Consider the following 72089-nt stretch of genomic DNA (forward strand, 5'->3'; position numbering starts at 1 on the left):
GTGGCCTCCAAAGAGGCAATCTATGATGAATTGTAATGCTGAATATGGCACACACACCACACACCAGGCAGAACTACCGGAATCCACCAACGGAGGTTAAAATCCCCGGCCCGGCGGAGAATTGAACCTGGGACTCTTAGACCAAAGGCCAGCACGGTATCAATTTAGCCACAGAGCCTTGAAGCAATGAGTGACATCGCAGTGATCATCAACCGTCAGTCAGACTACAGACTCCACTGTCGAAATAGAAAATACAGTATTTCATTATAGACAACCTTCTCACTAAATGGGGAAGTATAATTATCGGAATGTTCTGATACAATTTACATAATGAATTAGTTTGTTATTGATTCATTTTGTAATCTGGGAAAACCAAGGAATCCTTGCAAATGTCCTATTTGCCTTCTTAAACGTTTTGCCTTCGTGACTTTGAATCGAAAGCACGGCCTTCCAAGTGAACCGAACAGATTGTTACCATCACCCATTCCAGTTTTTCACATGGCAGTATTAGCTAAACTTGATAAGGGGAAGTACGCTCTTTCGTTATCGTTCATTGAAAATCTATACTTTATTTGGACAACATGAAATGCGCTGTTAGAATATATGCGCATCGACATGTATAAAATCCCGAAGTCACGGATACATTTTTCCGATTTTTGTTGTTTTACAGACACCTTATTATGTTGCAAATAATATTTTGAAGTTGCATTTCGTGGAATGTATTATACCCCCATTACTACCGAGCTTGCTTGTTAGTTCGTACAGTGTTACATCCATATTAATTCTTGTAGTGTGTTAGCTTTGTAAGTTGTAACTCTTGAAATGATTCTCACAGAGTTTCTGATTATGCCTCAACTTTAAAGACAAAGTTTCATTTTTATTTCTGTATGCGCTGCTATAAACGTTCCCTGGTTGATGCTGGCTTTTTCCTCGCTATACACGTGTGTTCGAAGGTGATAAGTATACCTCGTATTTGTATGTGGTAATAGGTTAGAATGCAAAATAATTTGGTTTTTAGGAAGTGTCATGCAACCCGTTGTACCATAATGTAGGAAGAGTAGCATAAACTCAAGGAGTTCTATAGGCTATACCCCTAATATCTATGCAAATCTCTTAGCATAACCGTTGTGCAGTGTAGGGTATACTTGTTACTGGCTTAAGTAAGTTTGCATTCTAACCTATCAGCACCAATAATCCGGGCTCTACGTGATAAATATTTGAAAATGAATAGGAATAATGTTACCCTGCTAAACGCATGATATCATTTAATAGCTGAAATAGTTAGCTTCTTTACCAATTACCTATCAACGTACAGAACTGGAAGGAAGTACTCTGCATTCTCTTGCCCCAATCAGTGCAAGTCTGTGGTGAGGTGACGGACTGAAGTGGCAGAGAGAGTCCTGACGGTTAGACCCACCCGCTACTCACTGTCGGCGCCGCCACAGTGTGGGTTGTTGAGAGTTAAGAAAGGGAGATCAGGCTAGAGAAGGGTGAAGTAAATTAAATAATACTTTGATGTAATGCAATTTTATGATTATAAAAATAAATTACTCACAGATCGCAACACTTTCGTTAGATTTCTAAAACCTGTGATCATTTCTTAATATTGAAAATGAAAACCTACAACCTGTTTTCCACTCATGGACCGGGTCAGGGATGTAATGAATGAACCATATATAGGCTGTTAGTACGATGGGGTCGCCACTCCCAAAGTGATTTATTAATGACTGATAGGTGCTATGATAATGAGAATGGAGAGTGTTGCTGGAATGAAAGATGACAGGGAAAACCGGAGTACCCGGAGAAAAACCTGTCCGGCCGGGCTGAGTGGCTCAGATGGTCAAAGCGCTGGCCTTCTGACCCCAACGTGGCTGGTTCGATCCTGGCTCAGTCCGATGATATTTGAAGGTGCTCGAATACGTCAGCCTCATGTCGGTAGATTTACCGGCACATAAAAGAACTCCGCGGGACTAAATTCCGGCACCTCGGCGTATCTGAAGACCGTAAAAGTAGTTAGTGGGACGTAAATTAAATAACTATTATTATTATCATTATTATTATTAATAAAAACTTGTCCCTCCTCCGCTTTGTCCAGCACAAATCTCACATGGAGTGACCGGGATTTGAACCATGGTATCCAGCGGTGAGAGGCCGACGCGCTGCCGTCTGAGCCACGAAGGTTCTCATTTGTCATTATTATCAGCATGTAATTATTTAAATCCAATATTGAAAGATATCTATGAGATATTCATTTTGTACATGTGTAGAAAGTCTGAGTTTGTTGGTATGATATCATAGTCCTTTCAAAGTCCACATTTCTGGATGAAATAATCGCTGCACTGTCTATATGTATAGTGATGGTGATGACGATAATAATAGCAATATAATAGAAAGTAACATAGAGCAGGTTACTCACCAATTACATAGGCCTTTACAGAATATCAGCAAAGGCCGGCTTGAAGGTCAGCTCACAGGAAACTTAGTTCATAACTAACATAACTCTACAATTCCACTAGAAGACACTATTATACCTAAGGTCTGTGCCTTCAAGTACGCTACCTAGGAGCGTGGATTTCAGCAAGCGATAGTGAAACCCTGCCCACAGTTACCAGATGCTCCAAGTCGGAGAGGGCTTACCACTTCAACGGCAAGATTTAAACCTCGAAGTACCTGCCTCACGAAGAACCTCAAAATCAAACGCAAATATTAGAACTCGAAAATCTGTTCTCTACGCCTCTAAATGTCTGTTGAAATGAAATGTCGTATGGCTTTTAGTGCCGGGATATCCGAGGACGGGTTCGACTCGCCAGGTGCAGGTCTTTCTATTTGACACCCGTAGGTGACCTGCGCGTCGTGATGAGGATGAAATGATGATGAAGACAGCACACACACCCAGCCCCCGTACCATTGGAATTAACCAATTAAGGTTAAAATCCCCGACCCGGCCGGGAATCGAACCCGGGACACTCTGAACCAAAGGCCAGTACGCTGACCGTTCAGCCAACGAGTCGGACTGAATGTCTGTTGAGGAATAGCAAGTGCCAATTCAGGAAACTAGAACCAAAAGAAACCTATCCCACAGCCATGAGCTCCGAATAGCTACGGACTACCAATCGACCGCTGCTCAACCTGAAGTCCTGCAGATTATGAGGGGCGCGTGGTCAGCACGACGAATATTCTCGGCCGTTATTCTAGGCTTTCTAGACTGGGGCGACTACCTCACTGTCAGATAGCTTCTCAATTGCAATCAAATAGGCTGAGTGGATCTGAAACCAGACCTCAGGTCTAGGTAAAAATCCCTAACCTGGCTCTGAAACGAACCCGGGAGTCGCAGATTACGTGGTAGGAACACTACACATACAACGCGGGACCACCTCAGGAATCTAGAACTGAATAGGCTACTAGGACACGTAATAATAAAAGATGGCACGTGGAGGATCAGGCACAACAATGTACGTCAGGAAGACATAATCACATCCATGAGGGAAATCCCACTAGCCTTCTACACACACTTTACTAACATGAAACTTTACAGACTCACCGACAGGCTCCTCACTGGGGGACGTAGAGGGAAGGCCTCTAAGAACAAGTGGATCCCCTCAGTGAAGTCACACCCGGAGCAAATCGATATTCCAATTAGACTCCATTCAGTACCGATCCCAAGTCCGTCAGATCACTCCACAAGGTATCTTACCACTGCCCTCACCAGCAATAAGAACACAAAGAGTACCCGACCGGGCGAGCTGGCTATGCGAATAGGGGCGCGTAGCTGCGAGCTTGCATCCAGGAGATAGTGGGTTCGAATCCCACTGTCGGCAGCCCTAAGATGGTTTTCTGTAGTTTCCCATTTTCACACCAGGCAAATGCAGGGACTGTTCTTTAATTAAGGCCATGGCCGTTTCTTTCCAATTCCTAAGCCTTTCCTGTCCCATCGTCGCCATAAGACCAATCTGTGTCGGTGCGACGTAAAGCCACTGTAACAAAAGAGAGTACCCAAACCAAGTGGGCAGAGGGTGAGAAACGCTGACGCACAGCTAGAAAATCAAATCGTTCCGAGCCAAGAAGAAACAGAATGCCCTACTCATGCGTCGAAACGAGCTCCGTGGTCTTCAAAAAACACGAGGGAAAATATGTTATTTGATGTAGGTTACAAATTTTACGGATTCATAATGAATTCCAACAGACTCACAAAAGGACATTCGAATTCTGTGAAAACAGAGGTCAACATGAGGAAAAAAATTACGAGATAAATATCCCTTTTTATCGACTGGACTGGATAACAGAGGTGACCGGCTTCATGAATTATGCAAGAGGGACAATAACAAAGTTAATTGAAGAATTCCGCTCAAGATTTTACCTACCAGAATATTTGACGAAGAATGTGGCCCTCAAAGCCTTGGAAGGTTCACTACCAATACCGAGTCGTCATCTATATAATCATTAATGTATTCAGCATATCGTCGCTGCCCGGACAAAGCCTCCCATGTGAAATACTTTAGCTTAGAACTTTGGCCGGTAAGGTTCTGTCATCTAAGGTGCAATATTGTGTGAATATTGTCAAGGCATTCTCGCTCTTTATAATGTATGCGCTGCGGGTCAGTATATCTCCAAAAATATTATCACATAGGAGGTTTTGTCCCGGCAACGACGATATTTTGTTGTCATGGGCAAACTCCTTAAGGGGAAAGTGCTTATCCTCTGCATAAATGTATATAATTATACAAAAGAAACACTGTGACATGAATCAGCGAAATCAGAAACGATTTTAAACTGGCCGGTATTATAAAAAACAACAGCTAAAAGGAAGCGAGACATGGATACTAGGCATGACAGACGGACGAATGGTCGTGCACTCGAGTTATGGTGTTACAGAACAATGATCACGACATCCTGGACAGACGGGAGTTAGGTACCAAGAAGTACTGAGAAGGGTAGGAGAGACGCAATGCTTGGGACGGTACATGAGGAAGTGGGGGAACGTTTGGGTTGGGCATATAATCAAGCCACGATTTTGGAGGGTTCTGTGGAGGGGAGAGACTACAGAGGCAGGTCTAGACTAACTACATCGGGCAATTAATGGAGGAGATCGGCTGCCAATCCTACGTGGAGCTTAAGAGATTGACAGAAGACCACGACTTTTGGTGAACTGCTGCCAACCAACCTCAGGGTTGACAACCTGAGAAGAAGTAACGTTAAATAAGGAAACATTTTCTTTAGAACAAGAGGTAAGAAAGAGCAGAGAGAAATAATTTTATGAGAGATGGATATGGAAAAATGAAAATCTGCAGCCTGTTTTCCAGTCATTGACCGGTTCAGGAATGGAATAACTGAAGCCCCATCCTGCAGCGAATATAGGAACTGTGCCGGCTGCCGAGGCCTGTCGCACTCTGGTGCAATGATTAATGACTGACAGATGAAATGATATTGGGGAGTGTTGCTGGAATGAAAGATGACGGGGAAAACCGGCGTACCCGGAGGGAAACCTGTCCCGCCTCCGCTTTATCCAGCACAAATCTCACATGTAGTAACCGGGATTTGAACCACGGAACCCAGCGGTGATAGGCCAACGCTCTGACGCCTGAACCACGGAGGCTAGACGGACATGAAATGGAGATAAAATCATGAAAAAAAGAACAACGGTAAAAGAAGTGAGGAGTGTTTGGAAGTTTATGGAAGTAAATACGGAGAGGTAGAGAATACGTTTGAAGAATTCAAATACTAAATTATATATGCATCCAAAGTAATTTCTCGCGCAATAAGACTGGTTGATTTCATACATAACGAGACCTTTCTATATGTCTTTACCCTTGAACAATTACTATGAGAAATTTTTAAGAAAACTGGCGAATAATCCTGTAAGTCAAACATTCACCACTCATTTAATGATTTTCGGAGACTGATTTTCTTCATCTTCTACCGCTTTTCCCACACCTGTGCAAGTTGTGTCGCACATGTAGTTCTGGCCCTGTTTTATGGCCGGTTGCCCTTCCAGACGCCAACCCTGTATGGAAGGATGTAATCACTATTGCGTGTTTCTGTGGTGGTTGATAGTGAAGTATGTTGTCTGAATATGCAGTGGAGAGCGTTGGTACAAACACAAACATGCAGTTTCCGAGCCGGAAGAACTAATCTGACGCGATTAACACCCGTGACACGGCCGGGAATCGAACCAAGGACCCCATAAACAGAATATATCAACGCTTACCATTTAGCCAAGCACTCCCGGAGACGGTTAAATGCTGAAAATAAGTTCGATTACGTACCACTAAACATACAGAGATAAAACTGGTCAACTGGAGATGAAACTGAACTCAGAAATCCACCTGTCTTTCATATGAGCTACGCACCTCGGCTCAAGGAATATGAATCAATACATTTCATTCATGACACAATCAATGTTTTAAAATTACTACCGTAACATGTTGACAAGTCATGTCGTTAATGTTTAGAAAATCAGGGGTTGCTAGATTCACCGGCTACAGGTCTAATTTGTCGCCTAGTTTCATTATAATCAGCAGAGCCATTCACAACCTACTGGGGACACACAACATGCACGCGCGATTATCCATACTCTCTTTCACGAAACATAGATTATGTGTGATAGCATACACCTGAGTTTTATATAGTGAAAGCAGGTAATTAATCTGAGGGGAGAATAGAAACAGCGAGAAGAGACCGGCAAATGAACGTATAATAGAAAGAAAAGAGTGACTGACAGTGATCTAAAAATAGGTATATAAAGGTAAGCGAGCAGATGAAACAACAATTAAGGTACCACTGAAATTCATACTACTTCATGGATAACAATAGTTATATGACTTTTAATGGGAATAGTACTCCACACACTCCTCATATTCACACAATACGCACGCTGATAATAATAATAATAATAATAATAATAATAATAATAATAGTAATATTAATTTATTCAATTAGTTTTCAAGTCCATGTTACATCCAATGATTCTACGCATTTATATACACACATTTTGCGCACCATTTACGGCACCAGGACCGCCTCCATCTGGTCCATCATTCTTTGTACTGTAAGTCCTCCGTCCACAACTCGTTATCCAAGTTGCCTCGTCTGAAGTCGATTAGCACACCCTCACACGTACGATGGTCTGCAGGTAGGCCTGTAGCTGTTTGCTCACTTCCAATTTGTCCATGTGCTTCTTGAACAAGTTGGTGACAAGCCCGTCCCACGTTATTACCACAGGGACCATCGTCACCTTGACTCCATTGAACATAAGTGAGAGTTCGTTGGCCAGCAACTCGTACTTTTTTCCTTTAGTGGTTTCAGTCTGTTTCAGGATATTTTATAATAATAATAATAATAATAATAATAATAATAATAATAATAATAATAATAATAATAATAATAATAATAATAATAATAATAATAATAATAATCGTATGGCCTCAGCTACCGTGTGTAGACATTTTAATTTGAAGCCATCTGGCTGTCTGCTCGTCAATTTCGACGTTCCGTTTTACTCTAGGCCCACTGGATGGCAGATCGTGTAAACCGAAACTCTCTTGGGCGTCTATGACTGAGATTTAATGAATTTTGTCGCGTAAACACCAAATGTGTCACCACAGATATTTTACATGCTGACATCGTACGACATGGTGTGTCGAATGGACTTTATTCCGACCTTAAAAAATCCGACTACCTTAGCCGGGTTTGGACCCGCTTTCTTGGGATCCGGAGGCCGCCACTCTACCACTGATTCACAGAGGCTCCTATCACACTGCTAACCACCACAGGAACACTCAATAGTAATTATGTTCATTTTCATACGGTTGGCGTCAGGAAGGGCATCCCGCCGTCAAACAGGGCTAAATCCACGAGTGTGGGGGAAAAGCTTTAGAAAAAGAAGAAGAGAAATGATGAATATTATTGATTAATATTCCCCCGCCTCCTTGGCTGAAATATTAGTGTATTCGTCTTCGGTTTAGAGGGGCCCGGGTTTGATTCTCAGGCCGGTCGAGGATTATAACTGCACGTGGTTTATTCGTCTGGTTCTGGGACTGGGAATTTGTATTCTTCTCAATACAGTTATCCCCATATAAACACAGCACACTACCAACCACCACAGAAACAAGCAAAAGTGAATACAATCCGCCACATAGAGCAAGGGCATGCGGCCGTACAACATGGCCAAATTCCTATTAACTGGCAACCCCGAAAAATTGGAAATTATGGCCAGAAAGACCAATAAGAAGATGGTTGATTAACCTTTAATTGCAAAAGAAGAATTTAAGATAGCTTATCATAGCATCGGGATTTTCGATCTCAAATGGAATACAAGCCAGGAGGACGTGAGTTTTAATTTCACGAAAATCCGAACCAGCATTGCTAAAGGTTCAAACCGAGACCCCACCTTAGTGAGTTTTTTGTGCTATTTCCTTTACGTCGCACCGACACAGATAGGTCTTATGGCGACGATGGGACATGAAAAGCGTAGGAATGGGAAGGAAGCGGCCGTGGCCTTAATTAAGGTACGGCCCCCAGCATTTGCCTGGTGTGAAAATAGGAAACCACGGAAAACCAACTTTAGGGCTACCGACAGTGGGGTTCGAAACCACTACCTCCCGGATGCGAGCTCACAGCTGCGCGCTCCTAACCGCACGGCCAACTCGCCCTGTAGAATGAGAATTTCCTTCGCTATCACTCCCCATTAGAGTACAAGAATTATCAAGGGCGATGGTCTTTCGTTCAGAGTTTCAATGTTAGTGTGGCAGCTAAAACATTATTTGTAAGTTACAATTTTCGGATAGTTTATATGGTATAGATAAATATTTGTCTATAATGTTATTGTTACTATTTTAAGGTTTCAACTGTTACGTTTACGATTTACAGGGACACGGAGGTGCTGGAAATGTTCTTCCGTTGGAGTGCTTTCCCGTGCCGATAAATCTCCGATAGGAGGCTGGCGTATTTGAGCATCTTCAAATACAATGGATTGACCCGGGATTAATCCTACTACTTCGGGCTTTGGAACACATGGACTCCACAGTCGGCTGGCACGTGATTGTGTTATATACTAACATGTTGATTATAGACTGTTAAGCCCTTCATTGTTCAGTGTGCAATCCTCTTGAAGAAACTAAACACCACCAGAATCCTCTAAGTAGTTCTGTGGCTTCGTTTAGTTACGTACCTTTTATATTTAACTCGTTAGAAACTGAGTCAATCCATAGTCGTCTACGTCTCCCTCTACTTCTCTTACCCGCTATGAATGATTCAACAACTATTATTCTAGTTTATTTATCCTCCTCCATTCACCCCACATGACCCTACCACCGAAGCTGGTTTATGCGTATCGGTTCATTCTTCAAGTTCATTCTTAACTTCGCCGTTATACTCTGCCCTGCGGCCATTGTTCCCACCATTCTCTCTACCTTGATGTCTGTGACTTATGAATAAGTCCGCCCTGCTTTCACTCCTGTACAACAAACAGGTCGGTATAAGGCTAGTTTTGCCCGAGAGCTGACTGCTTTATTACAAAACGCTGTTGATGGCAACTGCGAGTACATTGATTCAACCTCATTTATTACACTATCATCCTGGAAGAATACACATCCTAAATACTTGAAATTATCCACCTGTAATCAGTTTGATAATCCGAGCCAACATTCATTTCTCTTAAATTTCTTCCCTAATACAAATGTATGTTGTGGCTTGATCTATGTTTTCCCTTATTTTGATGTGTACAAAGTAATATGTATCTTTCATAAATTACACTTGAAATTTATTTCACTAACTACATACCTGTCTTAATTACTGGTTACGCCTGTCTCCAAATTCACTAACCTGTAGGTTAGAAACGGTTTTCTTCTTGTTCACCTATGTTCCATATTTTCTGTTGTCAAGGACTACGCTACAATCCAGACAAACATTCGTGGAATGACGTTTCTCACTCTCAATCCTGAGCATACGTGTCCGTTTTGTAAGAAAAAACTTTCTCCTTATATTGTTCTTCGTAAGGCACATTGGATGAAATAATACATTTGAAGTAGATAAATTGAATCTCTTGCTCTCCTATTAGTTTTATATTTATCTCTTTCGTCGACAAATAGACTCATCATATTCTTTCTGTCTGTTTTTCCTTCTAGTATTCTATATCATTTCTTAATCCGTTTTTCCCCCAAGGTTGTTTTTATCTCGGGATTAGTGAGGGCTCGCGCCTCTACCACCTCAAGGACAGTGTCCTGGAGCGTGAAACTTTGGGTCGAGGGCTACAGCTGGGAATGAAGACCAGAATCTCGCCCAGGCATAATTACCTGCAATGCTGAACAGGGCCCTTTTGGGGGGATGGGAAGATCGGAAGGGATGGTCAAGGAAGAGGGAAGGAAGCGGCCGTCGCCTTAAGTTAGGTACCTCCTCGGCATTTGCCTGGGGGAGAAGTGGTAAACCACGGAAAACCACTTCGAAGATGGCTGAGGTGGGAATCGAACACCCCTCTACTGAGTTGGCAGTTAATCACACTAACCACTACACCACAGAGGCCGACCTCTTCGTATTCACGATATTAAATAAAGAATATATTTTTCAGCGCTGTTGACAATGCATGCAACACGCAATTAATTTCTCTTTCATGTCAGCCAAAACTTCTCCACTTGCTATTCTTTACCCAGGCTGTCAGCAGTTATAGCTCATAGCAACCTCATGTGACTCTTATAAAATTCAGAAGTGGTGCCGTGCCGCAGACACTAGCCGCTGGTGTGTTACTGGAAAGTTGTGATACGAGTTTAATATTGTGAAGTGGGGCAAGACTCGCCATAATCTGCCAAGATGTTATCGATCAGTTCCCAGAGTGCAGGCTGCGGGAAAGTCTCGCGGACAGGACAGGCTCCTCCAGTTTACTGCAGTTATCAGGCTGTAGACTGCCAGAACAGTGGCAACTGAGCATTTACCTTCTACTAAATGACTTAAATATTTCTCAACGCATTACAAATTACTCCTCCAGAGCGTCTTATTGTAATAATGATATTTAATTAGTTTGTCACATTTTAAAATATTTCATGGCACATTTAAATGATTTAGATGCAGAAATGAGGGTATTTATAAAAAATATTAAGATGAAGAAAAGTAGACAGGTCGGGTTATGTGAATGAAAATTATTTGAATTATTTTCGATTTTATTTCCTACCACAATTTTCTTTCCGTCGCACCGACACAGATATGACTTGTGGCGACGATGGTGTAGGAAAAAGCTAAGAGCAGGAAGGAAGCGACCGTGGCCTTAAATAAGATTCAGCCCCAGCATTTGCCTGGTGTGAAAATGGGAACCAATGGAAAACATATTCAGGACTGCCAACATTGGGGATCAAACCTACTATCTCACAGCTGCGCACCCGTAACCGCACGGCCAACTCGCACGAAAATTTCGTTAGAAATTCAGACCATATAAATAGTTTAGGAACTATATATTTGCTTTACTATTCTTTCCATTTTGTCTTATTATTTATGTAATGATTGATTTTTCTGTCAAATTAGGTAAGGCATTAACAAAATTATTTACGTAAGTGTAAGTACTGCTGATATTTACATCATATTTATTTCGTTTTCCAAACGACAATAAAAGTATCTAAGAATATCACAAACCTTGAATATAGCAGAATAATTACTTTCAATATTCATTTTCGAAAATACATTTCTATAAACCCACAAACACTTCAACTTCCGCCATGCATTACAACTCTTTCTCAAAACACACAAACGAACTTCAGAACTTGAGATAACACAAATCACAAGTCACAAATAGGTATACTAATATTATCATGTCGGAAACAGGTTTTAAAAAGTCAAATAGTACTTTGGAACACCAAAGATATGTAGAGGTATATAATTTCGTGTGGCTATTTCTAGCCGAGTGCAGCCCTTGTAAGGCAGACCCTCCGGCGAGGGTGGGCGGCATCTGCCATTTGTAGGTAACTGCGTGTTATTGTGGTGGAGGATAGAGTTAAGTGTGGTGTGTGAGGTGCAGGGATGTTGGGGCCAGCACAAACACCCAGCCCCGGGCCAATGGAATTAACCAATGAAGGTTAAAATCCCCGACCCGGCCGGGAATCGAACCCATGACCCTCTGAACCGAAGGCCAGTACGCTGACCACTCAGCCAACGAGTAGGACATATGTAGAGGAAGAAGGGTACATCAGCCATTGAAGCAAGTGTTTCGTAGTTTGTTCTTTGCCGCATTGTCCCGTGGTGTTGTCAGCATATTTGTAGCCCCATCTCGCAAGGTTGACTTTGCCCTACCTTTTCCTGCCCTCAGTCTGTTGAGAGATTTCCACACAGTCCAGTTTTCATTGTTACCAGGTGGTAGAAATCTCACTACTGTTGAATGCCTCGCGAGGCTGGGAATCTTTCTTTTCCGCAGCAGCTGTACTCTTGGCGCTTCAGGTGATCCAATCAGATCCTGTGTTATTAGTACGAAGCTTTTCCTGTACCTGAGTCTTTGAACGGGGGATATAATGCGATGCCGTAGATGACCGGTTTCTCGTTCTAACCTAGTCCTCTACGAATGCAGGGTGGAGGAATCCCTACCAGGTGGCACAGCCTGTTGACTGGGGTAATATTTTTATTAAGAAGCCAGTTCCAAGACACATTATGTGGGAATCATTTAACACAATAACCGCGAGAAGATTGATTAGAGACAGGAATTTACTATTGAGTGTTCTTGTGGTGGTTGGTAGTTTAGTATTTTGTGTGTATATGAAGCCATTTCTTTTCAGTTTCGACGCAGTAAATTTATAACTGTTCGTTTCTTCAGTCTGCAAACACTAATTTCAAATAAAAAAGCTTAATGAACTATGTGAAAAGGAGAACGTATATTAACAGAATTATACCTAAAAAGGAAACATACCGGGCGAGTTGACCGTGAGCGTAGAGGCGCGCGGCTGTGAGCTTGCATCCGGGAAATAGTTGGTTCGAATCCCACTATCGGCAGCCCTGAAAATGGTTTTCCGTGGTTTCCCATTTTCACACCAGGCAAATGCTGAGGCTGTACCTTAATTAAGGCCACGGCCGCTTCCTTCCAACTCCTAGGCCTTTCCTATCCCATCGTCGCCATAAGACCTACCTGTGTCGGTGCGACTTAAAGCCCCTAGCAAAAAATGGAACAACTTAATTAAAATAGAATGGCATGTTTCGTTCTTAAGATAACATCATCAGACTATCATATCACACACATACAAATTATTAATGTTAATTCAGTTTAAATCCGTAAAAATTTTGATTTTATTTTAGGTAAGTTAGAAATAATGACAAAGTTAATGTTTTCTTGTTACTATCGATTCATTAAAGGTAATTTATCGCAAATACAAATTAGTTTTAAAAATAATTGAGAGAGTGTAGTGTTTACAGCATGGATCCTTTTCGTCCCCAGTATTCAGTTTGACGCTTACCGACATAACTACACGTTAAACATCACTTCCAAAGCACTGGGTCGTATATGAGCCATTGGCCTAAAAAGGGTTGAAACGTACCTTAATCCTTCATTAAGGTAAGTTGAAAATTCCCCCCCCCCCAAAAAAATTGAATGTGGTTTGATAGAATATGATGATGTTCATTCAAAAAGGAACATGTCATTATTCTTATTCTTAGTCTTTCGCTACACCCTCTCTGGGGTAGGTTGAATCAATCATTTCTCTGTATGTTCTTTTTTTTTTTTTGCTACTTGTTTTACGTCGCACCGACACAGATAGGTCTTACGGCGACGATGGGACAGGAAAGGTCTAGGAGTGGGAAGGAAGCGGCCGTGGCCTTAATTAAGGTACAGCCCCAGCATTTTCCTGGTGTGAAAATGGGAAACCACGGAAAACCATTTTCAGGGCTGCCAACAGTAGGGTTCGAACCTACTATCTCCCGAACACTGGATACTGGCCGCACTTAAGCGACTGCAGCTATCGAGCTCGGTGTATGTTCTTTTCTTAGTGCACAGTATTTCTTCATTCTTTATGATCTTAGTTTTCTCTCATCTTCCGAAGTAATACGTTTTTTTTAAATGTACCTTTGTCTTGGAACCTTATGTTTTCGTCTTTAGTTATTACTTTAGCTGTTCGAACAAATAGTAAATTTTCTTTAGTTTATAATTCTAGTAAGTCTTTTTCAACTTCATTAAACCAATGGGTTTTGTTTTGTGGTTACGATAGAAATCAAAGATTTGTTTGTTTAATTTATTAGAGTTCATTCTGAGAGACGGATCGTAAAATTTTATCCTTCTTTTTCATTCTATTAGGTTATTCCATTCTTTTAGATATAATTCTGTTACCATACGTTTCCTTCTTCAGATAGTTTCGCATGTATTTTTTTTAATTAGTTTCAGTTGACTTAAGAATATAACCATTATATGAAGAGGTGCGTATTCGGACACACAGAAACATCAATCCCCGTGGCAGAAGAATTCACCACACGCGGATAAAATCCTTCAACTATCCATAAATTGAAGCCAGCACCCTCCAACCCAAACTGAAGCTCTCATACCGACAATTCAACCAAGGAGCCATTTTTTACAAACAAATTAACATTTGCTGTAAATATTTTTCAAATGAATACTGCTGCGAAAATAATCCCCTTTTCTGTCATCTTCTAACGAACCCGAATAGGACTATTAACAATACATCAAACTCCTGATAACAAGTTACTCAATCTAAAATGCCGGGGTACCTCATTTTTCTTATGACACTTTCTTCACTCTAACGTTGAGAAGATAAACGTGTTTGTACTAGGGGATGCCTACTGGCTGATAGTCTTCGAGCCGTCCGCTGCAGATGATGGAACGAGCATCATTCATCTTCCCTGTATGGCAGACAATTTGTTATGTGGGAATTGTTAATACGTTTCTGGAAGTCGACTCTTGCAAACTCAACTTGAACTGACATCGCACTGACATGACCTTTAATATCCCGTACTTGTTTTTAGAATGATGTTGGTACCTCACATAGAAAATATATCGTGATAAGATTTGTATAAAATAGGTACACTCTACCACACCAAAAATTGGCTGTCGGAGAAGATGACTGTCTTTCAGAATCCTCTTGTTTGAAATAGAATGAATGCATTGTGCAGGTTTCAGGATTCCAATTACCATCCCTTCGAGCACAAAGTATCCAAAACTTAGGAATGAACCTTCAGTTTCCAGTGTGTACACTACTGTCGAAATGTTAAGCATAACCAATAAACGAGGCCATACCGCCTGATAGGAATGTGAGACGGATTGCTGAACAAATGGATGCTGAATCACACACCATTGTCACACACCTTGTCCAAAAGAACAGTGTCATAAAGTTTCCATTGATGCTTTCATGGCCCGTACTTATAGACATGATACTGTATAGGCATTTGGGCTTATGCCGTGTCAAGAAAATGGGGTGAAATCATTTATGTTTCGCGGAGAAATGTGCTCTGCGTCATCAGAAGAAAATATCGACTGTCCACGAGAAAGGCTTCTTAAACAATGACTTTTTAAATTTAAAAGTTATGATAGAAGTGGGATTGGTACGTTCATTCGCCTTCAGATGGCTCTCCGGACGTGGCACAGCGCTAGTGTTCGAAGCGCAAGCTGACCGAACCATCAGAATCAGTCTAAGAAGTTCACATAACATGTGTACGTAACATATGACATTGACACAAGCCTGGAATAAAACATCTAGCGATGAGGAACGTACGAATTTGGAAAACACTGAGACGAAATAACAATAGTGAAGGGACAGGGAAGGGAGCTACCTACTAAAATACTTAATGACTGGCAACCAGGTATTACTTAATTGACAGCCAGTATCTCTGTTGAAATTGTTAGGATTTCTATGTATTTCAACAGCTTCCCATATAATCCTGCATCTGTAGTGTCTAGTGTGGGTTAGAGCTCGAGCATCTTGGAACATGACATCATGATCCGACGATGGAGCGTGCTGAGCTATTGCCGATTTGCCTAACTGGTTGAGACGAATATTACGTTCATGTTCCTTGATACAGGTACCAATGGACCGGCATGTTTATCCAATGTACCACAAGTACAGGGAATTTCGCATACCCCAGGATGTAAAATTGGGGACAATTTGTCCTTGGTTTTACTCAGTCTGTGAGCAATTTTAGTGGCGGTGCCAACACGGTTTTTATATTGTGTTTGCGGAGGACCTTGGCAATTCGATCTGTGGTGTTGTGAATGTAAGGCAAGTGGGCAGTTCCCTTCACTTCTTCCTTCTGTGAGCTTTGATTGGTCGTTTCTCTGGGATGCAGGGCTCTATGAATCCGCAAATCGCTGTAAACATTACCTTTGAACGCAACTTTAAGCGAGTCCATCTCCACCTGGATATTTTATGGCTCACAAATTCGTCTCGCCCTCTTGGCGAGTGTCGTGAGAATGCCTTTTTTGTGCTGGAAGGTGGTGAGAATCTGCATGAAGATAGCGATTTGTGTGGGTAGGTTTAGGATAGACGGTATGTCCTAAGGAGCCATGCGATTTCTTTCTTACTAGAACATCCAAGAAAAGAAGGCATCCTTCCGACTCCATCTCCATAGTGAATTTAATTGAAGGATGTTGCTGATGAAATAACAATAGTGAAGGGACAGGGAAGGGAACTACCTACTTAAATTCTTAATGGCTGGCAACCACGTATTACTTAATTGTTAGCCAGAATCCCTGTGGAGATTCTTAGGATTTATAAGTATTTGCACAGTTTCCCGTATAATTCTGGACCTGTAGTGTCTAGTGTGGGTAAGAGCTTGAGCATCTTGGAACATGACATAGATGAAGTTTCTCAGGACCTTATGTCCAGGCCACAAATGCATCATCAACATATCTCCACCATATCACAGGTTTTACGGGCGCCAAAGCAATAGCCTCCTCCTCAAAATGCTCCATAAATAAATTAGCCACTACGGGTGAAAGTGGACTTCCCATAGCCACTCCGTCAGTCTGTCCGTAAAAATTCTCACACCACAAGAAATAGCTGAAAGTAATGCAGTGGTAAAATAGCTTAGTAATGTCCTCAGGGAAGAGGTCTTCAATGAGAGACATGGCCGAGTCAATCGGCACTTTGGTGAACAAGGACTCCACATCGAAACTCACCAAAAGTAATGCATTTTTGCCTGGCTGTAGTGTAATACACTCTTGGTGAGTTTCGATGTGGAGTCCTTGTTCACTAAAGTTCCGATTGGCTCGGTCATATCTCTCATTGAACACCTGTTCCCTGAAGACATTACTAAGCTATTTTACCACTGCGTGGCTTCCAGCTATTTCTTATGGGGTGGGATTGTTTACGAACAGACGGACAGAGTGGCTATGGGAAGTCCACTTTCGCCCGTAGTGGCTAATTTCTGTATGGAGCATTTTGAGGAGGAGGCTATTGCTTTGGCGCTCGTAAAACCTATGATATGGTGAAGATATGTTGATGATGTATTTGTGGTCTGGACATAAGGTCCTGAGAAACTTCATATATGTCATGTTCCAAGATGTTCAAGCTCTTACCCACACTAGACACTACAGGTAAAATAACTGAAATTTAAATTATTGAAAAAGTAATTTTAAAATTATAAGTGAATGTACAATACTTACTATGATAAAATAATATTGAAAAATTTAAACTATAATGTTACTAACCTTATACATACATAATGTTTATTTAATAATCTAACTCTTGGTGCTCTTACCCCACGTAACTTCTTTCCTATGGGTCGTAAGACCACTGTAATAGTTACAAAATGTCTGACTTAGAGAGCTCTTTATAATGAAATCCCCTATGGGGTATCGGAAGTGATATATCGACGGCCAAGTCACCAATGTGTCTTGTAATTTAATGTTAATTTTGTCACCATGTGTGTTTGTTTTTAGTTAGTGTTTGTTATTCTGTCTGTTTGTACAAAAATGTTCACCATTGTTCCGATCAGATGAGCCGTTCGCTCGTTTCAGCGGTCTGAAGCGTAGGCCTACTGCCTACAGAAATCAGAGTTTTGCGGCGCAGCTCCCCACGTGGTCTCTTTTTTGCCAGACCTATAAGATTATCTATGAGACGTATCGCCGAAGAGCCGAGCTATGTAATGATGCGTTTATTTTAAAGAGAGTAATTGCCACGAAAATTTCATGACGCTCACTTTTCGAGCATCAATGGCCGAGTTGTCAATCAGTAACGATTGCTCTGTACTTAGGATTGTCACCTACCTGGCATATTCTCCATCATTTGTTTACTGAGACTTTTCTTAAACGATATCAAATAAGTTAGAAATTTATCAAATATCACCCTTGGTAAATTACTGTAATCCTTAATTACTCTACCTATAATAGAGTACGTCCCAGTTCGTCCTCTTGAATTCCAATTTTATCTTCATGTAACGATCTTCACTACTTTTATAAGCAGCACTCAACCTCATTCATCTTCTAATGTCATGACTATCCATAATTACATTTCCCCCAGTTTGTCCTCTTGAATTCCAACTTTACCTTCATGTTGTGATCTTTCCTACTTTTAAAAACAAAACTCAACCTTACTCGCATACCTATGTCATTCCAAGCCATCTCCCCACTCACAGCTCGGAATATTCCACTTACTGTACTCAAGGTGTTCGTCTTGCCAGTTCAAAATTTGTAACACTTTCGTAACACTACTCGTTCGCCAGAAATCATCCAGAACAAATCGTGCGGCATTTCTCTGGATCCTTTCCAATTCACGAATCAAGTAATCCCTTTGAGAGTCCCATACACGAGACGTCGTCAACTCAAAACAGGACCAGGTGATATCAGGATGAGAGTTGTACGCGCAAGCCTACAGTGTAGGCAGAAACAGGAATCAGAACTCCATAGCACTTTAATTTACGGTTTTCATTCTTGTTCTTTCCATTGACATAAATATGACTTAAAGATCGGGATCATCCGAAATTCTGTGTAGCGAAATAGTGTATGTAACTGAATGTGTCATCAAAGTGTAACCTAGCAACCGTACAGGCTGTGATGTAAGGTATGGATGGATGGCCAGACAATGTTACCTAGCAACCGTACAGGCTGTGATGTAGGGTATAAATGGATGGCCAGACCACGTTACCTAGCAAACGCGCACGCTGTGATGTAAGGTATGGATAGATGGCCAGACCATGTTACCTAGCAACCGTACAGGCTGTGATGTAAGGTGTGGATGGATGGCCAGACACTGTTACCTAGCAACCGCACAGGTTGCGTTGTAAGGTATGGATCCAGACTGTTACCTAGCAACCGTGCAGGCTATGATGTAAGGTATGGATGGATGGCCAGATAATTATACCTAGCCACCTTGCAAGCTATTTCTTATGGCTCGTAAAACCAAAGCAAAGTCATCTTCGAGCAGGAAATGAAGGCCCTTGGCGGGGTGGAAGGTAAAGGCTTCCACTATTCGTAACCTCATCACTTGGTGGAGTAGAGTGGTTAGCTCTACGCCCGGGCTCCTTTGCCCCAGGAATTAACCTGGTACTCATTTTTGGTGTAGGCTGAGTGAACCTCAGGGAAATGTGCACCTCCGGAAGTGGAAATCTCGTTTCATAAATATTACGACGTCCTTCCGGGCTAACCGAGCACATCCTTACGGCCTCGGCAGCCCCTGTCACATGGCTGGTAATCACCTGAAATCAGCAGCCGTTGATGGATGGCCCTCACCGAGAGACGTATAAGGAGACATATTTATGATATGTTTGTTTTCTCATTCGGTAATTTTATACCATTTTAATTTTATCGGTGCAAACTGTGTTACACATGCGTACTTGGCCGTGTTTTACGGCAGGATACCCCTTCTCACTGCAACCCTGTGTAGACGGATCTATTCAATACTGTATATTTCTGTGGCGGTGGATAGTGTAATTTGCTTTGTGTATCTGAAGAGATTTGTAGTGACACAAATATAATCGCTCAGCTCCCCAGTCAAAGTAATTAAACCAGACGCAGCTAAAGAACCCATTCCGGTCAGAAATTGAACCTGGAGCCCTCTGAACTGAGGACCGTAGCGCTAAAAATTTTACTCATGAGGCGGATTCTATCTATTTATGGTTGTGTGATAGTGACGTACAATTTATCAGATGACTTTTTAACTTGCTTCCTTTCTTTCTAATTGTCGAGTGTTTCTCCACAGTTTGTGCTTCCTCAGCAACCTACTGGACGTTCACAACGTTCCATCCACTGGAGAGTTAACTTCCGTGTAGTTCTTCAGTTTATCCAAACTCTGCCTCTAATTATTACAGCCGACCGACGCTTGTTACAGCTACAGGGGTTCGTATAAATAGTAGGGCTGAGTTCAAATTTGTATTTCTAACTTTGAAACACAAGAGAAGCGCGTGTCTTCAGGGCACTTCAATAAGTAGAACAATGCTCTCACTATGACTATTTACCACGTGGATATATCTCGAGATTACTCTAAATATGTAACATATACCAACATGCCTTAAAATCCCTAGAAGTGATATCCAATGAGTTATAATCATGTAACAGTCGTCAGTTGAGCTCATAATCTCATTCCATGTGCTTTCAAATCTTCACGTTAGTCATTCTTCAAATTGTTATCCATCCTCATTTATATAGCGCGCCCCGTACTTTCCATAGCTGGCCTTCACCCTATTCAGCCGATTTCAAGGTGAGTTTCTCTCACATGTCGGCCGACGGGGGCACGGGACCTGGGTACCATTGACTGATCACTCCTCCAACCGCGGCATAATAACAAATACAGCAATCCCCTCACTTTTTGACATAAATATGTCTTATGGTAGGGGGCATCCGACAAATTTGTGTAACGAGACGCGACAAAATGTGTGACGAAAGTGTAACCATAGCAACCCTGCAGGCAGTGATGTAAGGTATGGATGGTCAAGCAATGTTACCTAGCAACCGTGCAGGTAGTGATGTAAGGTATGGATGGTCAAGCAATGTTACCTAGCAACCGTGCAGGTAGTGATGTAAGGTATTGATGGTCAAGCAATGTTACCTAGCAACCGTGCAGGCAGTGATGTAAGGTATGGATGGTCAAGCAATGTTACCTAGCAACCGTGCAGGCAGTGATGTAAGGTATGGATGGATGGCCAGGCAATGTTGCCTAGCAACTGTGCAGGCAATGACGTAAGGTATGGATGGTTAAGCAATGTTACCTAGCAACTGTGCAGGTAGTGATGTAACGTATGGATGGTTAAGCAATGTTACCTAGCAACTGTGCAGGCAGTGATGTAAGATATGGATGGATAAGCAATGTTACCTAGCAACTGTGCAGGCAGTGATGTAAGGTATGGATGGTTAAGCAATGTTACCTGGCAACCGTACAGGCAGTGATGTAAGGTATGGATGGTTAAGCAATGTTACCTAGCAACTGTGCAGGCAGTGATGTAAGGTATGGATGGTTAAGCAATGTTACCTAGCAACCGTGCAGGCTGTGATGTAAGGAATGGATGCATGGTCTCACAATGTTACCTGGCTACCGTGCAGGCTGTGATGTAAGGTATGGATGGATGGCCAGGCAATGTTATCTAGCAACTATGGCTGGCTGGCATCTGAAATTAGCAGCCGTTGACGGATGTCCATGATTGGGAAATATATTTATGATCTTATGATTTTTCAGAGGGAAGATATTTTTGTTCTTTTTTTTTTTTGTAATTGTGCTCCGTGATAAGAACGTTTAAGTGTATACGTGTCGCTCCAACTGTCCTCGAGTTATGAAGTGATAGTTTGGGGTTTAATTCTCATACTTGTTCCACATGTGTTCACTGTTCAGAAAAGGGTAGTAATGTATGACAGTTACGTGGAAACTGAGCTGAAGGAAGTCGTTGGACGATTCATAACACAGTGCTATCTTACGTAATCTCGTAAACGAACTGAGAGGAACGAGTTTTTCAGTCGATAAGAAGTGAGGGGCAAAGAAAATAAACGAGTGCTTCATGAGAAGAAAGTAAATTAAATCGCAGATATGTTTGAATATAGGCCAACAAAATCCCTACAGCAATTTGTGAAAGATATCGGGCTTCGAAGTGTTCAACATGGTGAACGACGAAACATACCAGTAGAGAAACAACCTCAATATAGCTCATTGTGATTGACCTCTCAGGCCTGTCCCCGTTTATCCCTCCTCCTGTTCCTTTTTCAGTCTTAGAGCCATCTGTCAAGTGGAGAATAATAATAAGTACTCTATTAGAGCTCTTTCAATATATGACACTTAATTTTAACAGCAAATATGTCTTATGCCTATTGTGAACTACTATCGTACCAGCAGTAAGAGCTGTAACATTTTTTTTAAACTGGTCACAATGAGCCTGGGCAGACACACTTGAGTTTATCAAGCTGAAGCGATAGCCATTGCCATGTGCCTTGAGAAAAACGTGGAAAAGAAGTACAGAAATAAGAACATTTTCATATTTACGGATAGTCGAGCAGTTATAAAAGCGCTCGAGGTTGTTCGGATCTCATCCTGAAGTTCTGAGAGTGCAATGTTGTAAAAATAATATGGGTATTGGGATATGCAGGAACTGAAGGGAATGATAAGACAGATAAGCCGGCCAGAAATGGATGAGACACCTTTTGTGGGCCCCGAACCAGTATGTGGGATCTCATACGGACAAGCCCGCAATTACATAGGTAAATAGATGCAAAATAAGCAAGTGAAAACTGAAAAAATGCTTCAGTGTGCAGATTTGCGACGAAACGAATACAAAGTCCAAACAAGAAAGCAAAATAACTGCTGAGGCTTAGCAGAGAAAATACAAGATGGGTGGTGGGATTTTTTTACTGGCTACTGCAGTCTTAAAGAGCATCTATAAAGAATTGTAGTAACCAGGGACAAGATATGTATAAGATGCATTCAGAGGAATGAGCGGAACACATACTCTTTGAATGTGAGGCGCTGGGAAGAATTATAATCTCTACACTGGGCTTTGCTGGTAAAGAAAGGAAGAACAATCTGCAGCTTCACTAAGGGAGTAGGTATAACAAGGTGGGAATAAAGGTCAACACATGGTGGCAAAAGATCCTAGAGGTCGACGCTTAAATAAGGAGCTGTCAAGAGGCCCCATGAAAACAAGGAGCAGAAGAAGAATAAGAAAAATAAGAAAAGGAAGAATTATAATTACAGTAGCAATCAACGACACTACGATAAATATACGAAGAACGTAGTACAATAACTTTCCATCTTGAGACGGGAATAGGAGAAAGAATACAGGTGCTACTTCCCCTTTCTGAAGTATAGATACTGCTGAATCGAAACTCGTAGAGAATTCGTGTTCACAAGCGTGGTCATGTTGAAGATAATGGACTGCTGGTGTGAAAATCGGAAGTACAGTGACTGATTTTTATATTTATTACAATTTTCTTTACGTCACAGCGACAAATGTAGATGCTATGGCGACGATGGGACAGGAAAGGGTTAGGAGTGTGGAGGATGCGACCATGTCCTTTAATTAAGGTACAGCTTCCGCATTTGCTTTGTGTGAAAGTTGGAAACAATGGAAAAACATCTTCAGGGCTAACGATAATGGGGCTCGAACCCACTATCTGCCGAATGAAAGCTGCTAGCCAAGTGACTCAAACCACACAGCCACTTCCTAGGTAGTGACTGTGATAAAAATAAATAAATAAATAAATAAATAAATAAATAAATAAATAAATAAATAAATAAATAAATAAATAAATAAATAAATAAAGGAAGGAAGGAAGAAAGAAAAAAGAAAGAAAGAGACTTGCCTCACTTCTCTTCAATTGTGTCCTTGAGCAAATTGTTACAGGAAGGCACAAGGAACTAGTCAGCTTGGGTGTCCAGAGAAAAGTCTGCCTGGGTCACAAGAAGGAAAGGCTGGCAGTATATTGGCCTTTGCATGCGTCATAGGACTGCTCGCTTTATCTGTGGAAGTAGTGGCGACCCAGGTCAACAGTCTCAGAAGACAGTTCATAAGACAGGCAGCCGGAGCTGGATTTTACGTGTCACTGGAGGAATGTCGGAGAGAACACTATTTAGAACTGTACGCCCTGATAGAGAGGGTCTCGGACTGCGCCGGGGAAAAGGAGGGTAGCTTTCTATGGTCATGTGGCTAGATTGTCTCCCATCAGGCTGATCTCTAGTCTGCTCGATTTCTGGTGAAGCAAGAAAATCCATTCAACATGGCTGAAGAGAAATGAGAGGGACATAGAACTGGGTCTGTCAGACTTATAAAACTGACAGGCTGTTAGGCTCCGAAATTCGGCTATGTAATAATGTTGAGGGGAGAAATACTGACCCGCAGCACACACATATCACACAGTTCATGCAGTACTGAACCTTAGGTGCAGAACTTTTCTGGTCAGAGTTCACAGCTGAAATATTATCACACAGCGGTTTTAATGTAGTAAAACATTTCTTAGTATATGTCCGGCTCCATGACTTAGTGGTTAGCGTGCTGACCTTTGACTCAAGGGGCCCCGGGTTCGATTCCCGGCCGGGCCTGGGATTTTAACCTTAACTGTTTATTTCCACTGGCTCGGGGACTGGGTGTGTGTTTCGTCCTTAAATAGCAAATAAAAAGGAAAATAAGAAAATATCAGTACAAAGTCTAAAAAAATATTTTAAAAAAGTAGACAAAGTAGACTACGAAAAGCGTAAAATTAAGCAATTTTCTCAGTTGTATCGAAAGTTGAAAGGTTAAATGGCCCTGAAATGTTTTAAATTGTGAGTCGTGGATAATGCTATCAAACTAAAAGAACACATTTCGTAAATAACTTCCAGTCTAAATGCAGCTCCGGAAAAACACACTAAAATCACTTGTTTCTTTAGTCGTTTTCTTTTTTATTTAAATCCTAGCCAAAATTACTTATTTGCATAATTCTTTCTGTAATGTGTTCCTTGGTTCAATATCCTCAGACACTTTTTTGATTTTTGAAAAATATCGACACCGAATGTACTCGTAAGTTCCTAAGTGAAACAATGCATTGACTCACAGCGCTCGTAGTGGCAGGAAAACGCAAACTACTAATCTAACACGTTGAGTGCCAGACCGAATTTCATAGGATTGCCGTCTAGTGCCGTGAGCTAATAACATCGAGGTACGTTCACAGGCTTAACCAAGCAAATGATCGCTGAAATGAGGATGTATTTATGATATATTAGGTTAACTTATTATGTATATTAGGTAAAATATTGCGACCCCATGTGGGGTCGTATTGGTCATTACGAATTGTAATCTTACACGCGCCCCCATATGGGGTCGCACTTATACAGTAGTTACTGTCCCGACGCTCGTTCATACTTACCTTTTCCTTTTCAGGGACGCGTTATATGCTGTTGATTATGAGAAATGTGTTAGCTTGTTCATACTGGAGCCGTAAAAAAATTACGATCCCCGATTTTAGGTCAGGAAATGTTTGTAAATGATGATCTTCCAATTTTAGGTTAGGAAATTTTCGTATGAAATGTACTTACATAAAGTAGTGAAAGTCATGTGAATTTGATAAATTAGGATGTAACAGAATAATATTATCAGAATAATTTGTTTTAGCAATATATAAAGAATATATTCTCATACTTTATTATATGTTATTTACCTAAAATTCGTAGCTCATATCCCTAGGATGTTTTAAACATTGAGCCTGAAGGCAAAGAGATCCCCTGGTCAAAGTAGAGGCAGGAGCTATACTGGGAGAATATGTGACAATACTGGTTAAGGATCAAAGTTCAACGATTGAACAAACAAAGGTTCCAAGAACGCCCATTCGAAAGGAAGAAAGAAAGAAAGAAAGAAAGAAAGAAAGAAAGAAAGAAAGAAAGAAAGAAAGGATTAAATGAATTAGTATATTACTTCTATAAACTGAAGATACATTTCTGCTCCACGAGAAAGGTAGCCATTGGTGACATCAGCACCTGTTATAGACGGTGTGTAGTCGTGGTTGAACTACAACAATCGACGGTACTGTAATTGATACATAACACTACAATATTAAATAATGGCCTCAAGAGACATATACAATCACAGTGGTCGAAGCTCGTATCTGCTCCTATCCTGGAAGATTACGATCCCAAGGTCAACACAGTGGAAATTCATCAGATATTGAAGTAAAATTTAGTCTAAAACTGCTATCCCACTTTCTATAAATATAATGATAGCATTGACATAAATAGTTTTTAGAGCTTGCGACCATCCGGAAATATATGCAATGAAATCATTTTATGTTATAAACTATGTGACGCGATATTACCTAGCAACAGTACCTTGGGAGCTGAACAGAACGTGGATCTGTACACCGTGGCCATCCATCAATACTTCACACGACAGCTTGCAAGGTTGCTAGGTAACATCGCAACACACATTCTACGGAATGTCAAATTTATGATAATTTTTTTTTCCAAAGGGAAATACCGTGGTTTGACCTACTCTTTTAGTTACCAACATTTTGGCTTTTCTAACATTTCTACACAAAGAAAACGATTTCTCATTAATAAATAGAAATCTACATATTAAAAGAGTTTACTAAAACAAATTGGCAAATCCGTCCGCTCGTTTTACTGGACCGAGTCCCTTCATTTTTGTTTTATTCTCTCCGGAATTACCTGCTGGTGAATCATGAGACATTAATAGGTCTCTATGATCACCAACTTTGAGTAATCATAAAATAAAATCATTAAATAATCACTCCAATAATTGCAGGCGAAGGCTTGCCCTAACCAGCAATACATTCTGTACTTAGCAGGTTGCTAAGCGACTGACACTTTCATTAATATTCTGATACATGTGATTTTCATTCTTAGTAATGTCATTGCATGCAGCCATGTTTGATTACTACCTGTAAAGTCAGAGAGTATACAGTTTCTCTGATGATGGATCTGCTAGATGCTCTTTGATTCTCTGACCTTCCCCAGCTTCTAAATATACTCAACAGATGGCAGAACGTTCCTAAGGACTTACATGCTGCTAAGACAAAACAATCGACGTACACACAGACGGTAAGGTATCCAATCGACTAACCTTCTGTATGATCATTAATGAAGCGCAGGGACTAACTCTTGAAAAAGTGGATGTGTACTTACCCTAAACATAATTCAGCCACAGCCAGTTTTATGTTGCACTACCTCGGGCAAAATAATTTTTAAAATTTAAGTTGCAGATACGGCCGAATTGTTAAAGCGAAAAGAGTATTATATGGAAAGAAGTGTTTAAACTACATTACCGATATTAAATGCTCATAAAGCTAGAGAAAAGGGCAGGCAAAACAACATGACTGCGACAGGCATATCAAGACGAGTTATCTGACCTATTTATAAGGAATCCTGGGGAGCAGCATGGGTTCACTAGTAAAATTAACTTAATTAAAATTAATCTAGAAAAACACAAACAGGGTTTTGTGGCGACACGGAGGAATTTCTGATGGGATGGGTGAATCGAATCAAATATATTACAAATCTGGATGTCGGCCTATGATCATTACGAGCACTGTTAAATGGACGTATACTTAGTTTAGTTATAAGTCACAAGCTCATGATGTGCTGTTAGCATACGCTAAACAAAAGTAAATAATATTTTGACTGCACGATTTCAGACATATTGCACCCTACTTTGGGGAATTGGCTACAAATTATATATTCTGGGTTACTTTTGAACCCTTTACAGTGAAGAAAATTAGTGAATACTTTTTTCAAAGGCATTCTGTGTGCATTTTAATAAAAACATCATGCTCTTGCAAATTATTTCCATAGTCCTGATTCATATCAGCATATTCTGTGTAATTGTCTCATAGTGGTATCGGTTCGATACCTTTACTTGCCCTGTATGCATCAAATTGAATTATAATATTAATTTTCAACTAAATAACAGCCAGCGGTATCTTATTGATGGAATTTTTTATTTCAACGTAGGAAACATTGTTATTTGCCGAAGACAGTGTATAGTACTCAAACAAGTTTCACACCTTGTGTTATTAATACATCATATATTACATTTTTCTCTTCAAATAAATAGGCAATTAAATAAATTGCAATCCTTTGTTATTTGCCTTGAGAGATAGGAGATAAACTAAATCAAAACAGGGATATAAAGAAGTGATCGTGTTTGAAAAGTTTTAATGTTTAAGTTTTTCCACAACTAACCGTAAGAAAAGTGGAATTAAGATCAGACTGAATTCGTATCTTCTTACATTGATGGATGCACGAGTAATCCCAGTTTAGTTCGAAATTCTGGAGAAGTTATATCGAGGATTAACTGCCGTTTAACTTACGGAAGTATAATCTGATATTGATGCCCTTGGCCAGGCAAAAAGTAAGTGTCCGGTGATTTATTCCACTATACGATTCTATGAAAATGAACAGCAATCCGGAAGGACATGCATAAACAATACACTGAAGATATCGGAAAGAAGTATGGTGATTGAAAAAATGACATAATCTGGCGTATGGCTTTTAGTGCCGAGAGTGTCCGAGGACAAGTTCGGTTCGCCAGGTGCAGGTCTTGTGATTTGAAGCCCGTATGCGACCTGCGCGTCGTGATGAGGATGAAGTGTTGATGAAGACGACACACACACCAAGCCCCCGTGTCAGTGGAATTAACCAATTGTGGTCGAAATTCCCGAACCTTCCGCTAATCGAGTACGGAAGCCCTGTGACCAAAGGCCAGCAGCTAAACATTTAGCCATGGAGCTGGAGAGTATGGGATTGAAAAGTGGGAAGTCGTTTGGTTCACGATTGACACTAGAAGAACAATTCCTAAGAAGCCGCTGGATGCCCTAATAAAAAAAATCCCGGGTTTCATTCAGATCATAATGGATTCTGTGCTGAAAAATTCACTGGGGTTTGTTAGACACCATCTGCACTCTCTGCCATGAAATGCCATGTATTGTATTTTCTTTGTTCTTCAAATAGATCAGGAGAGAAAGAAAGTCCCTCTTATAGTTACTTGACAATTTCAGTTCTGAATCATAACTCAAACACCGCTTGCATCCAAACAACAGACAATGTAATTAAATATTGATCATGTGTTGGTGCTTGATTTTAAAGGTTCGGAACACCATGTGCTTATTACTATATGATCATAACTGGTGTTATTTTTATGTCTCTTCTGGTGTGTAGGCTTCCTTTGTACTTCATTGGAGCGAGGTGAGAAGGGACAAAATTGAGGTATGGGAGTTATCTCACCCTTCTGCTGGGGATATTTGCGAATACCACCTCATCCTATACCGTAAAAAGCATAAAAATACTTTAAATTATACGATTTGGCAATAAATTTAATAACCGAATCCCAGGCATTATTCTTAAAAAAATATTAAGACGCGTTCTTCATAATAGAACACAGGGCACTAATGGGTTGAAGTAATGCTTTCCTGATTCATAAAGTTATATTTCAAGGTGATAAGAACAACTCAGAACCCACCGTTTAGCACATAAAGCAATAATTCATTATGAAATTTGGACTGAGCAATGTAACACTTAAAGATGAGGGAAGTGAATATGATGTGGAGTTTCTTGAGCTTCTTATCATATGATGATCTTTCGCACACATAACTTCACACACTCGGGTGACTGTAAGTGCAACAAAATATCCACTTTATGTTGAATTTTTTTGAAACTCAAACCATGTATTACTGAAATATACATACTGAAATCTGTTTAGTATCCAATTACAGCGATCACGTACCTGTAACAAAAAGAAAACTACATTATTTTGGATAACAGTAGTCTAATATATACGTGGATGGATTCACCATAAACTTTAAAAATCAGAAAAAACTGCAACTGGCATTCAGAAGAAGACGGGAACATAGTACACAATGGACAAATAGAAGTTAACTATACCATAATACAGTATAGGGGTTCATAGGTAATGAGAAAATCAAGGCTACCCTGCCACTACCCTTGGAATGTTAGGGTGTTATATGTCCAGATTTTCTTTTCACGAACTTTGAATATTTTCTGGACTCTGTGGAGTGGTATGTGAAAATCAGTAAGATAGTATTAAGAAAAACAAATAAAGTAAAACCCGAGGGTGAATTCTCCGCGGAGTTTGAAATTAAAACAGGAATAAGGCAGGGCGAAGGACTGTCACCAACTCTCTTGAATTGAGTGCTGGAGAAGGCTATCCGTGAATCGGAACTTAACAAGAAAATTTACTGAATCATGTATACGTTGTAGGTTAAACGAAAGGTTTCAAGATCAACTGTACTCGATTTTACTGATGATTTAGCAATCTTTTCTAGAAACACAGATGCAACTGTAGAAGAGATAAACATTTTGAAGGAACAAGCAGAAAGGGCTGGACATACGATAAAAAATCTAAATTCTTGGCTAACATCCGCCCAGGTTCCCAACAATCTGTTATGGTAAAATTCAAAGAGTTAACAGCTTCAGATATCTCGGCGAGACTGTGCAGATAGAATTCAATGAAGAAGAAGTTATCAACAGTAGACCAGGTAGGATGGCTGCAGCGTTTGGCAGAGCACACACCCTGTACAAGGTAAAGACCATTTCAAAGGAAACTAACCTTAAACATTACAATACGGTGATTAAACCTGAATCTCTACATGGAAGTGAATGCCTCAGAGTTACTGGAGAGGATGGTCTGAGAGAAGACGAGACCTTTGAGAGGAATATCCTCCGAAAGATACTGGGCCCAAAGATCATGGATGGACAATATAGATTGCGAGAACGAGGCGAATTGTATCAGGAAACCGAGCGACTGATGAAATCCATCCAGAAGCGGCAACTCAAGTTCCATGGGTATCTATTTAGAACGGATGACAAGATTTTGACTAAAAATTGTTTTACCATATTCGATAGTAGACCTAACACATGTGATAAGTGGTTAAGGGAGGTCAGGAGGACCTGAAAAAATGGACTAAATTGTAACGACCTTACCATCAGACAGTACCGACAGCCGATTAATAAAGAAGAAGAACGAGCGTACAGCAGAAAGGAGACAGACTGCCAGAGAGAGTATGCAACGATATTGGGCAGCAAAGAAAGCTTCTAAAAATGTGTAAATGCTGCTTATTGTGGTCTCGAATGACAATAAACATCTAAATAATAATAATAATAATAATAATAATAATAATAATAATAATGATAATAATAATAATAATAATAATAATAATAATAATAATAATAATAATAATAATCAGTTTCAATTGCTTGTCAAGGTGACCTTTTATAATAACCATCTGTTTCAGTGAGGAAGGAACAAAGGCAAACAATAATTTATCGCTCGTACATTTTTCCGCTACACAAAAGATTCATAGAATCGTGGGCATGTTTCTGGGCTATATATGGCGTGTAGCCTCCGGAGAGGCCCGACCTTGCCGGGAATCGAACCCGAGACCACTTTGACCAAAGGCCAGCACTCTAACCATTTAGCCATGAAGCCGGAAAAAACTCGTGTCCTCATCCTGAGGTGGTGCAGAGCTTTTCAAGCACGTACCAGTTCTCCTGCCATTTTTGAATTTCTGGCAGTACCGGGAATCGAACCCGGGCGGAAGCTAATAACAGTAACCACTACGCTACGAAGGCGGACCCTTCGGGCTTGAAAAACGAGAAAGCGACTTCATATTCACAATTCTATACTTTCCCGTGTAGCGTAGAAAATAATACCAATCAGAAGTGCGAGTGTCTGTAATAGCGTACAGGAGTGTAGAGGTCCAAACAGCTATTTCTAGCGAAGAAAAAGTGCAGTACTGATGGAATTAAACAAAACTCTTTTGACATATCAATGTAGATGAATTAATTTCAGTGCAGTAGTTACACTCAATAACGGACGGTAAGAGCAAAAGTACGAAACGTTATATTAGGTTGTAAAGTGATTGTCGCTGGACAGATGTAGTGAGGGGTCTCGGTCCACAAATGGCCACGGCTCTGTATTATGGATATGGAGAGGGGTATGGTCCCCTCCGTCTGTTGTTCTGAGAATGGTTTTCCATTCTCCTGCACTAAGGCGAATGCTGGGACAGGTCACGGCCGCCAAATCTCTCACATTCTCCGCACATCTCCGTTTCCGATACAAATCTCCTGGTCCGATAGGTGCCGTCACCCTCTAGGAGTCCGGCCTCCCCCTTCAGGGGAGGATTGAAAACCCAGCGACGGTGCACGTAAAACTCCTCGTAGTGGAAGTGGCTGGACGAACGTATCACACATGAAGGAGAGAAACTCATGACCAGGTGCTGACTTCAGATCGTTGTTCAAATTACCACGAAGTACGATAGACAGTAAATGGTACTGTTCTTATAGCAAAGTTTAGATGACGCTACTGACCTACGAGTGACGAACGGAGGTTGCCATGGTTACAATGGTGTCGGTAAATTGATGACTAAATCCAGACAGAGCCCCGAGCCCAAAAAGATATGCATGTTAATAACCAAAAGTGCATCACCCCGTAAGGGTCATGGCTTCCTATTATGACTGCTGTCCAAACAAACGGCCTGTAAATATTGGAGTGCTACGTAGTCAGTATGATGTCATCCTCAGTCACATATCCTTGTCTTCGTGATAGGATCCACTGTCTCGCGCTTAAGACAAATCTTGAGTTGTTTTCTAGAGACTTAGTAAAACCCGTTACAACCATAGTATACAACCTGAATCCCTGATTGACGGGGAATCTTATCACGGGAGGACGAGAAACAGACACGTACTCTATCCTTGTGCCAAAAGGCTGACTCAATGTGATGAAAGAAACGTGGAAACCACCTCCTCTCCCTCCTGTATCACTTCCGCGAGAGCCGTGTTTTCTATGATAAATCATGATAGGACTATTGATGATCCAACCAACCTTCGGGCTGAGGCATCAAGAAACACAAAGCAAAGACATATGTATTTAGACCATTGGAACAGGCGAAAGTGAAGGCAACCGCTATCATTAACCTCGACAGTAAGTGTGTTAAACTGCTTGATACTTTTTACTCGGAGATTAACCTGGTGCTCATTTTTGCTGGAGGCTGAGTTAACGTGAGGGTCAAGTGCCTCTTCCGAAATGAAACCCCTGTTTCTTAATTGTTACCACCTCCTCACGACGAATCGAACCAACATCTTTCCAGATGAACTTGCTTTGTGAAACAGACCTTCCAGCATGCAATGTCGCCCTTCTAACCCACAATACTATTGAATGATGCAAGGTTGACAGAATTTCACACAGCAAGAACTCTCGATCATGCCGGAAACCAACTACTCGGAGTTGTCACATTTTAACGGCAATAAATGCCACCAGCCAGGGGTCAAACGGATATCTCAGGAACAGAAATAAAATGGAAAGAAGCTCGAAGGGGATCAAAACACTTCCTATATAAGGTAAAACTACACCTACTTAAGTAGGTTTAAAACATTCCAAGAAGGTTTTTTTTTCAGTGCACGGTGCATTCTTCCATGCATTGCGGTTTATTGCATGTCATTAATATTCAGGTCCGCCTCTTTGGTGTAGTGGTTAGTGTGATTAGCTGCCACATCGGTGGGGCCGGGTTCGATTCTTGGCTCTGCCACCAAATTTTAAAAGTGGTACGTGGATTGGAACGCGGTCCACTCATCCTCGGGAGGTCAATTTCTTTTTTAACTTCGTGTGGCTACTTCTAGCCGAGTGCAGCCCTTGTAAGGCAGACCCTACGAAGAGGGTGGTCGGCATCTGCCATGTGTAAATAACTGCGTGTTAGTGTGGTGGAGGATAGTGTTATGTGTGGTGTGTCAGTTGCAGGAATGTTGGGGACAGCAAAAACACCCAGCCCTCGGGCCATTGGAATTAACCAATGAAGGTTAAAATCCCCGACCCGGCCGGGAATCGAACCCGGGAGCCTCTGAACCGAAGGCCAGTACGCTGACCATTTAGCCAACGAGTCGGACGGGAGGTCAACTGAGTAGCAGGGATTCGATTCCTACTTCAGTCATCCTCGAAGTACTTTTCCGTTATTGCCGACTTCTTCTCCAGTCAAATGCCAGTATGGCACATAACTTAAGGCCACGGCCACTTCCTTCGCTCTTCCTTATCTCTAGCAATCTTCCATCTCCCACACGGCCCCTCTTCAGCATAGCAGGTGAGGCCTCCTGGGCGGTGTATTGGTTCTCCTTTCCAGTTATATCCCCGACCAAATGTCTCACGTTCCAGGACACTGTCCCTGAGGCGGTAGAGGTGGGATCTTTCGCTGAGTCCAAGGGAAAAACCAACCCTGGAGGGTAAACTGATTAAATAATAACAATCGTATTGAAAATGGTAACATTAGAAATAATAACTCATATTTAAACAAACTTAGACTTTTGAGGTATTCCTTAGAGTAAAACTAAGCAAGAACAAACCGAATACACCGCTGAGATTGGTAGTGACATCCTCGGCTACGCATATCGGGGTTTAATTTACATTTTGTCGACATATTATTGTGAGTCCCATATCCCCTTGCAGAAAGCAAACCGCGCATCTCCGCCGTATAAACACGAAGGCAGTGCAATTGATTTGTGCCGCAGCACGGTAGACATCCCCCTCCTCCCCAGCGCTGTGTTTAGCCATTAAACCCTCCGCCAGCTGCCGTGACACGATAAAGACCGGGCATTAATTTCAGTTTCGCAGGATTACAGATCCATGAGGAGGCTAGCACACCATTATGTTATTACCAACACCATGACAATGATGATGGCTGTGATGACGATCATCATCATCCTGATGATTGCGATTACACTGGAGGCTTACTGTAACTGGTAATTAAATTTTGTAATGAAGACACATACACTCAACATTTGTTCAGTAATCCACCAGAAATAATAGGTGGATGGAGAATGAACTGAACTGTTGCAGCAGATAATAACAGAAAGTAGCGGCATTTCCACTGATAAAACTCAACTCATACACCCCTACCAAATGGAATAATCATTACCAGCGAGGGGATCTAAAAGCAAGACGCACCTTTACGATTATGAGGCATTATTTCTGTTAAATTACACGTCTTCCTTGTCTTTTCATAGGCCTATTGAACAAAGCGTTTAAGATGAAATGTGCATTTATACAGGGTACCAAAAATGTTGTGATGATGATGATGGTGCTTATTGTTTAAAGAGGGCCTAATATCTAGGTCATCAGCCCCTAATAGTACGAAACGAGACGAAATGCAATGGCAATTTAAAAGTATAAAATTAATCCACTGACAGAATTCAAAACGTGATGATGGTGAAGAAGGAATGGATGAATATGAATTTAAAACAATCAGTGGATCCGGCCCGCAATGCCTCACCTTCCCGGAAATAATATTACGGACCAAGGGACTGCTTCCAAAGCACAATCCTGAATTGATGATGCTTATTGTCTAAAGGAGTTCAATATCCGTGTCAACGGTCCCTCATAATGGCACTTATCGCTAGTAAAGGAGAACCATGGTATTTCTCAAGCTGCAGTTCTAATCAGAGGCAGCGTAAACTCACGGTGTTCTAAACATTATGGTACTACTCACAAGAATTGTACGTCGTACAGGTAACGCAGACCAAGTGTCTCTCATAAAGTGGTACTAATCACAGGTAACATAAAGCCGTGGTGTTCCGCATATAGTGGTACTTATCACAGTTACTGAAAACCCACAGTCAACCGATCTCTGCTGCTCCTAATCACAAGCCTATTGTGCACCCAAGATAGTGGTATCACTCGCAAGTAAAGACGATACATGGCTTTACCTGCGTGATGGTACTAATCACAAGTAGCTTCATGGTTCTAATTCAATCATCCCTTGGTCACCCCTTTTAGTCACCTCTGACGACAGGCAGGGGATACCGTGGGTGTATTCTTCGTCTGCGTCTCCCACCCACGGCGGGAAAATATCTTGTTGCGCCACTAAATGCAAGTAATATGTGGTATATGAAAGGGAGACAAGAACAAAGGAATTTGATTTGACTGTTCAAACTTTACAGATGACATTGTGGTTCTGCCAGATTCAATAGGGAAGACACGTATCCAAACGGAGAGCCATGTTCTTCGGGCATATCTATAGAATGAACCCGGGAAGCCTGACCACTCAGACGAGGAAAACCACGGTGCGTTGGTATAAGGAGGTGAAGAAGGATCTGCAATAAATGGAAAAAACAAAGAGCGTAAATCAGCAATTGGAATGGTTAAAAGTCGAGGATCAAGACCATCAAGATATTTCAAGGAAAAGTTAGATCCCGTACCCAAGTACCGTGGAGGGAAGAAAGGAGGAGATAGCAGATTGAAAGAATGGAGCTGTACTGAAAGAGAATTTAAAGCCCAGAACAGTTGAAGCTGAATTTGGATTAACGTGTTCCACAGTCGACCAAGGCGAAAGAAGAAGAAGAAACGAGTGTTAGAGGGTACAAATACAAGTATTGTGATCAGTTTCGGCTGCCTCGAGCGTTAACAAGCCATTCTATTTTTGCTGAGGCTCTGTCCGCGTGACCTTCTGTCGGTCTTCCGCGCGTGCTTCCGTCTGTCCATCCCCACTCCTGCACATCGTGTGCGAAAGGCGCCGGAAATTTTCCAAAGAATACGCGAGCCATGAATGTGTTGATGAGAACTGGGACGTCACCTTGGAGGGAGACATGGCGATCTTCTGCTCTGTATTGTACGTTTGTACAGTTTCATTGTTTGCAGCTAAAATATAAACAAACAGTTGTGACAATCACGCTCGAACGCCTTGGAGGTCGGCAGCAACTATGAAATCATTAAGTGCGCGTAGCGCTGAATCTAACTACCGCAGAACTATGGTTCCTATATTCACAATACTTTTGTTCATACCCTCTAATACTCCTTTTAATTTATGAAACAAATATTTTCAGCATCCTATGGAAAGCTATTTAGAAAACGACTATGTGACTAAAAAAATGTACTGAGCCGAAGAAATAAAGTGAGATTACTTAAGACTGTCAAAGAAACCCAGAACACTTTGGGCGAAATATGAGGAATGAAGGGGAGAGATGAAACGTGAGACCTTCGGGACGAGATATACTTTTTTACAAGTGGCTTTACCGAGCTCGATAGCTGCAGTCGCTTAAGTGCGGCCAGTATCCAGTATTCGGGAGATAGTAGGTTCGAATCCCACTGCCGGTAGCCCTGAAAATGGTTTCCGTGGTTTCCCATTTTCACACCAGGCAAATGCTGGGGCTGTACCTTAATTAAGGCCACGGCCGCTTCCTTCCCACTCCTAGCCCTTTCCTATCCCATAGTCGCCTTAAGACCTATCTGTGTCGGTGCGACGTAAAGCAACTAGCAATAATAAAAAAAACAAGTGGCTTTATGGGAGCGAAAGCTGGGTGGACTCAGGATATCTTATTCATAAGTTAGAAGTAACAGACATGAAAGAAGCGGGAATGATTGTTGGTACAAACAGGTGGGAACAATGGCAGGAGGGTATCAGGAATGAGGAGATCAAGGCTGAGTTAGGAATGAACTCGATGGATGAAGATGAACGCATAAATCGGCTTTAGCGGTGGGGTTATATTAGGCGAATAGAGAGGGATAGGGTACTTAGAGGAATAATGGATTCTGTTATTGATGGTAAGAGAAGTATAAGTACACCCAGACAGCGATGGTTGGACTAAGTTCCTTACGATTACAAGGTAAGAGGTATAGAACTAAAATAATGAGGCCACGGCACTAGTTGCAAATAGAGAATTGTGGCGACGTTTAATAAATTCACAGAGGCTGAAAGACTGAACGCTGAAAGGCATGACGGTCCATAATCATGATGTATGTATGTATGTATGTGGCTTTACGTCACACTGACACAGGTAGGTCTTATGGTGGCCATAGGATAGTAAAGATATATGAGTGCGAAGGAAGCGGCCGTGGCCTTAGTTATGGTAGGCCTACATCCCTATCATTTGCCTGATGTGAAAATGATAAACTACGGAAAATTATCTTCAGGGCCGCCGATAGTGGTGTTCGAATGCGCTATATCCTGGCTACAAGCTCACAGCTGCATGGCGAACTCGCTCGGTGGACGGAAGTTAAAGACGCCGACTAACATTCTGTTTAAGGAAACTGAGGAACTGGTAACAGTTATCTTCAGAAGAACTCTTCCGCAACGCTACGTACAAAACAGGAATAGGCATAATTAAAGCTAACATCCGGAATGGGCATGATACTTGAAGGAGGAATGGATTGAGCTGACGTTAGGAGGTGCGATAGACAAGGGCCACTGTCACTGGCTTCTCAACGAAGTTGTAGCTGTTTGAATAAGGGGAGTTAGGACTGAATTTTGAAACTTCTACAGTTTTATCCGATTTTTACCAAATTTACACTGACTGACAGAGCAAATGCAACACCAAGAAGGAGTGGTCAGAACTTTATGCCAATTGCAGGGTAGACTGACGTCACTGAGGTATGCTCATGATGTGAAATGCGCCGCTGTGCTGCGCACGTAGCAAACGATAAATGGAACACGGCGTTGGCGAATGGCCCACTTCGTACCGTGATTTCTCAGCCGACAGTCATTGTAGAACGTGTTGTCGTGTGCCACAGGACACGTGTATAGCTAAGAATGCCAGGCCGCCGTCAACGGATGCATTTCCAGCACACAGACGACTTTACGAGGGGTATGGTGATCGGGCTGAGAAGGGCAGGTTGGTCGCTTCGTCAAATCGCAGCCGATACCCATAGGGATGTGTCCACGGTGCAGCGCCTGTGGCGAAGATGGTTGGCGCAGGGACATGTGGTACGTGCGAGGGGTCCAGGCGCAGCCCGAGTGACGTCAGCACGCGAGGATCGGCGCATCCGCCGCCAAGCGGTGGCAGCCCCGCACGCCACGTCAACCGCCATTCTTCAGCATGTGCAAGACACCCTGGCTGTTCCAATATCGACCAGAACAATTTCCCGTCGATTGGTTGAAGGAGGCCTGCACTCCCGGCGTCCGCTCAGAAGACTACCATTGACTCCACAGCATAGACGTGCACGCCTGGCATGGTGCCGGGCTAGAGCGACTTGGATGAGGGAATGGCGGAACGTCGTGTTCTCCGATGAGTCACGCTTCTGTTCTGTCAGTGATAGTCACCGCAGACGAGTGTGGCGTCGGCGTGGAGAAAGGTCAAATCCGGCAGTAACTGTGGAGCGCCCTACCGCTAGACAACGCGGCATCATGGTTTGGGGCGCTATTGCGTATGATTCCACGTCACCTCTAGTGCGTATTCAAGGCACGTTAAATGCCCACCGCTACGTGCAGCATGTGCTGCGGCCGGTGGCACTCCCGTACCTTCAGGGGCTGCCCAATGCTCTGTTTCAGCAGGATAATGTCCGCCCACACACTGCTCGCATCTCCCAACAGGCTCTACGAGGTGTACAGATGCTTCCGTGGCCAGCGTACTCTCCGGATCTCTCACCAATCGAACACGTGTGGGATCTCATTGGACGCCGTTTGCAAACTCTGCCCCAGCCTCGTACGGACGACCAACTGTGGCAAATGGTTGACAGAGAATGGAGAACCATCCCTCAGGACACCATCCGCACTCTTATTGACTCTGTACCTCGACGTGTTTCTGCGTGCATCTACATCCTACTGAGTCGATGCCGTGCGCATTGTGTAACTTGCATATCGGTTTGAAATAAACATCAATTATTCGTCCGTGCCGTCTCTGTTTTTTCCCCAACTTTCATCCCTTTCGAACCACTCCTTCTTGGTGTTGCATTTGCTCTGTCAGTCAGTGTAGTTGCTGCATTTAGGTGCAAGTAAACATATATGTCTCGGGCATCACATTAAACTGCGTCTACCGAGTGACCACCGGTATAAGTGGTCCCCCTCTACCAAGTGCCAACAGCCTCTGTGGAGGGCGGACGAGCAGGTAGAGGTCCAGGGCACCCTCTTGTCCTTGGGGTGGGAAACTGCCCCTAAAAGGGGAAGAGCCACTGATTGGCCAACGGTATAGGATCAGGAAGGCAAGGGGAAACCACCTCATTATCATCCCACGAGCGCATCATGTAGAGTCAAGAAATGAATATTAGTATGCTGCGCGACCTGAGTAGCAATGGGCGTCAGTTTGGGTCCGGGCCGAACGATGTGAAATGTGCGACCGGACGTGCAGAGTTGAACGAACAGGCCTCGCAGGGTAAATCTGCTACTGATCGACCTAATGCAGACCAACTTCGCAAAGGTAAAGCAATAGCTAGATGGAATGTGAGAGGATTACTTCAGACGGGAAAACTTCGAATTGTAGAAAGAGAACTAAAGAAACATCAAATCGACATTTGTGGACTGCCAGGAACTCACTGGAAAGGATGTGGGAATTTTGAAACAGATGACCATGTAATATACATCACCGAGGCAAATGATACAGGTCAGAATTGCGTCACGTTTCTTGTTGATTAGCGGATATCCCATTATGTTGAGGAATACAGATCTATCAATGAAAGAATACTGACCCTCACTCTCAACACCAAACCATATAAACTACACCTGATCCGAGTATATCTACCCACCATCGCTCCAGACGACCAAGATATCGAAGACTTCTATGCAGACATGGAAAATACAATAGCATCACTTAAACCAAGAGGTTTTACGATCATATTGGGAGACTTCAATGCAAAAGTAGGAACCACCTTGATGGACAACCACTTGCAAGAAAATATAGGACAGTATGGCCTGGGTGCACGTAATGAGCGAGGCAATCGGTTCATACAGTTTGCAACCGACAACTGTCTTTCCATTACGAATACCATGTTTGAACACCACGAACGTCGTCGGACCTCCCCGAATGGGCATTTTAAGAACCAAATTGATTACATCCTTGTCGATAAAAGATGGAGCACCTCCTTCCGTAATGTGAAAACAAAACCTAGTGCCGAATGCGAATCGGGTCATCGTTTACTCTGGGACTACCTTAGAATCAAACTGAGCAAACAAGTCGTCAAAAAAGTTCCTCGCAAGGTTGTATCAGTCGCAAGTAACGTCGACTCATAATATTCTGCATTTAATGGTACTAATCACAAGTAATCGCATGGTTCTAATATCATCATCCCTTGGTCGCCTCTTGTGACAGGCAGGGGATACCGTGGGTATTCTTCGTCTGCCTCCTCTATCCACAGGGGTTGAAATGAGACGTATATAGCTTTATTGGTTCAAATTTTATTTCAATTAGTTCAGTATAAATGTCCCTTGCGTAATACTTTCGTTTCATCATGCTGATGTTGACCTTTAACTAATGTACGGTAGTAGAAATAGTAATGGGTTTTAGTATCAGATGAATACTACTCTGTACAGAAATTTTCAAAATTTGTTTTTATTTTGAAAATAATTAAATGTCCGCCTCCGTGGTGTAGTGATTAGCGTGATTAGCTGCCACCCCTGGAGGTCCGGGTTCGATTCCCAGCTCTGCCACGAAATTTGCAAAGTGGTACGAGGGCTGGAACGGGGTCCACTCAGCCTCGGGAGGTCAACTGAGTAGAGGTGGGTTCGATTCCCACCTCAGCCATCCTAGAAGTGGTTTTCCGTGGTTTCCCACTTCTCCTCCAGGCAAATGCCGGGATGGTACCTAACTGAAGGCCACGGCCGCTTCCTTCCCTCTTCCTTGCCTGTCCCATCCAATCTTCCCATCCCACCGCAAGGCCCCTGTTCAGCATAGCAGGTGAGGCCGCCTGGGCGAGGTACTGGTCATTCTCCCCAGTTGTATCCACCGACCCAAAGTCTCAAGCTCCAGGACACTGCCCTTGAGGCGGTAGAGGTGGGATCCCACGCTTAGTCCGTGGGAAAAACCGACCCTGGAGGGTAAACAGATGATGATGATGATGATGAAATAATTAAATATTAATCAAACAATGAGCATCAAAGTTCACATTTCAATTTAAAGTATTTTAACACCCATTACAAATTTAATTACTTGTACCCTTCAGAACAATCACACTAATTTAAAACAAATTCTGATAAGAATTGCTTGACAAGGAAAGTTCTGTACGTGGAAAAAATATTGAAAAAATTTCAAAGCGAGAAAAATCAAAAGAATATCTACTCATTTCAGAACTGACCTGCACCGTATGTCTCCCCTCAAGACCTCCTAATTCTTCCTTAGACATTTTCTGCCACTTCTGATGTCTTCCCCTCGTTTTCTCTTGATCACGGCTTGTATTTCTACCCTGAGCCACAAGTTAATAACATATTGTGCTTTTCAGGGCGTGTCGAAGGCCTTTAAATAAATATTACTCTCCTTTTAAATAGTTCCTAAGGGCTTTACAGACGGCGGAGCTACTATATTTTTACAAATAAAACACAAACTGTTGTCATAGTCAAGTCATAACTCTCCTTTGAATTCATATTGTATTCTTTCAATCGGAGGTGACATCTTAGTAGATAATAATTCACCCAAAAGTGGAGGCTCCATAGCCATGATTGTGATATGAACAGTATATAAGACTGTAAACTTATTTTTTTGCCTGTTTTGGCATTTTTACTCCTAATTGCTGTGTGTCTCATTTGTTTAGTGCTTCTGGTTTGATTACTATTGCACAGTTTCTGTTTTATAATTCTTAATCTCATTCTTAAGTTTGAGGAATGACTGCTAGAAGTTAATTTGCACGACTCCTTGAAACTTGAACAAAGTGGAAGAATTTGATATTGACTTTTGTAAGAACCATTTCATTACAGCCCATTTACTTCATTACTGACCGATTCTAGTTTCCTAACGGTAAAACTTTCCGTGATAAAACGCAGGAGGTTTTAAGTGGCACTCTTCGCTGAAGCTCTGTTATGATTACATTCCTTAATAAAAGTTACAGTTTAGTCGACAGATCTCCCAGTATTTCCTTTGGGTTATAAAACTGTTGAAATGAGAGTGGGATCAATTCTGTTTTTTGAAGGGCAATAATAACCAGGAACACTTAGGACAAAGATAGCTAATATAAAGCTAAAGCGATTTGTGTTTTATGACGCAAACGTATTACATGTTATACATAAAGTTAGGAGTCGTCATTCATTGGTAGTTTTAGGATATCTAATTGGTTCGCCCGTCAGATACTGTGAAACTAATTTAAACCCCCCAGCACTGCCGTATATTATCATGAAGTGTTTGCTGTCATTAGTTCGTTTCAGCACTTGCACATTGTAGGGAGTATGTTCTATCGGTGTTGCGTTGTGGTGTGGAAGGATGTACACTAAGAGGTTCGTCTCTAAACCGATAGTAGGCATTTCAAATGAGGATATGTCGCAGAACGGTGAAAAATCCCTTGGGTAGACAACGACACCAAGTGAGAGAGGGGCTGCCAGGATCTCATGTTAAGTCTTTGGGTAACCGTAGCAAATCGTTATAAAGTAGCATATTTTGGTTAAATCTCCCAAAGCGACTTTTTTTGCAAGTTGCTTTACGTCGCACCATAAAGAGATAGGTCTTATAGCAAAGATGGGACAGGAAAGGGCTAGAAGTGGGAAGAAAGCGGTCGTGCTGTTATTTAAGGTACAGCTCCAGCATTTGCCTGGTGTGAAAATGAGAAACCACGGAAAACATCTTCAGGGCTGCCGACAGTGGGTTTCGAACACACTATCTCCCGAATACTGGCCGCACTGGCAGCTATCGAGAGTAGTATAATGGGAGAGTTCGGCCGCCACCGCCACTTCCGGCTCCCAGTGGCCACCTCCACCTCAGCCAGTGGCCTCTTCCAGTACTGCCAACTTAACCTAACTAGCGCGACAGTACTGCCAACTTAACCTAACTAGCGCGAAATTTGAATTTGTAAACAAAGCCACGTGCTTTTTGACAGCTGTCATCGACAACAACGCATCGCTAACCTCAGTACTGCCATCTTGACGGGCCTAAACCTCAGTAGTGCCAACTTAACCTAACTAGCTCGAGATAAACAAAGCCACGTGCTTTTTGACAACCACGTGCTTTTTGACAGATTTGTAAACAAAGCCACGTGCTTTCTGACAGACAACAACGCATCGCAAACCTCAGTACTGCCATCATGACGGGCCTAAACCTCAGTAGTGCCAACTTAACCTAACTAGCATGAGGTAAACAAAGCCACGTGTTTTTTGACAGCCACGTGCTTTTTGACAGATTTGTAAACAAAGCCACGTGCTTTTTGACAGACAACAACGCATCGCTAACCTCAGTACTGCCATCTTGACGGGAATAAACCTCGGTGGTACCAACTTAACCTAACTAGCGAGAGGTAAACAAAGCCACGTGCTTTTTGACAGCTACATGCTTTTTGACAGCTGCCATCCGCCATCTTTGAGCACCGTGCTGCCCTCTTTCGTCACCTGTCATCGGCAGTGCTGCCATCTTGACGGGTCTAAACCTTAGTGCTACCAACTTAACCTAACTAGCGCGAGGTAAACAAAGCCACGTGTTTTTTGACAGCCGTCATCCGCCATCTTTAATCCATAGAGCACAGTGCTGCCCTCTTTAGCTACTTACCTTTGAAATGTGGTGGCGGATAATTTGAAAAATGCTTTTTGACAGCAGCCATATTGCATCGCAAACCTCAGTGCTGCCCTCTTTAGCTAGATACCTGTGGTAGCAGACAATTCCACGTGACAGCAGCCATCTTTAATCAAGAGAGCACCGTGCTGCCCTCTATGTGGTGGCGGCAAATTGAAAAATTCCACGTGCTCTTGTTTGGAAACAAACTCACGTGCTTTTTTGACAGCTACCATCCACCATCTTTAATCAACAGAGCACAGTGCTGTACTCTTTAGCTAGATACCTTTGAAATGTGGTGGCGGCAATTTGAAAAATTCTATGTGCTCTTGTTGGGGAACAAAGCTACGTGCTTTTTTTTGACAGCTGTCATCCGCCATCTTTAATCAATAGAGCACTGTGCTGCTATCATGCGGGCAATTTCGTTAGCTGTCATCCGCCATCTTTAATCCAGAGAGAACAGTGCTGCCCTCTATGTGGTGGCGGCAAATTGAAAAATTCCACGTGCTCTTGTTTGAAAACATACTCACGTGCTTTTTTGACAGCTGTCATCCGCCATCTTTAATCCAGAGAGAACAGTGCTGCCCTCTATGTGGTGGCGGCAAATTGAAAAATTCCACGTGCTCTTGTTTGAAAACATACTCACGTGCTTTTTTGACAGCTGTCATCCGCCATCTTTAATCCAGAGAGAACAGTGCTGCACTCTATGTGGTGGCGGTAAATTCCATGTGCTTTACAAACCTATGTGCTTTTCTGACAGCTGTCATCCACCATCTTAAATCTAGAGAGAACAGTGCTGCACTCTATGTGGTGGCGGCAAATTCCACGTGCTTTACAAACCTATGCGCTTTTCTGTCATCCACCATCTTTAATCTAGAGAGAACAGTGCTGCACTCTATGCGGTGGCGGCAAATTCTACGTGCTTTACAAACCTATGCGCTTTTCTGTCATCCACCATCTTTAATCTAGAGAGAACAGTGCTGCACTCTATGTGGTGGCGGCAAATTCTACGTGCTCTTATTTGGAAACAAATTCTACTCGCTCTTCAGCTGTCATCTACCATCTTTAATCAAGAGAGCACCGTGCTGCCCTCTTTGTGGTGGCGGATAATTTGAAAAAATTCTTTTCGACAAGCAGCCATCTTTAATCCAGAGAGAACAGTGCTGCCCTCTTTAGCTACTTACCTTTGAGGCGGTTAATTTGAAAAATTCTTTTCGACAAGCTGCCATCTTTAATCCAGAGAGAACAGTGCTGCCCTCTTTAGCTACTTACCTTTGAGGCGGTTAATTTGAAAAATTCTTTTCGACAAGCTGCCATCTTTAATCCAGAGAGAACAGTGCTGCCCTCTTTAGCTACTTACCTTTGAGGCGGTTAATTTGAAAAATTCTAGCTGCCATCTTTAATGAAAAGGGCATCGTGGTGCTATCTTGCGGGTAATATTTTACGTCACAGCTGTCATCCACCATCTTGCATTGCTAACCTTAGTGCTGCCCTCTTTAGCTACTTACCTTTGACAAGCTGTCACCCGCCATATTGCATCGCAAACCTCAGTGCTGCACTCTATGTGGTGGCGGATAACTTGAAAAAATCTTTTTGACAAGCAGCCATCTTTAATCAACAGAGCACCGTGCTGACATCTTTAGCTACCGCCATCTTACATCGCTTACCTCGCTGCTGCACTCTATGTGGTGGCGGTTAATTCGAACAAGTTCAATCACGCATCGGGTAAGCTAGAGTAAGCACGTGCTGTTGTGATGACATCATCATACATGTTTAGACTTGTCCGTTTTCTTAAGAGTAAGTCGATGTAAAGGAATGTGGTAGCGGTAAATTCGAACGAGTTTAAACATGCATCGGGAAAGCTAGAGTAAGCAAGTGCTGTTGTGATGACGTCATTGTGCATGTTTAGACCTGATCGTTTTTCTTAAGAGTAAGTCGGTGTAAAGCAATGCAATAAGTACAACATTTTTTTGAATGCGATCAAATATTTATTTACAAATGTACTACAACAGTGTTCGTTTTTGCTGCTGACAAGGTTGGTGTGCTTCTTAACAACGTATGCTTCCGAAATGCCTCCTGCAACATTCAAATTAAACAAAGCATTTAGAAATATATTATACTAAGTATGTTATGCTTTACAGAGAAGATCATGTACTTCTTACCTTGCTGTTATTCCTTTTCGGAATCATCATCATCATCATCATGAAGTACTAGAGAAAGTTCATTCATACACTGTGTACAGTGTTCAATCCTCGGATTTGGTCCATCCCAATCATCATCACCATTTTCTCCTCGATGCTTGTAATGTCGCTCACAAGTTCTGCATAAAGCTACTTCGATTGACATCTTACTGTGTAGAGGAAGGATGTCCCAAAAATTATGTACGTAAGAGGCAGCGTACGTATATAAAAATCCTGGTGGTAAGTATTGAATAAGATGTTTCGGCATCGATGATCTACGTTTATAGAACATCTTAATAGCCTCACTCACTCGTGAAACATAAATAAGATGTTGCGTATGAGCATGCAAACAGCATGCACATTTACAGTTTTGTTCCATAGCGTACGATGTCGAAGCACACACTAATGAAAATGATAAAGATCTATTCTTATTTATAGTCTCGTAACAATATTCGTTAGCGGATGGTAAGTAACATCACTCATATGAATAATAAGACAATAGGCTGCTGTGTTAGCAGGAATGTTTTCAGATGTTTCAAATTCTAAACGAATATCAACTGGAGATTCTTTTATAGATTCTTCATGATAAGAGCAGTCTATAACTACAATCGGTGCTTTATTTTTAAATTCTTGAGGTGTAAATAGCGGACGATCTTCTTTCTGATAATACGATGATTGAAATTTACAAAACATGTCATAGAGCATCCCAAACTTATTTTTCTCAAAGTTAATGTCGATGTTTTCGTAGGGATACGTAATTCCATTGAGATATAGTCTAACGTGTCTTAATTTGCACTGATCAAACAGTGAGCTATCTTTTTCGTGATTGAATTTACGATTAGTTTGAAATCCAAAAATAATGTACAAGGGCTTCTCAGTAAAACGTGATGTTTTAACTGCCCAGCTATGCTTGTTTGTAGGTGGTAACACAGGATATTCATGCAGCTCCCAACTTCTAAAACGTATAGGTAATGGTGTATCATTTTCTACAATCTTGAGCAATCGAAGTTTTTCACGATCAGATAAGGTTACATGTGGGATCCGCCACAGTATACGATGCAGTGTTATTTTCGATTCTACAGGTGTTTCTACTGCTTTAAGAGAATTGTAATCACTTCGATCACGGATTAGAATAAGCTCTTGTTTTACGTTGATTATAATACGTGTAAAGTCTTCTGCGAAACCAAAAATATGTTTCAGTGATAACATACCCGTAAAAGTTCCATCCTCATTAATCATCCAGTTGTTAGTAGATTTTGGACACCATCCAGCCATCCGCAAAAGATTACTTTCTTCATCACAGAAAGAAGGGTAGAGTTTCATTGCGCTTGTAATACCAACATTCTTCGTTCGATCTATTTCAACATTATTTACTTCATATCGCGCTTCAGAAAAGAGAAAAGCTAGAGCATGGTTGTTTAGTTGTGAAGTGCTTGGTCCACTTCCATCAGACTTTTCTAATCGTCCTTCAATATAGAGGTAGCTTTCGTGTGGTAAGGTGTAAACATCTTGTTGATTAATAATAAAATGAATTTCATCATTGTTATTTAATCCAAACGTAAAAGGTTGATAAGAATGAAGCTCACTTCGTACTACACCTTCACGACTTTCTACTGTATTCGTAATGTCTAGCATTTCTTCCATTCTGTTGTAGTAGTGTATATCCTAAATCTTGGAGTATCTGCTTATGGGTATCTGTTAACTCGATGAGTCTCTGCACACATGTAGTATGCCTTCGGAATGTACACCGTGTTTTATAGATGGTTTTCATACTGGTTTAAGATGTAGTTTGTAAGCTACGTACGCGTGCTGATCTAAATGAATAAGCTGATTATGTTTATTTACAAGTCTAAGAGTAATGTTGCTAATGTGTTTTACAGACACAGGATGATAAAGAACTACTGCTGGTTTCTCACAAATAGTATATCCACGTTCCTCTGTAACAATAAAGTCGTGCAGGACGTGCGAAGGTTGTAGATTACTATTCAAGTCTGTAATAATATTACAAGTAATGTTCACATTATAATCATCGAAGAGTTTTATAGGTTGATCAGACTCGTAACGTACGTTCGGTAGGAGCTCCCTCGATGAAAATCCAAGCAGTGGACCAATCGAATCAGGTTGTGATTTGATGTCAATCTTAAATGATGATTCAATAACACATTTGTGCGTAATGTTGCTTATAGTGATTGAGAACTTGTAATTATGATTACTAAAACTATCTTCCCCAAACTGATCAATTAACGTACTTTCAATATAGTCGTGAATATCATCTACTGTATAACTACCTGAGGGTAGTGTTAGCACATACTCATCGTAATAGAACTTGTTTAAACCATCACGCACATTATAGATTTTATTGTAGCTTTCAAACGATACTAGTCCAAGACTATGCGGCTGATAACCAAGTTCGATTGGCGGATTAAAATAGATGGTTGTTTCAAGTCCTTCTCCACGTACAGCAAACGTTCTTTCACTGTTCGTCATCACGTAGACACTAATACACTTTCTCTACTGTCTGGGTTTGATATAAGAACATAAGACATAATCGTCCGCACATGCGTGTATTAAAGTTTTGCACACGGTTTTTATTGTAAACAATGTCTGCACTGCTTCCGAAATAACGTATGAGCTCAAAAGGAGGAGGTAAATCTCCATAGCTATCAAAATACCATACTTTAGATTTACGTTTTACATAAGCAACGTAATGAGTTCCAGGTCCACGACTGTCGTCCAAGTTAATTACGGCACTTTCACGTTCACGTGGACGTGCTGGTAGTTGATCACGCATATACACTCCTCGAAAATAATGAATTCCTAGTTGTTTAGCAAACGTAAAAACTTCATCATGCGTTAGAGCTCGATATGGCAGTGCATTCAGTAGACGTTTTTTGGAGAAATGTAGATACCAAGCCCTTTCTTGTATGGCGCTAGCTTCATGTTCACACCTTTGCCTCGTAACGCAATTGCCTCCATCGTCTTGTTATGACGTTCACTCTCTTTCAACTGTTGTTTCGCTTCTTCTACAGCTTTGACAGTTCTCGCTACAGCACTAGCACCACCTAGCAATGACCCTAAAGCTGCTAAGCCAGCAAACAGCGCAGGAAGAAATCCTCCTCGTTTTGGTACAGGAATAATTCGCGCACGTTTACTAAATATTGCTCTGCACTTTGGAGAAATTATCGCTCTTGCTGCGCGTAACGCCTTAGTAATAGCTACACGAGGATTGTATTCCCCTCGAATAGCTTTTTGCGCAGCCTTTATAACATCTTTCCATCCAACAGTTTTTACTTTCTTCTTCTTCTTCATGTCGTTTGGATATCGTTGTTTCACCATGCTGGACACGACTTTACTAGTCAAGAGCAAATCATAAACTAACCGTTGCCTCTTGTTTCGTTTAATATATATATATTACTATTACGTACTTTATGATTCAGTTATCATGAAGATTATAAAGCAGCAAGACACGCTACCTGTTACCGACATTGTACCACATCTCTTACCTAGTTCTAGTACAACTACAAGAAAACGTCATGGAACGTTGTTTCCTTTTACTGTGCGATGTATTATATCAGGTCCGTCGGGATGCGGTAAAACAAATCTTTTACTCACACTTATTACTTCTGTAAATGGTATACGCTTCGAGAATATTTACGTTTTCGCAAAGTCACTCTATCAGCCGCTATATACTATTCTACAAACTGTAATGCACGATCTAGTTAAAGATGGAATAAGATATTTTAAATTTAATTCACATGAGCAAGTACCATCACCAGACGATGTGCTTCCTAATTCTCTAATGATCTTTGATGATGTCGCAACAGAACAGCAAAACGTTATTCGTGCATTCTTTAGTATGGGTCGACATAAATATGTTGATTGCATCTATTTGTGCCAAACCTATTCTCGTGTGCCCAAGCAGTTGATACGCGACAACGCAAATGTTATTGTGCTTTTTCGGCAAGATGAGCGCAACATGCGACATGTGTATAACGATCATGTTAACACTGATATGACATTCGATGACTTTAAACGTATGTGTGCTAAATGTTGGTCATTACACCGTTACAGCTTTTTAGTTATTGATAAAGAAAGTGATGTACAGCATGGACGATATCGCATGGGTTTCGATCATTTTATATGCATTAACACAGAATTACAGTAACTACTTGATTAAAAACCACCATCATGTTAACATCTAGCAAGGAGATCACAAAACATATCATCCAAGCTCGAAACAATATTCGACGGAAATTTAAAGAGCTTAAACGTATTCAAGCAGACACGGATTTATTTTTGAAAACACAACTAAGTACACCACTCAAAGAAATATTTAATTCTACTTCATTACCGCAGTCTACTTCAAGTTTTGCTTCTATGCAAACATCATATCATAAAGAGAAGCATGAAGAAGAAAAGCATGAAGAAGATACGGAAGAGAAGAAGCAGGATGTAGATCAAGAAGAGGAAGATAAGGAAGAAGAAGAAGAAGAACTTAATGATGCATCACCATCTAAGCGTGTTGAGTTTTTAACTACAGATGTTATTGCAGAAACACCTACTACATCGACGCAAAATCTACCATCTTTGTCTGAGGTTATGATTACACCAGAATATCGCAATCAGTTTAGAACTTTTATTCAAGATACCTATGGATCTCTCTTTGCACCTTATATAGAAAAACTTTTTACAGGACAAACTGACACTACCTATGGTATTCGCTACGAAGATGACTGTTTCCGGATAGGAAATTCAAATGTTAAGATTAATAGCAACAAACTCATTGTAAAAGGTGTTACCTATAAACCTACGAAAGGACTCTTAGAACTTCTTTTCTCACGAATACCTGACAAGGATATAATTTTACAAGATGATCTTAAAAAGTATAAAGCAATACTTTTTGCTACCGATGCAACACGACGTAATTACAAGAGAACAGAAGCTGTAAATGCGAATAAGAGTTACAAGTATCGTGAGTTTATTTCTAAGCTGTTTCCGACTGCACGTAGTCTAGACGTTATCTACAAGCCTTTGTTGCCGTATGTGGATGTAAGATACTGGAATGACCCAAACTTACTCGTTGAACGATTACAACTTTTAAGAGCATCGCAAGAGGCTGGTCACACTGGTCACGGATCAGAAATTCTAGAAATAGAAAGAGAACTACGTTATGCAGGTATTATTTTATAATGGCTCGTCAAGAGAAGATCTCACCTGTAAAGGTAAACATCGCACATGAGTTACATAAACCAGCACGTCGCACCTACTGTCGCAGACGCGTTATTACACGAGGAAAAGATGATCTCTGGCAAGCAGACTTAGTAGAAATGATTCCATATGCTTCTAGTAATAAGGGCTATAAGTATCTACTTACTGTTATCGATGTGTACTCAAAGTTTGCTTTTGCACAACCCGTGCGTTCTAAAACAGCAGCTCAAGTTAAAGAAGCATTTAAACATATTGTTGAAGAATCGAAACGCTGCCCAAGGCTTCTTCAAACTGATCAAGGTAAAGAGTTTTACAACAAGGATTTTTCTTCTTACCTCAAGTTACTTGGCATTCAACACTACTCTACGTTCAGTAATCTCAAGGCAAGTGTTGTAGAACGCTTTAATCGTACACTCAAAACAATGATGTGGCGAGAATTTACAGCGCAAGGTTCATATCGTTGGATTGATCTGCTACCTAGACTTTTATCTACCTACAACGATACACCTCATCGCACTATCGGAACAAAGCCACGTCTTGTTACAAAGAATACACCTCGTCTAGATGCTATTCATCTTGTAATCAAATCAGCTGATCCACGTCGCTATCGCTTTAAAGAAGGTGATTTCGTTCGCATCAGCAAACACAAGTCTATCTTTGCAAAAGGATACACACCTAACTGGAGCACTGAAATTTTTCAAATCAGAAGTGTTAAGCTTACTAATCCAGTTACGTATTTACTTCGCGATCTCAGAGGACAGCCTATTGAAGGAGGATTCTACATCGAAGAACTGCAGAAAACAAAATATCCTGATCGCTATTTAGTTGAACGTGTTATTCGACGTCGTGGTAATAAACTGTATGTTAAATGGCTTGGTTTTAATAACAGCTTTAATTCATGGATTAATAAAGAGGATGTACTTTAAATCTTATGTGTGTTTTCTTTTAATCCTCTACGTTTCCTTTCTTGTAAGTCACTAGGACATGCTGTAGGATTAAACAACACCTGTAATATGTTTTGACAATTCATATTTATTTTAGACTATATACATACATTTTTATCCTTTGTTCATGTTACGGTCTTTGTCACTCAGTTTTTCGTTTTATTGCACCAACAACGACAAGTGCTGCTATATTCTTCTGAGCAGCTAAAGCACTAGGTAATAACACATACACACACACACACAGCATAACTTTACGAAGCAGATTTTAACAGCTACACTCTATGCAGGCTGCATGTAACTACGTATCAGGCGAACGTGTTCTAGGGCCGCAGGGGAGATGAAGCATGAAGAAAAGAAGATCAATCACTCTATTGATGAGTCCACGCCCAACATGCTTCCTCATCTTTCTCCCAGCACGTTTCTTCACCTTTTCCTTGTTTACTCTCTCCACAGCCATGATAAGTGTTTATAAGCGAAGACAACTCGTTAGTTTTAGGTCCGTGATACAGTTTAATTAGTTGACATGTACGGCACTGTCTCACAGAAGGTCTTCTAGCTAAACTCACGTGTTCATGATGTAAACTACACGTTTGAAGCTCTGACAAAACAGGATCTTGAGTCCACTCACGAGGCACCTTATCCCAAATCTTCTTTACAGCATTCGCAGCTACATTGACCAAAAATGCCTTTGGTAATGCATTTAACTCTTCTTCAGTAAAAGTGTTTAGTTTCTTTTTGCATGCATAAAACTTTACGATCGCCTTTTCAACTGCGTTACACTTAGTATCTGTTAGAAATGACATGATGTCTTTACTCTACAAATGTTTCTTTTACACTAAGGTTATTTCGACACTGCACTTTACATATGTTGTTCACTTCCCGACATGCACTGCGACACAACCAATCAAAGAGCATGCATACATGTTGTAAAGACTGTTTAGTTGTTTCTCTACTATGCTCTTTCGGAAGAGTTTTAAATGATGGGCACCCCAATTCATGCATGTCGATAACTTCACATGATGATGGTAGAAAATCACGCAACCATTCTTTCTTTTCACAACCCTTTAAAAGAACAAGATCTGCTCTTGACAAATGTGCATTCATCATTAAAGGTAGAAAACGATAAGGTATTCCTTTTTCTTCCCACTTCAAACCTAAATTGTTTTCAATCCACTGAGTCTGCTTTTTATCTTCATCTGTTTGCAAACAGTAAGGGAACGGTGGACTAAATACTAAACTAACAAGTTTTGGTGCCCACAACACACAGCAATCTAACACAGCCACCTCTTTAAACACAAACTTGTTTCCGTTTACTTTAAAGCCTTGCACATCAACTATTAATATTTCGTCATGTTTGCACTCCACACTCTATCACTGTTTCCCGAAGACTAAAGCTTTTAGTCAACGAACGGGTTTAAACATGCATGATAACGTCATCACTGCAGCACGTGCTTACTCTAGCTTACCCGATGCGTGATTACACTTGTTCGAATTAACCGCCATCACATAGAGTGCAGCAGCGAGGTAAGCGATGTAAGATGGTGGTAGCTAAAGATGGCAGCACGGTGCTCTGTTGATTAAAGATGGCTGCTTGTCAAAAAGATTTTTTCAAGTTATCCGCCACCACATAGAGTGCAGCACTGAGGTTTGCGATGCAATATGGCGGGTGACAGCTTGTCAAAGGTAAGTAGCTAAAGAGGGCAGCACTAAGGTTAGCAATGCAAGATGGTGGATGACAGCTGTGACGTAAAATATTACCCGCAAGATAGCACCACGATGCCCTTTTCATTAAAGATGGCAGCTAGAATTTTTCAAATTAACCGCCTCAAAGGTAAGTAGCTAAAGAGGGCAGCACTGTTCTCTCTGGATTAAAGATGGCAGCTTGTCGAAAAGAATTTTTTCAAATTATCCGCCACCACAAAGAGGGCAGCACGGTGCTCTCTTGATTAAAGATGGTAGATGACAGCTGAAGAGCGAGTAGAATTTGTTTCCAAATAAGAGCACGTAGAATTTGCCGCCACCACATAGAGTGCAGCACTGTTCTCTCTAGATTAAAGATGGTGGATGACAGAAAAGCGCATAGGTTTGTAAAGCACGTAGAATTTGCCGCCACCGCATAGAGTGCAGCACTGTTCTCTCTAGATTAAAGATGGTGGATGACAGAAAAGCGCATAGGTTTGTAAAGCACGTGGAATTTGCCGCCACCACATAGAGTGCAGCACTGTTCTCTCTAGATTAAAGATGGCGGATGACAGCTGTCAGAAAAGCACATAGGTTTGTAAAGCACATGGAATTTACCGCCACCACATAGAGTGCAGCACTGTTCTCTCTGGATTAAAGATGGCGGATGACAGCTGTCAAAAAAGCACGTGAGTATGTTTTCAAACAAGAGCACGTGGAATTTTTCAATTTGCCGCCACCACATAGAGGGCAGCACTGTTCTCTCTGGATTAAAGATGGCGGATGACAGCTGTCAAAAAAGCACGTGAGTATGTTTTCAAACAAGAGCACGTGGAATTTTTCAATTTGCCGCCACCACATAGAGGGCAGCACTGTTCTCTCTGGATTAAAGATGGCGGATGACAGCTAACGAAATTGCCCGCATGATAGCAGCACAGTGCTCTATTGATTAAAGATGGCGGATGACAGCTGTCAAAAAAAAAAAGCACGTAGCTTTGTTCCCCAACAAGAGCACATAGAATTTTTCAAATTGCCGCCACCACATTTCAAAGGTATCTAGCTAAAGAGTACAGCACTGTGCTCTGTTGATTAAAGATGGTGGATGGTAGCTGTCAAAAAAGCACGTGAGTTTGTTTCCAAACAAGAGCACGTGGAATTTTTCAATTTGCCGCCACCACATAGAGGGCAGCACGGTGCTCTCTTGATTAAAGATGGCTGCTGTCACGTGGAATTGTCTGCTACCACAGGTATCTAGCTAAAGAGGGCAGCACTGAGGTTTGCGATGCAATATGGCTGCTGTCAAAAAGCATTTTTCAAATTATCCGCCACCACATTTCAAAGGTAAGTAGCTAAAGAGGGCAGCACTGTGCTCTATGGATTAAAGATGGCGGATGACGGCTGTCAAAAAACACGTGGCTTTGTTTACCTCGCGCTAGTTAGGTTAAGTTGGTAGCACTAAGGTTTAGACCCGTCAAGATGGCAGCACTGCCGATGACAGGTGACGAAAGAGGGCAGCACGGTGCTCAAAGATGGCGGATGGCAGCTGTCAAAAAGCATGTGGCTGTCAAAAAGCACGTGGCTTTGTTTACCTCTCGCTAGTTAGGTTAAGTTGGTACCACCGAGGTTTATTCCCGTCAAGATGGCAGTACTGAGGTTAGCGATGCGTTGTTGTCTGTCAAAAAGCACGTGGCTTTGTTTACAAATCTGTCAAAAAGCACGTGGCTGTCAAAAAACACGTGGCTTTGTTTACCTCATGCTAGTTAGGTTAAGTTGGCACTACTGAGGTTTAGGCCCGTCATGATGGCAGTACTGAGGTTTGCGATGCGTTGTTGTCTGTCAAAAAGCACGTGGCTTTGTTTACAAATCTGTCAAAAAGCACGTGGTTGTCAAAAAGCACGTGGCTTTGTTTATCTCGAGCTAGTTAGGTTAAGTTGGCACTACTGAGGTTTAGGCCCGTCAAGATGGCAGTACTGAGGTTAGCGATGCGTTGTTGTCGATGACAGCTGTCAAAAAGCACGTGGCTTTGTTTACAAATTCAAATTTCGCGCTAGTTAGGTTAAGTTGGCAGTACTGTCGCGCTAGTTAGGTTAAGTTGGCAGTACTGGAAGAGGCCACTGGCTGAGGTGGAGGTGGCCACTGGGAGCCGGAGGTGGCGGTGGCGGCCGAATCCCTGTATTATACTACTATCGAGCTCGGTGAAGTGACAAATTCAAATTCGTAAAAAGATCACAGAATGCAAGAGGGAAGGGATTCGTGGATGTGGGCGGTCTGGAACCTCCGACAGTGGTTCGACAACCACGATGTGACAACTCTGACTGCCGAAAAATACACCAAGAAAAATACTCCGTGATAACCGCCGATCTCCTATGAGAAGACAGTAAGAGGAGGAATGCATCATCACCACCCTGATCACTTTTGGCATCATCATCATCACCGTTATCATTTCTGTGTTTTCGTGATGACAATACAGAATTGCAGGGATGCTGGGGAAGAGCACTCCTGTCTTTTTGACACATGAAACTCTGATTCGCAAACAGCAAGTCCTGCGAAAAAGCTGTTTTCCGTGCGTAGCAGTTTTGTCAACCCATTGGGTTCAACATAATATGGCCTCATCCCACTTTCAACCTGCTACTCGTGTCTCCCTTAATCAGACGTTCCCGTACAAGTGGATAAGAAGTGAAGATCCTGTTACGTGGACACCTTGTTCGCCTGATCTGACACTTATTTATTTCTTCTTGTCGGGTAATGTGCAGAATGTTATTCACGAGACTCCTGTCGAGAATAAGGAGGAGCTCCTGGCAAGAATTATTTCTGCATTTAACATCGTAAAAACGATGCCAGAGGTGTTCGACGGGTTTCGCCAGACTTTTATTCGCTAGTGGTATAACGTCGCACTAACACATCCAAGTTTTCCGGCGACGCAAGGCTGGGAAGGGTTAGGATTGGGAAGGCAATGGCCGTGACGTGAATTAAAGAACAGCTCCAGAATTTTCCTGATGTGGAAAATGGTAACCACGGAACACTATCTTTAGAGCTGCTGACGATGAAATTCAAACCCACCCTCTCCCGAATAGGCCTACGCCAAAAGTTAATGCATCTCAGGTAAGATACGCCATTTTGAAAAATGTTGTAAACTTATTCGTAGCGTGTGTTGTTTGGAGATCAGAAGAATGCACATGCCCGATGAGACACGGGGCGAAGGGGTTTTCACCAGCAGAGCCAATGACGCAATGGTTACCATAGCAACTCCGCTACTACCCAGGCGACTTTATATTATCTTCTACTGGCAGCTGTTCGCTCTTGTCAGTTGTAATCCGGCAAACTGGAAAGTGTAGGTCAATGTTTTCGTGTATCAGATAAGAGCCGATCTGTCTGGGCAGAACAGGAAGTTCGTGCTTGCAGGCCACATTCCTCATCCTTGCATTCTTCTCATCTCTACACCGTATATGTACCTTAGTACAGGCAAATAAATGTATTACAAATCTACAAGAAAAACATAATGTATGTATACCCCACGCTCATTCGTATCCCAAAACTAATTTGGGTTTAATCCGGCCTGTGAGGTGTTTCCTGATCGGGGTTCCCTATCTCAATTTTTATGTGCCCTTCTCCAACATCACGCTGTATTCCTCAGAGATGGTTACGTAGCATCTACTGCAGAACTCTCGCTCCACGAGTTCTGTTGATGCGGCCTTTCTTGCATCACTATGTATTTAAACTTCTCGCATCACGTCTTCATTTCATTTATGATCCCCCATGGGATACACCCACGTCTGTCTGAGTAACTCAGATGGTAGAGCACTACGCTCATGGCAGGTTTGATCACATCACACTCCAGAAGTATTTGAAGGTGTTCACTTACGCCAGCCTCCTCACGGACCTTAGTAGCCCTAGCCAGGAATAATAATAATAATAATAATAATAATAATAATAATAATAATAATAGTAAATGTATGAACAATTTCTTCAGTTGTACAGGTCTAAACAAATATGAAGCTGGTAAAAAGGACAGACGAAGATAGATTCATTTGGAGAAGACTTATCGTAGGTATATTTTTTTTTGCTAGGGGCTTTACGTCGCACCGACACAGATAGGTCTTATGGCGACGATGGGATAGGAAAGGCCTAGGAGTTGGAAGGAAGCGGCCGTGGCCTTAATTAAGGTACAGCCCCAGCATTTGCCTGGTGTGAAAATGGGAAACCACGGAAAACCATCTTCAGGGCTGCCGATAGTGGGATTCGAACCTACTATCTCCCGGATGCAAGCTCACAGCCGCGCGCCTCTACGCGCACGGCCAACTCGCCCGGTATCGTAGGTATAAACCAGATGTAAAACTGAATGCATCTTAACGAATAACAATAAAAAGTAAGAAGAATGAATTTTAAACCATGAACGTCCCATGGCCGTGAAAACTACCTGTAAATAGAAATGAGTGAATGACGCCTATGGAAAGAAAAACATACTTTCAACTTTGTACGGATGAAATGTAAGCCACAGAACCTAATTTCAAGATCAGACAACAGTGAGATTCGATCTCACTTATCTTCTGTGATTCTCAATGCTTCAAATTAGTTACTCAGATATATGCTGATCGGTAAAAGAGAGGCAAACTAGAACAAAATATAAAAATAACTTACAAACAATCCAAGCGAAAATTATAAACGATTATCGAAACAAATAAAAATATACAAAGATATAACACATTATATTCAAACAACAAATAAGCATACAAACAACAGTTAATATAAATGTAGGTAGATATTAGCGAGTAAGAAATTAATTAACTATACAAGGAAATATTTAAACATGAATGTAAACAAACATGCAAACAAACTAATAAAGTTATTGTTACGTACATACAATCCGCAACACGTTGAATATATACAGTGATTTGCTCCAGAAAAGAAGATAGAATTGCAACTCAGCAGAAGTCACTGGTCAACGTTCTACGACTTCAGCAAGGTGAAGTGCATGCCACTCCTGAATCAGAATTAACATTACAAGGCAGTACATTGGGATACAAAGGGTATATTTGCATAAGGCGTATACGAAATTCCGTTGATTATAAATATTAAACAACAGTGCTTACAACATTTTGGTTGCAACTGTATTTTATTTATATTCAAATCATCGACTTATCAATGGAATTTCGGACTTAACTTTGTATGTCGTGACGAATTATTCGGCGTATAAGAAGAATTGGTCGGTCCCTTGGTGTAGGGGTAGCGTGCCTGCTTCTCACCCGCAGGCCCCGGGTTCGATTCCTGGCCCGGTCGGGGAGTTTTACCTCGACTTGAGGGCTGGTTCGAGGTCCACTCAGCCTACGTGATTAGAATTTAGGAGCTATCTGACGGTGAGATAGCGGACCCGGTCTAGAAAGCCAAGAATAACGGCTGAGAGGATTTGTAGTGCTGACCACACGACACCTCGTAATCTGCAAGCCTTTGAGCTGAGCAGCGGTCGCTTGGTAGGCCAAGGCCCTTCAAGGGCTGTAGTGCCATGGGGTTTGGGTATAAGTAGAACTGAATTTGTATATGATGATGCTGGATTTAGAACGTTAAACCAGTAGTAGGTGTTGTAATATTTTCTTGCTATGGAATTGCTTGTTGCACTCGTGTTGTAGTTGCTGTTGTTGTTGGGTAATTATGTTTTAACTTTACTCATTATCACACTGCTGTGAATGATCATTGCCACCGGGATATTTCCTAATTGCGACGTATTTTTCAATAATAATAATAATAATAATAATAATAATAATAATAATAATAATAATAATAATAATAATAATAATAATAATAATAATAATAATAATAATAATAATAATAATAATAATGTTATTTCAGATATATCGAAATGAAACACATGTAGGACAGCTACAGGTTCTGTTGTACCGCCCTTAAGTGGACACGTATTTATGATTAATGAGTTGCAGCTGGTATTTATGGAACGAATTAGGCCGCAGATTAATATTAACCAAAACAACAGAAAATTAAGTGATGTCATTACTCATCGATTACAATGGAAGCTCGCTCTGGTATCGATTACTAAAATGAATATTCATGGGACCTGCATATTGGATTACAACTAGCGGGTTGATTGATGTGCCTTCCTTTTGGTATATTCTGTCCAATCCTGCGACTAACCGTAGTCTACTGGGGCAGAAATGTGCCAGTTTCATGTACGCATTCTAACACTAAATATTCTCCAAATTGTTCGATATCTCAAATCATATATTACTGTAATACTGGTCTTCATACTTCTCAAGTCATTTACATTACTGACATTCGAAGATAATAAATTACTTTACTGAAATTTTCAAAAAAATATTCATTAGGTTTTAGGAAGTCCGTCAAAGATCTTGCTATTTTAAGAGACGAATAAGTTTCATGGATGAGTACATGGTCTAGAATAGTATCTGATGTATTTCATTATCTTAGCAGATTTCCAAACAATATTTCCTCAAGCATTTAATTTATATTATGGTATTTTATTTCGATGGAATTGCTTGCTGTTTTCTTCTTGTTGCTTTTGTTGCTGTTGTTGTTGGGTAATTGTGTTTTAACTTTATTATCACACTACTCTAGGTGACCATTGCCACCCGTATATTTCCCAACGGCGATTTAATTATTAATAATAACAATAATAAATAATAATAATAAACATAACCATTTCTTGTTTTGACTACTGTGACGCCGTGTACAATGAACTGACTGCTACTCTTAATGATAAGATACAAGACGCACGAAGTGCCTGTGCACGCTACATATGTGACGTGCGTTATTATCACCACGTTATACTTGCTTACGATATACTTGGTTGGCTAAATCTGAAACAGCTCCGTAATCTTTACGCATTATCTCTCTTGCAACGAATATTCTCCTCATGCTCACCACACTATTGCACATGAATGGTAAGGTAAGATTACCGCAGTAACTCAGCTGAATCCAAAGCCTGAAAACGAAACAGCCTTGCATGTATTGGAGTGTATTGTGGTCAGTCTTCAATTGCATTCATTGAGATGGTAAGCAGTGCGTCAGATAAGCTGGCAATCTAAGTTGAGACCTTCGATGGTGCGCCAAATTTGAGACGTACGAGGGAGCACCGCAGATGCTCACTTTGGAGTACGGGACTTGTCGCAATACTAATATAGGAAGAGACAAAATAAATCTCATCTTCCTGTGTAAGAAATGCCAAGCTCTTTGAAATAGAGAACTCCATACTTTCTCTTCTTGTTCTTTTCATTTGGCACGAGTCAGTGTCGTATCACGACGAGCATCATTATCAGATTGAGATTATTCTCAATTACACACCTTAATTGTTCTAATTTACGAAAGTGCAGAGTGTTGCACGTCCAATAACGTTCCCCTACTCTTCAGAGCGACTAAGTGGAGTGATTTTCTATTCTTCTTCCCCATCTGTTGGAGGTCTGGTAAAAATAGAACTTAACGATGGTTCCCTGGAGATTATTACGTGAAGCTTTAGGAAATGTCATGACATTTGATTTATGGTACGCGTTGCTAATATACGCAGTCGAAGAAAACTGCTTGCTTGCAGTCCTATGGAGCAAGTTGTAAATTTCCACAGCTGTTCATACACAGGGCTTGCAAATGCTATGGTACGCGAGTCTATTAAATTTATACTGCTGAATAATGGCCTTGGGTTTATAAACTAATGAAAGGTACGTGTTTCAATATTAGGAAGTTCTGTTTATTTTCCAACACTTCAGTACTTTTCAAATAATTCCAGGAAGTGGACGAGAAAGGAAGTAAATTATTACATGTTCCTCACTAAGAGGGAAGGCAAGAAAAATGTATATCTGACCTAATTTAATTTTCTCCTTCCACATTCATTTTCTTTCTTTCCTTATTTTTTTCTGTCAATTGATATTCTAAGTATGAAACATATGTAGCAATACACAAATTGTTATTTAAGACTCGGATCGAAATTTGCACTTGTAAGTATATTTTATAGGATGCATTAAAGGTCCGACTACTTTGCTGGATGGTCATAGCCGGTATTTTTCGGCTCAGACGGCCCTGGGTTGGATTCACACCTGGACCGGTGATTTTAATTGCGTATGGATAATTCGTCTCTCTGTGGGATTAGGTGTTCTTGCTCGCCCTTTATCGCTGCATCCATAAACAACACACCACATTAGCAACCAACACAGAAAGACATCTCTCCACGTAGCGTTAGTGTCAGGATGGACATCGGCCCGTAGAGCTGGGCCAAATTCACATGAAGTTCAAACCCCAATAAGCATAAAGAAAGGAAATGAAGAAGAAGAATTCATTACTGGCGTTATTCGTTCGGTGTTTTATACCCATCTCTGATGTCTAAATTTATAGAGACTTGTACAAGGAGACGGGAAGTTATTAACTCTTATTATACAGAGCATACGATACATGGAATAATACTTGTTACTTAGAATTCATTCATTATTTCGAATGAACTATCCATAAAATTTACCGGTATTATTTAATTATTTAAAAACTCCACTACTAGTACTGAAATGTTTCCATTCCTGCCCTGAAGGGGAAGGTGGGCCACCTAGACAGTGACGTCATCTCTCAGGCCAGGAGATTTATATCGGATAAGATGAGTGGATTGGCGGCCATGGCCTCTATTAGGAATTGTCCCGGCATTCGGCTTAGTGCAGGAGAATGGAAAGCCACGAAAATCCATTCTCAGGGTAGCCGACGGTGGGAACCATCCCTTCTCCGTGTCCCTAATACACAGACGTAGAGCTACGGTAGAGCCGTGGCCATCCCTCCATGGCTCGGTTGGTCGGTCGGAGTGCAGAGCTGTCGGACCACGGACCAGCCGTGGCCACTTGTGGGCGGAGACACACTCTGCATCCGCCGGTGAAAAATCTAGTGCATTTCAGTATTTCATGCTCCTTTACAGAAGTTCTGACAGATAAAATAGCATGAATTGACAAAGAAGTACTTTAGGTCCATTTTTTAGTTTTTGTCATTTTTTACAATCCAGTACGTGATTGTTTATGCGCTATTCACTGGTGATCTCAATTAAGTTATACGAGTCCATTTGTTTACTGAATTTTCTAATCTTAATTTTCTTGCTAACTCTCAAGAAAGAAATTTCATCCAGGTGAAATACATTATGTAACTTAGTGTGTTTAACCAGACTGAATTGTGATCTGAAGAGGATCAACTCATTCAAGATGTGGTGCTGGAGAAGCATGTTTCGCATTGCGCGGACAGTACTTCGCACCAATGAATCCACCCTGAAAGCTGCCAGCAAACAATTCTCCAATTCTCCATCTTGCGACGCGGAGAAGGGAGGCTTGAAAAGCAGATAATGTTTAGGAACTCTTTGGCAGAAGCCCGCGAAGCAATATCTTCAAGAGATCGCCATCCTCAGGATTGAAGGAACGATGAGAAGTAGAAGAAGAAGAACATGTGTACACATCATTTTACAATTAACACTCGATAGGTAGAAATAGCATAAATGTACCGTGAAAATTTCTAGATGTTGAGTTTCAACTGTACCGGAAGAATATTGGAACAGACTAGAGCCCATTAACCATTGGAGAAAAACTTCTATTTCTCTACTTGTCGGTCAGCCCTGTGCATTCTTTTCACGTTTGTAGATGGTATTTCCCCATCAGTATTCCTGTAGGTACTCTGTATGAAACCTTTGAGAGAAAAGAAAGGAGATAGAGAGGGACATAGAATTGACGTTCCAATTGTGAAACATTTTGAAATTCAAGGCACGTTTATTGGCGTCTTCCTCTTAGGATGATGGTTCTTTAATATCTTTGACGCCTCCGTTTATCGCTCCTTCTATGTCTGTCCTTCTCAGAGGCGTGTCTGCTCCATAGATTTTATAACATTTATAGTAAAAAGGAGGGTAGTTTTCTCCTTAATGCCCTGTGAATGGTCTTTTAGTACACAATGGAATAAGATCACGCCTGGGGTATGTGATGAGGAGAGTGAGAAGCGCCGTATCTTCTAACAATACGGCGTGAGCAGAAACCTCAAGTAAGCGTGAACAACAGCCAAAGGGGAAATATATTTCGCATAGATATGAGATCAAACAGTTTCTATGAGGGGAAGTTGAAGGGAAGTGATTTAGGCCGAAGTTTATAAGGAAGACATTTGTATACATAAGAACGATATACATACAATATATATACACTTATCAGGTGATTGTTTGAGTTGATTGCAATGAAACTTGATAGGATGATCAGTTAAGATATATGGATGCCAGAATACACAGCTATTAGTGGAGTTAAAATGTATGTTAAATTTTAAGTGCATACACAAATATACATAGGTAAAATTATAACCGATATTTCCTAAGATTAAAAGGGGAAACTGGAGCAATACACTGAAATAAGCATTCTGACATTAGATGAATCTTATACGAAGGTTGGAACTGAAATAGTGGGAACTATTTATTTACAACAGATACAAAAGAGTTACATGTTAGCAACATTTACTGCCCTTCAATGTAGTCACCTACGTCGTGTATAACCCATTGCCAGCGATGTGGAAGTCGTAGTACACCTTTAGCCGAGCCTGTTCTTTTGATTGTGCCAATGGAGCGGTCTACTGCCTATCGAATCTCTGCAACAGTACTGAAGCGAATGCTCACGAATCGTCTGGTTTCGATCACTGCCCAGTAACGCGGCAAAAGCATGCATTTCTTCTTCACTCGTAGGACGAGCTGCCCAATGAATGTCCGCCACAGTTTGCCGACCACCGTTGAGGCTTTTACCCAACGTGCCACTGTTCTATAAGGCAATGCGGTTTCCCCGCAAGCCTCTTGAAGAACTTGATGACACTGTCGAGCTGTACGACCTCTGACACATTCGGTCTTCATCAAACTCCGTTGTTCCTGTTTGGAAAACATCGTGACAACGTTACGATAGACCACTAGCTCACACGTGACTGTGTTTCTCTCGCTTCTGCGCACGCAGGTGATGTGGGAAGGGCGAGTCTATTTGCTCTGAGATAAGGTAGGTATGTAACCAACGTGTGCTGTCAGCGACAATATTAGATTCCGTTGCATAGCGTCTCCACAGCAGTGTTGCCACTATTTAAATTACAACCCTCGTATATGATAGTTACTAGGTTTAAAAGGTGGAATGATGCTAAAATATGTAGGAATAGGTTGTTAGGATGAAAAGATTCAGAATAAGGAAAATATATCCAGTAATAATGTAACTACACGAGCAAAATATGTTCATAAACAGATAATCGTGTCAGATTTAAGACCTAAATAACTTTACTACAATACTACGAAATTAACAGAAGGATGGCAACATAGTAACACTCAAAAATAGAGAAGTATGACGTATAATGTGGCGGTTAATAGGTATGTAAAGGGCAAAGAGTGAAATATTATGAGGTTCATGTTATTAAATAGGAAAATAATTAAAGAGGCACATCTGTTAAAAATATATAGAGTGATAGAATCGCTTAAATGAAATACAATGAAAACTATTGGAGTGGATACGTCGCACCGACACGGATAGGTCTTATGGCGACGGTGGGATAGGAAAGGAAAACCAGGGAAATATATCTTCAGTGCTGTTGACAGTGAGGTTCGAACACACCATCTCCAGAATAATGAATTTCTTTTAATTGTCAATTTACTAAACAAACCCAGGAAGGCAACAAAGGAAATTTAAAGAGCATAAAGTAATCATGAATTAAGTAATGTAGTAGACGATAATTTTTGTCGAGAAATATATGTAACACACTTAAAAAACCTAGACTTAAAAATCATAGTGTAAAATTGTTATAAGGTACTCCAAATATCGAATTTTATTATTTAATAGAGTGATAGGGTTACTGATTCTAATAAGTATTTCGAAAGATGCAATACATATTTTAAATCACCACGTGTGGAACGATGTATGACACTTCCTGTTGATTTCTTTCTTTCTTTCTTTCTTTCTTTCTTTCTTTCTTTCTTTCTTTCTTTCTTTCTTTCTTTCTTTCACTTTTCTTCCTTTCTTTCATTCTGTCTTTCTATTTTAGGGAACTCTAAGCAAATCAATACTCAACCACCAACATCCAATCGATCGTCCGGGAGGCGCTCCGTCTGCCCAAGATCCAAGGACACCAGGACCACTGTGGTGTGCTCAGAATGTAAAACGTTTGTGTGAAAATATCATAGCTTTGTGTTTTTTATGACTGTGAAACATGAAAATCGTAACTATGATCATAGAGAGAAGGTCTACAAAAGAACTGAAATACATGTAATATTTTTGTAATACTCACACAGCTATTTTCCTTTTATAACCTTGATTTCTAGTTTATGCTGTGCCGCAAGGTTCATTTTATTTATATTTTCAATTTTTAGTAACACATAATTTGAATATGTCAGAGTTGTGTTTTTTGTGAGGTACTCACTGCCCAGCACATCATTAGTGTTTCTGGAGAATAAGGGTACTGTTCAAGGGTTAATAAAATGTCATAATATTCATCTCTTCGTATGGCTTATTCAAGTAACCTATTCTGCCTCTTTTACTTTGTCCCTCTGTCATTGATAAGTGCAATGAAATGATAACACTGTTACTCACTTCTCTGTATAATGGAAGCAGGTAACTGGAAATTATCGGTACACCGAACATTTTATTTCATGAACTTCTTTTTTTACTCTGAATATATGAACCTCTCTTCACATCAAGAAGAATATCCCAACGTATGGGTAATTGCCAACAGTGCAAACGTATTATTGTATTGGTAATTAAAGGTGTCTGGATGTATGGGAACTGTCGTAAAGCTAGCCAGCGAGTCCCTTCGGTAACCGCACAGCATGCCAGTCGTAAAAGGAGCAGTGTTTGCCGGCTAATGAGATCCTGCTATAATGGCTTAAGACTAATGCTTACATTAGTGCAGCCTGTAATGGTGTAACTTAAAGCTACTTTGACACTGCGCTACTGTGCCGTTACTGCGGATAATGCTCAGCGTTCTCTCCTAGGGGAGCACTAACCTCCCACTACATCACGTGGGTTGTCTAGATTCTTCAGTAACATTCTTATGGCCATCAGGACATGTTATTTCTCTAAGACATTCGTTGACATTAAGGTGGCTCTTACTTATATTTAGGCACTGTATACTACGGATTCTCACTGAGTTCTTTAGTATTGTGTTGAGAAGGAAACTAACATTTGTAAAATTTCCACACTTTTAACCTTTCAGGCAAGCCAATCAATGTTGAAAACATCCTAAGGATATGAACTGCCGGGCTGAGCGGCTCAGACGGTTGAGGCACTGGCCTTCTAACCCCAACACGGCAGGTTCGATCCTGGCTCAGTCCGGTGGTATTTGAAGCTGCTCAAATATGTCAGCCTCGTGTCGGTAGATTTACGGGCACGTAAAAGAACTCCTGCGGGACAAAATTCCGGCACCTCGGCGTCTCCAAAAACCGAAAAAGTAGTTAGTGGGACGTAAAGCCAATAGCATTATTATTATTATTATTATTATTAAGGATATGAACTACGAATTTTAGGTAAATAAAATGTAATACAGTAATGATAATATATTCTTTCATCATTCCTCAAAATTACAATCATTTTCTTAATAATCGTTATCCGGTCGATTAGATTAGCAGTTTGCCTTTTTCTAGCACTACGAGTGTTAAAGTGAGTCAATGTGGAGTTTTACTTAAACCATTATGACTGCTTTCGATGTGGATGTTTTTCAAAAATTCGAAAAACGTCCGAGGGAATTGAACCAAAATACACATTAAAGAAAGAATGGAGTAAGTATGTTAATTTAACTAGGATTTGAATAAAAAATAAAAAGAGTAAGAAAACAAGCGATTTTAGACTGTTTTTTGGGAATTACATTTAGGCCGGAAGTGATTTTGGACATACGTTTTCTTAGTTTGATAAGATATCCAACACTCACAATTTCAAGCTTTTCCGGGCCCTTTAACAATTCAACATTCGGCACAATTCAGGAAATTGCTTAATTTTACGTTTTTCGTAGTATGTGTACCTCTAATTTGTTTGCTAGAAAAGGTTTTTGCCATTAAGAAGTGCACACTATTAAAAGAATGACATGTTTCGTTCTAAAAGAATAACCTCAGCTGCAATCAGATCACCTTATATCATGCCCCTGTGTGTACCATAAAATTTGCGTTCTGTAAACGTGTCAAAGTTTCTGAATTGGTGATGCTATGAACAAGTGAGATAAATTATCAATGTAATGGTCCTCCACTGTCATCTTAGTAACCTTGAGAAAGTTTTATGTAGGCTACTTAGTTTTTTCAAAATTATCAAAATTATCCTCCACTTGGAGGCTGCCCAAGACAGATAATGCATTAAAATAACTTCATTAAAAAGTAAATAAATGAAATTACAAGTTCATGATCTTGGCGAATACAAGTGGGGTCTGAGTATCAGAAGAGAACCCCTGAGCGCTCAGTCGATGAACTCCTTGGTACTGATGCTGAAGGTCTTCATCAGCTTCTTAAAGGCCGATCGTGACACTTCTCACTTCCACGTCGTCCACCTGGTATTTGATCATGCAATAGGGCACAGTAGATAGGTAGATACAATTCCTTTCTCTGTCTACTTTCTTTGATCCAGCGATTAAGTTTGAAATATAACATTCTATGAAATCCAATAGATATATCAGAACGCAGTTAAAATTTTGCACACGTTTTACAGTGGATATTACGTACAACTATCGTTGTCAGAAGAATTTTTCTTCCTCTTCTTGTGCCTTATTAATCGAAGTTTGGCCGTCGTCATGGCAATAATTGTTTCCAAGGTTACCTGGAAGTGTACTCATGCTCTGCCAGTCCCTAACGTTCATCAGCCGAAAGTCCAAATCAATAACTAACTTGTTACATATTAGCAGGGTCCTCGCTTCGATTCCCAGCCGGGTCCATGATTTTAACACTTCTTAATTCCTCTGGCTGGGGGGAGTGAGTGTTTGGGTGTTAATTAATTTCATCTTAAGAATGGCTGCATCTTCACAGACCAATTGCTGTCAACTCAAAAGATATGCATCTGGTTTTTTCGGTGGCTTCATGCCATTATTATTATTATTATTATTATTATTATTATTATTATTATTATTATTATTCGTCTTCTTCAGAAAGATTTTCTTCAGCCAACATTTCATACATTTTGAATTAGCGCTTAATGAATCACGATGGAGGTTACTCCGACTTTAAAATCTTGAATGTAGGTTAGGATATTTTATCTATAGCAAATTCTCTGAATTTACTCAGCGTCTGAACCACTGTAGGTGATTTGTAAGTTTTTTGTGACTGAATGTAGTCTCCTACATGTGAATCCTTAATTATATATTAGTAATAATAAAACTGCAAATACACTTCCACTATTGACGTTGATGTCACCGAAGAAATGCACCAGAAAATTACGTACGGTTAGGAAAATCACTAGTAAACTAGCCAGCTCATTTAGGAACGCCTATATATATTCCAAATCAATTAAAATAGGATAACAATAATAATAAAACAATAACATCAACAATAATGTTTAAAATACTATTCAAAGTAACCACTGACTGCAGCGCAGCACTAAGTAACGGACCTTTAGTAACAGAATCCTCTATTAAGAAGAGGAATTAAAGGACTATTTAGTCGACTTCATCCCTTCAAACATTCGGTGGCATATTAGACAGCAAAAGACCACCATTCCAGCAGTGAATATCACAATGCATTTTAAAGGATAAGGTCAGTTTTCTCTTGATCTAACGGGAAATATAATATGTCCCCGGGGAACTAAATAATACCATCGTAGGCTGAAGGAAGAACGCAGGGTGAAGGAAGAACGTGTGGCCTTTCAAGAAACACACAGGAGTATTACCCCTTAAGTCAGCAGGCGAAATTCTACCTGGTACTTATTCTTGCTATTTGCTATATGCTTGTATAGATGAAATAATGGTGTTGATTTTGCTTACTTAAGAATTAATTAATCATTACACTACTGTATATAGTGAGTTGAAAATGGCTCTGATTCTTCGCGTATTTATTTTAACGAGCGGGGTAGCCATGGAATCAATCTCTGCATTCGGGAGACGAATGGGTTCGAACCCCACCGTCGGTCGGCTGCCATGAAAACAGTTTTCTAAGATTTCCCATTTTCACCTGCAGGCAAAAGTCGAGACAGTTCCTAGTCATAGGACACAGCCGAATTCTTCCACCTCCTTACCCATATTCATTCAGCATCATTCATTTCATCTTAATTAACTGAGGTTGGTGTCGCGAAAGGCCGCTAGTCGAGAATTTAAACTCTGGTTTACCCGTAACGGACATTTTTACTACTACTACTACTACTACTACTACTACTACTACTACTACTACTACTACTACTACTACTACTACTACTACTACTGTCCGACTCGTTGGCTGAATGGTCAGCGTACTGGCCTTCGGTTCGGAGGGTCCCGGGTTCGATTTCCAGCCGGGTCGGGGATTTTAACCTTCATTGGTTAATTCTAATGGCCCGCGGGCTGGGTGTTTGTGCTGTTCCCAACATCCCTGCAACTCACACACCACACATAACACTATCCTCCACCACAATAACACGCAGTTACCTACACATGGCCTTACAAGGGCAGAACTCGGCTAGAAATAGCCACACGAAATTAAAACAACAACAACAACAACTACTACTACTACTCGTGAGAGATTGTTAGGTCTCTAAGTTCAGCCAACTTTGGGCAATCATAAAAACAAGTCATTAAATGATCACTCCAATAACTGCAGGCGAAGGCTTACCCCAACCTGCAATACATTCTGTACATAGCAGGTTGCTAAACGACCAACACTTTCATTAATATTCTGATACATGTGATTTTTACCCTTAGTATTGTTATTGCGTGCAGCCTTGTTTAATCACTACCTGTAAAGCCACAGAGTATACACCTCCTCGAATGAATAAATAAATAAATAAATAAATAAATAAATAAATAAATAAATAAATAAATAAATAAATAAATAAATAAATAAATAAATAAAAAATAAATACATACATACATAAATAAATAAATAAATAAAATAAATAATACTATTCCCTGCTAGATACGCTTTGATTCTCTAACATTTCCCAGCTTCCTAACATATTCAATATATATGGCAGAGCGTTCCAAATAACTTATATGTTGCTAGGAGGAGAAAAAGTCTACGTACAAACGGACCCCATCATGACATACGCGTTAGACATTATCTGGGAACTCCTATCGAAGGATAACCTAGCTACGCTAGAAAGAGTGAAGGCCATGTACATTGAAAAAGTTCCCCGCCAGGCAGAAAACGATCCTTCGAGACTAACCTATGAGCTGACAAATCAACCGTTCCATGTAGAAGAATTGCGATTGAAAATACCTTAGCCTTCCACGACACAATACCAAGCTTTACATCAAGAACTTCAGGGAAAAATCAGCGAATATATGGGTATATTTTAACCAAACAGACGATATGATGACATCAGAATGTATGAATTCTGACTACGAACTTCAACATGCAACAACGCGCTTCTTATTAAATGTTTATACAACCCTTGAAAATGGCTGGCGAAACACTATGACAGGCGGGACAGGTTTTTCTCCGTGTGCTCCGGTTTTCCCTGTCATATTTCATTCCAGCAACACTCTCCAATATCATTTCATTTCATCTGTCATTCATTATTCATTGCCCCAGATTTATGCGACAGGCTTCGGCAGCCGGCACCATTCCTATCATCGCCGCTAGACTGGGGCTTCATTCATTCCATTCCTCGCCCGGTTGAATGACTGGAAACAGGTTGTGGATTTTCATTCACCACCTTCTAACAAAGATCGAGCAATAAAAATGTAACAGGAGATAC

Source organism: Anabrus simplex, chromosome 9, assembly GCF_040414725.1.
Source record: "Anabrus simplex isolate iqAnaSimp1 chromosome 9, ASM4041472v1, whole genome shotgun sequence".
Classification (NCBI taxonomy): domain Eukaryota; kingdom Metazoa; phylum Arthropoda; class Insecta; order Orthoptera; family Tettigoniidae; genus Anabrus; species Anabrus simplex.